Raw genomic sequence first — 72,089 nt, 5'->3', positions numbered from 1 at the left:
CTTGTTTTCAGTTATTCCCCAGGATATAGGGATGGCCTGGTTTGAGCAAATGTTGACTAGTTTTAAATTTCTAAACAACACAGAATTTAGACTTGTACTAGAAAATATGGAAATTGTTCTAAAAAATAATTTTATATATTTTCAGGGGGATATATATCACCAAATTGATGGGGTGGCAATGGGGTCTGCCTGTGCCCCCATTTATGCCAATATAGTGATGTTATATTGGGAACTGGAATATGTGTTTAAATCAACATTTTATGAACAAATTGAGAAATATTTCCGCTTTTTGGATGATATTTTTATTCTATGGAAGGGGACAACGGAGCAGGTAGATGAATTTATTAAATATTTACATACTACCACCCAATTCCTTGAATTTACATACCAATCCAAGGCAGATCAGGTTAACTACCTTGATGTTAATATTAAGAAAAATACAAGAAGAAAGATATATAAATCGAGGATTTATAGGAAGGAATGTTTCTCTAATTCATATATACATTATGAAAGTGACCACCCACAATATCTGAAAAGAAACATCATTAAGGGACAAATGATTAGGGCATCGAGAATGACCACCGAAGAGATAGAATGTAGAGAGGAAATGGCATTTATACATAATTTGTTTAAGGAGAGAGGCTACCCCCCAGATTTAATAAAAGGGGTGAGGAAAGAAGTTCTAAAGAAATGTAAATCAGTTTACCCACCCCTGTTAAAATTACCAGCTGAAGGAACTACTATTAGAAATGAGCAAACAGGCAGAGAGACACCAATGCCTAAAGATGACAATGTTTTACGACTTACCCTTACATACTTTAAAGGGATTAGTTGGATAAGGGATGGGTTACATGAGGTCTGGAAAATCTTTTCCAGAATGAATGACAAATCATACATATTTAAACAACCCTTAAAATTTTGTTATCGGAAAAATATCAACCTCAAAAAGTTGTTTGAAAGAAAAAGGAATATACATGAGAAGGGTGGAGCACAAGCAAAACTTGGAACACACAAATGTGGTAGATGTGGTCAATGTTCCTTCATTACAGGGGAAAAGGAGTTATTTCTCAAGGGCACAGGTACCAGGTTGAAAAGCTCTGGATACCACACTTGTTACACTAAGGGTGTGGTATACCTGGCATTCTGTTTAGCATGTGGAAAATATTATGTGGGAAAAACAGAAAGATATCTGTAGCAGCGGATCTATGAACATATGAGAGATATAAACAAAAAGAATGAGAACAATGCTTTATTTTGACACACCCGGGTATGTGAGAAAGCTAATATAAAATTTTGGGTATTAGAACATGTGAAGAAAAATGATAAGGGGGGTGACTGGGAAGCCTTTTTGGAGTATAGGGAACTCATATGGCAACTTAGGTTGGATGCATGTGGCCATATGGGTTTAAATGACCATTTCTCCATAAAACCTGCACTAAAACTTCTAGCTAACAACCCCAAAATTCAATTTAAACAATAGTTAGTACGAGATGACCAATATAGTTCCCACATATGCATTAACTTTTTACACCTACCTTTTTGGTTTCAAATCTATTTTTATACTAATATTAATACTAATACTAATTTTACAATGGTATATATATGTTACAAATATATTTATATATTCTTATATGTTATTTATTTATACAATTTATAATTATTTATATATTTATATACATACGTATATATATTTATATATTTATTTATTTATATATAGATACATGGATTGTTACACATTCATATATATTCACATATATATCATATATATTTACATCATATATATTTACAACAATGATATATTTTATCCATATATTCATGTAATATTTAATACACGCTTGGGTATTATAATTCATATACACCTATAATTGTACTAATGGTGTATACATTGAATGGATATACATACAAACAAAAATATATATATCCACAAGCGTAGAGTTCTATATGGACTTAGTTCTTGTTTTTAAAGTTCTTTCTATGTTTTTAAAGAACAATTTTACATGTGTATTTTTTAACTTAAGCAGCCATATAGTGATCAACTTAGCATTGTATTTAAATCAATTATATTAATTGTTGACGTGTTAATTAATACTAATTGAGATGTTATAATACATATAAAAGGGACCTGTTGTTGCAATCATGTGATTCTGATGAAGTCTATTTGACGAAAGCGCGCTCAATCGTGTTTATCGTGTTTTGTTTGTGTTGTTGAGTTCAAATAAATTTGCTTGGATATACATTCCTGGTTCGACAACTAATTTTATATGTTCAATTTTCGTTGAATGGTGGAGAAGTGGAGTTATTTTTGAGACCCCACGGAGGATAACCTTTATTGTTGCAGCTAGCGGGCTTGGTGTATCTGTTTTTTAAATCTATTCCATTCTCAAACGTCATCCAATATGCAGATGATTCTACCATTATCTGCTCTGCCACATCTACCCCCATACTCCTAAAGCTTATGCAAGAAGCTTTTTCAATCACTGAGCAATGGATGAAAATAAACCACCTAGCACTCAATGCTTCTAAAACTAAATTAATGGTATTTACCCCCTCTAAAGTTACTCCTTTCGATATAAACATATTCTCGATCACTAGTCAAAATAACTCACTTCTGGAACTGGTGTCAGAAGCCAAGTTACTTGGGGTCCAAATTGACAGCCAGCTTAATTTCAACTCCCATCTACAATTAAATATAAAAAAAAAAACATCAAAAACTAGGTATGCTCTACCGACAAATGCAGTACCTTACAACCACCTCTAAAATCACTCTCTCTACATCCTTTCTTATCCCCTCCCTTCTATATGGAGCTCCACTCCTAACTAATCTTCAGTCCTCTCTAAAAAAACAACTTTCCTCTTGCTACAACAAAATCTCTAAGTTCGCTAACAGCCATAGGTCCTCCACCCACCACTGTTCCTCTCTCCAAAAACTAAAATGGCTAGAACTACCCAATCATCTCACCTATACTAAGCTAATTCTTGCCCACAAGCTCATTTACAACCCCTCTCTCTGTCCCTCCCTCTCTTCTGCCTTTAAGATGCACCTACCTGATAGAGTTTTAAGGTCAAACAATCAAAATCTATTAGAATTGCACAAACCAACTCGTCCCCCAGGCAAAAACCTACTATCCTATAACCTAGCTCGTCTTTGGAACTCACTACCACCATCCATTCGCACCACCTCTAACCATTATATGTTCAAAAAATCTCTTGACGTACATCTAGTGTCCCAGTGGGAATCCTCTTGCTCCCACCCCTCATAACTAATAATGGCAATTTTCATCTTCCTTCTCTCCCATGTTTAGTCCAGCAATTCTTCCTTATTATTTCCCATAACTCACATTATTATTCCCATGGTATCTGCAAAGAATGTACTTGATTGCACCTATTAAGTTTATGCTTCTTACGTAATAACTACTCTGTATCACTCTGCAATATTACTTTTCATAACCTATAACACCTCCAAGTTTGTATAACTATCATTAGTAATCTACTGTATGTACCTAGTCTGTATTGTTTTAAATGTTTCCTGTACTTTTGAAATTAATTGCTTGTATCTTTTACATTTGTATAATTATCATTAGTAATCTACTGTATGTACCTAGTATGTTTGTTTTTGGAGCTTTTCTCCGCAGGACTCCATTGAAAACGGGTTCATTTTGGCCCAATGGACTAAACCAACTGCAAATAAATAAATAAATAAATACATAAATATCTGAAAGTATGTTCATAGTCAAATTAAACAACTCCATGTTCTCCCTTAAGTCCATCACTGAAGGTGTCCCACATGGAGTAGTCTTAAATCCTGTTCTTTTCATCTTCCATAAAAAACTGCTCTTCCTTGGATCTTCAGCTAGCTGCCTTATTTTATTTTTCTCATGGATGACATACATTTTTTGTGTCCACTTGAGTCCATAAATAATCATTAAAGCCATAAAATAAACATAAGCAAGCAAACCATATAACTACAAGTTAAGCGACTTACACTAAGCACTAAGAAAATGAAATGAACTGATGGAGTTTGAAGATGTATTGCTAAATTTCCTAGGGTAGATGTTGGCTGAGCAACTAAATGTTACTCTTTGACCGTCAGATGTTTACTGCATCTTCTTGGATTTTAGCCTAATGAATGGCCTCAGATTCCATGGACATTGAAGGTGGGGGACTCCCTAAGTGGTAGACTAAGAACTGCAAGATGTGTAGAGACCACCTGTCACATCTGATGGTAGCACTTATGAGGGCCCCTCACTATAAAGTGTATGCATGACACAGTCTTGTCAGGGTAATTAGAGCTGCTGCTGGCATAAGCTGCTCTGGTGAGCAGACCTGTTATCAAGTCCAATGATCTATGGACATACAGCCATGGTCTTCTGACCCAGTGAGAAGTTAAGGAAATAGAATTCTGCAAAGTTGTCAGCATGCAAGGATGATCACTGCCTTGCTATATTTAAATTTGATCTTGCAGGGAATTTAATTGATGTGTGGTATATTTGTTATTCTTGTTTTTCAATTTTTTGAAAATTTTGATGAATGCATTCATGTTGGAGTAGAATGGATTGTCAACAGATATGAGATATAAGCCGAGTATGATTACTGTCATGATATTGATTAGTTAGCTATATCGGAGCAGCATAGAAGTACTACAGGAATAGGATGTATTGTTACCTGTGACATGCCTATGTCACATTTTTTTGCAGTCTGACACAACCTGAATCTATCTATCTATCTATCTATCTATCTATCTATCTATCTATCTATCTATCTATCTATCTATCAAACTATCTATATGTATGTATGCATTTTTATGATTCTTTGCACATCCACATGCATACTGTGCATATTCAGTGGAGTGGATAGTCACATTCCTTATTTGTAGGGAGATGCCTACCTCTGTCTTCTTGGACAACATATCCTTGGCTTTTCAGTACCCGACATGCAGGGCTTTTAATTATTATTATTATTATTATTATTATTATTATTGTTATTATTATTATTATTATACAGCACAGCTTAATTAATCCAAAATGCTGTATGCAGTACATTTTAAAACTTGCATTTATGATAAAATTGTAAAAAAAAAAAACTGCAAGAAATTCACAAATTAAAACAATAAAATAAATGAAAGGACCAGAAAAATATGCAACCCATAAATATTATACTGGGTATTCTCAGTAATAAAAAAAGTATTGGCACTATTTATATTTACAAGAACTCCATGACTAATACTATTAGACAAAAATCTTAGAGAATCACAGTCATAATAATAATTACTATATAAATAGCATCAACACAGTCTAAAACATGTTCAGTTAAAAAACATTTACTGACATATTATAGATGGCTTAAGTCAGGGAAAAATAGCCCATATTTAAAAAGGCACAATAATCTGAAATGATTCTTAGATTTAGCTAGACTAAACTTTCTGCCTAACTTCAAAAAAGAATACACACTTGTGCTAAAGAACAATTCTAAAAAGATACTCATTTAAACTAACACACATGCCACTTAAGATTTAAGGAATAAAGCAAGTAAAAGTTTAAGTAAACAAGGAAAAAACTGAAATAAAACCATACTTGTCTGATAGGTAATCACCGAGTTACACCCTTTCCTCTTATATTAGCTCCATGCAGGGAACTTCTCGTCCAGGTTCAACTACATAAACAAGATATCTTGAACAATGTCCTCTCAGTCAAAAACTTGCTGATATTAAAATAATGAGCTGCAAAATGACTTATGGGTTCTCCAAACTGAAGGAATATAAGCTTTTCCAGAGTTACTAATTTCCAGAACTGCTTATCCTTGAGCTCCATTTTGTCTGAAAATATGGATATGAAGGCCAAGCCTTCTTGTTGCCTGTGACCTGTGTCAAAACTTCTAAGCAAGAAATACCTTTTTTATCCCAGTGCTCAGGCTGGAGTGGTCTTCCACCCACTTAGATAAAGTGACACCCTGAAATGCAGCAGTTTTGTGCCATTTCCTATAATGTGGATACTAACCCAATCCAGGTGGACCTATGCTGTGTGAGCAGGTAGTTGAGAGCATATTGTCCCTGCATCACTCTACAAATTCACATGTCAGTAATAACTCTATATGTAAAATGCATAGATCATGCTGTAAGATTAAAAAAAAACAAATAGCCTTGTATAGCAAGGTTCATGAATAATAACCTAACTTATAACAAACTTGTTAAAGAGAAACTCCATCATATGAATTTTATTACTGAGGCTTGTGCTACCCCACAGACATCAAAACCACAGGCCTGCATCAGAAACTTACAGATAGCTTCAAAAGCTATAACCCACCTTCTGCTGCTACAAAAACAAAAGGTGTGGCACAGCAAAAAAGTCTAACAGCTTTTGAAGATGTACATGAAAGATGTACTTACTTTCTTCTGTTCTTGTGTGACAGTGAGAAGTGTGTGATGGCTGTTAAAGCTGTCATACAGTTCATAATCATAATTTTTCTAACTTAAAGTACACAGGGTTGCTAAAACTCCTTATGTGTTACACAATTCATGACCATTTTTCAATGGTAACCATTTGCTAATGTGTTCTCAAAATGGATTCAATAAATTTACCCAGAGCTATAGATGACTCATTTGTACCAATTGACTTTCTACAGTAGACCCATAGCCCTCAGATCTTCAAGCAAAGAAAAAATGGTACAAAAAATGAAGGACCTGCAGTTCTAGACTGAACCCTGAACACGTTATGCCCAGAGTGTCTTGACTTCTTCGCCTCACCTTTCCTACATCACTGAATTCATCTCTTCACTTTTAATCTCAAGGTGAATTCCATTTTTGAGAATACATTAAAACGTATTTATGATCAGTGGCCTTCTCATAATCCTTTATGTTATAACTAGGCTTTCACATGTGAAGCTTATCATAACAAGGTTATTCTTATAAGTTATAGAATGTAATCAGTGCACACACAGTCACACACACACCCACAAACACATTGTATTATATAACTGCAAATAAATGTAGTGCTATCTGCAACATGTAATTCATCATGTACTTAGATCATCAAAATATCAATTGTTACTAATACTTTTGCATTTTTTGCAGAGAGGAGATCTATTGATGTCTGTTTACCTATATGAATTCCCTAATCATGTATAAAGCTGATTGAACACTTTTTTTTTTCAAATGACTACATTTATATACAAGCATCTGTTCGTCCTTGGACACCTGTACAATAATATTATTGACCCATGTAATATTCTAAGTTTTTTAACTATTTATTTTCTACCATTAGTATAAGATCATAGCACAACTATATTCTGTTTCCTTAACCTTGTAAATTTATCTGATAAAGTCAATGAAGCCATGTACAGGTCAGTAAACAATTGGCATTGGTCACTGTGTTCACTGTACCTATCCTGGCCTTGCCAAATCCTTTACACTGCCTGTCACAACATTATGAATTCATAGCTCCATAGAGTCATAGATACATATCACCTCCTTTCTCCATGAGGACCATAATGTTCAACCATTTGAGTATATTTATGGATACCTATCCAGTCATCCATTTTATGTTTACATGAAGATAGTGAGTTGCACTGCTTAACATGTAGGGAAGTTTATTCCAGAAGTTTTGAAAGTGCTGGGTTATAAACATATCCCTCCATTCTGATTTATCCATCTGTTGGTGAACATTTAGGTGCTTGGTTCTAGTACTGGTGGACATCTGGTTTTACTACTGGTGGAGACATTGGACTTGTGGGGAAACAACAGGCCTAGGACAATCAGGTCTCTAATGGTGTGGGGATGGAGCTTACAGCCTGTCTTAGTAACTATAGGACTTTCAGCCTGCGATCTTTTTTTTTCTTTTAATTAATTGATATAGTTAGTGAGATACATCCCAAAGGGGGTACTTCACTTGGCAATTAGCCTGATCAATACTCAGTATTAGGAAATTGAGTCAGTGGGGGATTCTACAATGGCTCTTAATTTGCAATCAACTGCAAATTTAGTCAGCCAGAGGCCATAAACATTGGCTTTGTCTTCAGAGAAGTAAATGCCAAAAAAGGAGTAGTCGCAGGACTAATTGCTGTGGGACTCTGATTGTGACTGGCCTATTTGTAGAGATAGACTCCCCATTCTAACTCTCTTGGTCCTGTCTGAGAATCAGCTTACTGTTCATTGGGTGATAGAAGGGTTTATACCCAATTTCCTGAGTTTGTCAACAATGCCTGACTGAATATGTCAAATGCCTTGGCCAAGTCAGGGTAGGCAGTGTGAACCATTTTACCTTCATCAGTTACTTTGGTGACCTTATCAAAGACGTCCACTACATTGAGTAGGTATGACTTGCTCTTGACAAAAGCAAATTGGGTTGGGTCCAGTAACTGGAGGTTTCTTATTTCATTATGGATTATTTCCTGAGGGGAGGTTAAGGGGGAAAGAGGGGGAAAGTTGGAACTGACATTGTCTGCTAATAGGTTTGGTATATATTCTGACTGAGTATAAGTGGCTCCATTAACAATGAGCTCTGCACATGACTGTGTATTGCGCTTGAGGCTATGAACATAGATTGCAGGTTAATAGATAAACTATATGGTGGAAGGAGAAGTTTACCAAAGTCAATGCTGTTTTGGCAGGAGAGGAAGCCATCCGACATAATCAAGGGGGTGGGGAGGCTATATCCCATATACCCACTGCTAATTCTATATACAAACTCAGATATGGCAACTGCAGGGCGAAGGCTATATTCCCAAATCCCCACCATAAGACAATTTCAGTGGGAAAAGCTTCAAACAGCTGATTTCCAATCTGCTGCACCAGCATTTCAAATGTCACTAAAAACACACACTGACAAAAATGCTATGGTCCTCTATTTTGAGACTGTAAGACCCCATTTCATATGCTGTATTAAGTGAATAAGTTTCTCATTCTATTCTATAGCTTTCCTGCTAATCTCTCTAAGCTACACAGTTCTCTGTGTTATTAGTAAACTAAGTGGCCAGTTGAACAGTTGTCATTAATTCATCACTCAGACACATTGCTGAAAGTTGGAGAGGTACCCTGCTGAAAATGTAACAGATGAAAGCAAACCTTCATTTTTATTTTATACTGAATAAGAAAGCTTCCTTTCTATCTGTACTCTATGTTTTAGCAACACATATCAGATACCTTTTCTCTGCATGAGACAAGGTAAGGTTACTACATATCTTCTTTATTGCAATATCATGAGGTATTTGCTACAGACATCTTCTAACGACTATATAATGTGGGAAACAAAACAATCTGCTTGAGTATTAAAACAGTATGTTAATATTCTCTAAAACTACAATGTTTCTACTTAGGATACTGGTGTGTCATGTTTGTTTAATAGGGCAGTAATCCCACTCATACAGTAGATACTGTTTATTTACCATTTGGATGTGCACAGTTTGTTTTAAGCACAAGGTCTGTCAGTACATGTCTTGCTTGAGGCAATTGCTAGTTTCATAAATATAAATGAGATGAACTCTGTTCCTATAAACAATCATGTTTTATTTGATATAAATATATCAACAAAAGGAGAATGTTTTAAAATTGATGGGATGAATATTTCATAGAGCAAATGCTTTGTTATATTTACAATAAAGAAGATGTACGTGTCCCTTGGTATTAATACTGAGGGATTTTCTGAGATGGCATTCTGCTGTAAATGTTTTGTAACAATCAAAAGCAACTATTCAGACTTATATCAAACTTTCCTTAAAACTTTTTCTACAAAATAAAGTTATTTATTTGAATTTCTGACAGCAGGCACTGACCAACTTCACCAAACATACATGTTCAGTTCTGAATGCTTCTTTTGATAAGTGTATGAACACTGTATGCCTCATATTAATCATGAAATCTTGACTAAATCATGTCATCTGACTTCTGCAACTTTTCATATCTCAGCTGAAAATCAAGATCATTACATTAAGACTTTCCATTCTTGACCTATTTCCATAATGTCAAAAAAGTGAAAAAATCTGGAAAATGTAGAAAGCCAAAAAGATTAATGTAAAACTTCTGTTTCTTGTACATTCCCCACATTGTTGAAGGCCATATATAATATTAGTTGTCATCCATTGCACCAAACCACTGTTCAGTTAGGTATGTGCCTTCACTTAAATGTCCTGTTTGTCAATAATTTTAAGCTTCTTCATTCTGCACTCTCAGTTTTATTTTCCTTCAAGGCTACCTAGTAATTAATTCTACCTAGTTTCAGAAAATCATATTTACATTTTCTTGGTGTGAAACTCAGCATTTCTACCTGTTATCCTATTAATGTAATAAAACAATAAAATATTATTTCTATCAGTCCTTGTGATAGGTTCTTGGTCTCAGAGTGCTTGCAAAATAATGCATGAAATTATTACTTATTGTTGTTAACCAGGTAAGTGAGCCAGTAACAGAGACAATTTTCACATATAACATGAGTGAGGTGGCACTGTCAGGGTTACTTTAGATGTAGTACAAATACAATCTTCCATTTATATTAGCATTCAATTACAATATATTTGCAATTACAAATTGTTAGTCTATAGATGATATCATGTATTACAAAATCTTAAAATATGTAAAACATTCGGCCCACATTTGTATTTAATTAGAACATCAAATTACCCCATTGGTAGTATTAGGAAAAATATTAATTCCCATAAATTTACATGGATTAGATGAATATTGTTGTACATTATTGGTTGCACATTGCTGAGGGAATTCACTGCAGGCTTAGTGTAGACTCATGTTAGCTACATAGTATTCACCTTGTTTTATTAAAGCCGTTGCACTTTTATTTCTTTATAAAGTATTTGTTTAGTATGCTTCTAAGTTAGCTGGTCTTATAGTATTTGTATAATGTTTCCATGCCACAGGGCTGTTTATTGGAAGGCAATTTCCATTGATGTGGTAAGGGTTTATACTGAAATATTTATATTTATATCTATATCTATATCTATAGCTATATCTATCACTCACCTTGTACTAATTTAATAGCTATATTTTACCACAGGTGTTATGATTATGAGATATGATTCTTTGTTTTATCAGATTTTGTTTTCACTGTTACTAATTTTGACAACTATTGTCAATTCCGGGACAACTTTTCTTAGGACTGCTGTGGTGAGCGGTACACCTGCTCAAATGTCACTTTCTCAAAAATGCAAGTGGTCTAACTCCCACTAGCCTGATTTCCCATTTCTGTCCTCCCAACAAATGATTGTATAAATTACATAGCCCTACCAGAAGCTAAAACCTAAGCCTAAAACTTCCACTCCATTCCAAACCTGAATCCTTTGTCCCTTACCCAAAACATCTACTCCTCCTCCTCCTCCCTAACCCTAAAGTTCATGATTGCTCCCTAAATCTCCAACTTCATCTCTGTCCCTAAAGCCTAATTCCTCTCCTGCTCCCAAATCCTAAAACCCATTTCCCACTGCCTCCCCACTACTGCTTGCTCAAGCTCATAGCTGAGACCAAACATAAACAGCAGCATAGCAGAACTACAAGACAGTAGTTTTCAAGTGCTTTGTACCCAAGCATCTGTAGTGAATTTCTATTCTTTGGACTTGACCCCTTTCTATCATTTCGGACTATTTAAACTGCAAAAAAGAAAATTCTGAACTTTTATCCACTGGATTGTAATTTAAAAGTAATTGCATGGATTGTCATTTAAAAGGAATCACATCTAAATGAGCAAAATGTCATTTATAAAATATACACACAGAAAAGACTGAATTTTTACAAAGAATAGTTTTGAATTGAGTTTTTTTTATTAGGTTTTGAATACATGCAATATACAGATAAATATTTTTTTCTGTCCACAATATTCAGTTTGTTTTAATTTTTTTAAGCTAAATGTTATAGTCAAAATGTTATTTTTAGGGTAAATACATGGGTATTTGTTCCTGTGATTCTATAACTAATATCTCCCAAGTACTAATGTGAGCATATATTTGGACTACTTTTCTCAAACATGACTATACCATGATCAGTAAATTCAGTTTTAAAAAGAGTCACATATGCACATTTGAATTTTTAATGCTCTTGTAATTATTTTTTTCTTTCAGTTTTACAATTAAAATGTTCATTATCCTGACAAAGTGTAAGCATTTCATGCTTAGAGAGCACATCCAGCTCTTACCACATTTAGGTTAGTATGACTAAACTAAGATCCATATAGTCTGTGCAGTAAAAGACATATTTCCTTTTTGAAATTAGTTTTCTAAATAAGTAACATGGTTACTCAGTGGCAAGATTTATTGATTGATTGATTGACTGATTGATTGAATGAATAACTAACTGGTTGAATGGCATTTTTTTTCACTATTTTTGTTAACCAGTTAGATAGTCTGATAAGCTGACAGTTTTTTTCTTTTCATCCATGAGTCAAATCCCAAGCAGAGTCAGTAACAGAGCAAAAATTCAGAAAAAAATAACATAGCATACTGATTATTGAACTATTCGAGGAAGATCACATTATGGAAGGGATCACATACTTTCTCATACTGGTTACAGCTAAATTAAAGTAAGGAAACATCCATTTAAGCTGAGAATTTTTAGCAGGAGAAAGAGCTGTTGTTATAATATGATGCTGACATTATATATCAAATATCTGGGTCTATGTTCAGTCATCGAACAGAAACATTGCCAAACGGGATTACATTGAAAATACCATTCAGTGAAACTCCTCATGTGGGGGGCTGCACCCCCCCCAATTATATATACCATCTCCAAGATTGCACCAGAGTGGGGAAAAGGCAAATATCCTGATCCCTACCATAATGTGATCTTCCTCAAATGGCTCAATGAACATCATGTTCAATGAAACATGTTGTTTGATGCTTTTTCCATTCAATGACTGAACATAGACCCCAAATATCTACCTTTATACAAAACAGTGCTTTTCTAGGATATCTTGGGAGACAAAGTTTTTCACACTCTATTCTTAAGTGGCTTTCTTCTTAAATACATACACACACACACACACGCACACACACCACACACACACACACACACACACACACACACACACACACACACACACACACACACACACACACACACACACACACACACACGCAAAATCTAACCCTATCCCTGCCACCAAATCCCAGCTTTACAACTTACACAGAAAAAAAAACTTTCCATAATGGTCTACATTCCATGGTCTATAACCTGCATGGAGGATAAGCAAGATTTCAGCCTGCATTAATAGTTCTGTATGTTATTATTTTGATATATCTGCTACAAATAATTTTAAGTCTTCTCAAATAATTTTTTTGGTATTTGACTTATTGTTGCACTGACCACTGCAAGTGTGAAAGTATGACTTAGGACATAGTCAGCACCAACACCTTAACTCTGGTCCCACTTTACTAGTGCCTTTTTCAAATATAATCTGTCTGTTAGGTATGCTCTAATTAATAGTGCGTCATTCCCCCTCCCCCACACTATTTTATTAGGTTCCCTGGTGATGAAGCCATAACATATATTTTCCCTTGCTGTATAAAAATAATTCTATCTCAAAACAATATTGAACTTAATCTATAAATGTTAGATAATATTGCCTATAAAGATTCAAGTTAATAGTACCTTTTCAAAGTTAGTCACCGTCCCATTAGTATTGTCCATTCACTCGTCCCATTATCTCTCTAGTTTCCCTAGATATGCAACTGTAACACATATTTTTTCTTATTTCATAGAGAAAAACTTCCTCTAACAATATTGACATTAACCTATAGATTTTTTAGAGTAATACAAACACTGGTAATAAAAGTTAAACTGAATAAAAGCAAATTTTTGCGGTCAGGAAATTTTTCAAATTGTTTTTTGGTTAAACTGCTATACTGTCAGGTGTATTACTTCTCCAATAGGCTTGAGTCTGATAAATGGATTAATTCTGATTCATCTTTCCTACCTACCCAAACAGGTGCTCCCCAAGGTTCCACACTAGAGCTATTGCTTTACAACTTATACTCTGCCAAGTGTCAATCATACACTGTGCAGCTGACTCCAATTTAATCTGGACTGCCAGTAACCCAGTTACTTTACAACACATCGCAGGAGTCATTTTCTTCAGTTGTAAAAGCTAGCTCAATAACCCTCAGCTTCTACTCAATCAGGAAAAACAAAGCTCCTGTTATTCCTCCCAAAAGCCCTTACACACATACCAAACAAAATTTCTCAATAACAGCCTCTGATAGCACCCCCTATGGAAAACATTGCCCATACCATGCTACAAGGGATGACAACTGATAATAACCTGACTTACATGTGCAGCAGGTTATCAAAAAAAAAAAAAAAAAACCTCATCAACAATTGTGGATTCTTTGTTCAACAAATAACTATTTTACTGATTCATCCAGGAATCTCCTGGCCTCTACAGTTCTCCCCACTTTACTATATGGCTTCCCAGTTCTGTGTCACCTTCAAGCTTCCATCCAAAATACACTAAACCAGTGATACAATAAAATAATAATATTTGCTACTAACTCTTCTAACAGAACTCATCACTGTTTAGCCCTAAAATGTCTTGATTGGCAACTCACTTACACCCAACTACTCCTAGTCCACAAATTAATACATACACCAGAACACCGCAAACCCCACCAGACTTACTGCGCACATATACACCTTCTTGGCCACATCAATTTGAAAAACAAAAGCTCCTCACTACCTACGAACTGCACCTGTCAGCAGGATCCTCTCTCTATTCCAGCTGTGTAGCCCACTCCTGGAACTGTATCCTCTTATCCCTTAAACATAATAGCAACCTTTCCAGTTTCAAGACCAATCTAAAAATATATCTGCCTGACACCTGTACTTGTACCTGCAGAACCCTCAAAGCAGACACACGAGCTTGTACTTACTATAACTATTCCTTTCTCACTCTAAATCGCTAGCACCTCCATATGTCAGCAGGTGGTAATGACCTATCATCAAACGTAGCTTTCACTTTAATGATACCATACTACTAAAGTATGTTCTTTTCCTTCTTTAACCAATGCGTACTGCTATTTACTTCCTCTCTAGTGTCCTTCCAGAACATTCTCATCTCTCTAGTAATACCCATCTCTCTCTCCATGTCTGTAGTTTCCCTCCTGCACATTACTGCTCCCCATCTCATTCTGTTACTCTGTTTATTTTGGCAGGAGAGCATCCTATTATTTCTCATTTCCATATATTATTAGCCAATTTTTTTGAGTAGTATATATTAGTTTATTTGAGACAGGCTATTCATTTCTGCAAAGTGTCTTGCTCCTTGCCTTATATAGTGTACTCTTGATCACAAATTCTCTTAGAAATATTTTGTAAATTTATTTCAATCTCTTGTGGGGGCACTTATCCCCTGTATACAAGGTACAACCTAATCTATTTTAAAGTGTTTTATATGGTGTGGGGCTTTTCTCACCTTGTGTATAATTACTTATCAGCTGTTGTAAAATGATTTTATGTGTATTTGTGGAGCCTTTCTCCCAAACCCATTGTAAATATTTAATATGTTGTTGGGCTTTTCTTCCCTTGTATATAATTACTCATCAAATACTGTTCAAATGTTTTTAAATCTGTTGTGGAGATTTTCTCCCTGGGCCTCTTAAAAATAAGCCATTGGCTCAGATACTTTCTCGGTTACCATCCCACATCATTTGCTGTCTCTACCTATCTATCTATCTATCTATCTATCTATCTATCTATCTATCTATCTATCTATCTATCTACCAATCTTCATATCTATTTATCTTTATATAGTAGAGAAAGTGCACATTCACACTCCTGGATGTACTGCAACCTCCTACAAGGTAATGCCAGCATTCTGTGATATGACTATTCAATTGTTTCTGCCAACATTACAGGTGTTTGATATTTCAAATGCTCAACCAAATTAAAGGTTTCTGTTGATATGCGCGCGCACACACACACACACACACACACACACACACACACGCACGCACGCACGCACGCACGCATGCACACATGCACACACACACACACACACACACACACACACACACACACACACACACACACACACAGATAGATGAAATAGGTCTGTGTGTCTGAATGTGTTTCTGCACCTGCATGTAGCAGTCAGTATCAATGGCTCAGAAGTTAGCACACTTGCTTTTTGCTAAAAGACTAGAAGGCTGTGGATTCTGTTCCAACTCAAGGCATCTGATCTAATTTTCAAACTGCTAACACTACAATGCTGCCTTAAGGGAATATTGCATGCAGTAACATGCCATCTTTAGTATGAGATGTTATACGGAGGTCCCATCTGCTTGAGTTGGCAATAACTCAAATACATGTAAAAGATCCCATATAAACTATTGAAAAGAATAGGGATTCCTCATTACAAAACAAGATACAATAAATCTGGGAAGTAATAAACATTATAGACTGAGAAAAAATAACTGTATGCAGAAAAAAAGACCTGAAAAGGGTACTTTAAACTAAGCTATAGAACACTAGAAAACACAGCATATAGTACTATAAACATTAAAAACAATCATGCATCCCAGCCTTTAATCCACAGCCAAAATGTCTTCAGCTTCCCACTTTTTTATAAAGGTCTTCTGAAGTTTGTCTCTGCCACAAATTTCATACAAGAGTAATGCATGCTTTATCCATAATATTAACAGAAGGATATACAGAGCAAGGGTTAAAAAAAATATATATATATATTCTGCTTAACAACAGTAATAAAGATGGGCAACTCTAACTCTTTAACAATCAATAGCCAAAAAGACTGGACTATTTCACAGTCCAATACTACATGTTGAACAGTTTCTTCTATACTACAGACATTATGCTATCTCTCACACTTAGATTTATATTTAATTTCATCTTTAACTGGAAATTTTGCTAAAGACTGCCACCATAAAAAGTCTTGCCAATATTTTAACATCTTAAACCTGAACCTTTAATTCAATAAAGCTTCTTTCTCTAAATTAGTTAACATCTGTCAAGGATCTATCCAATAATATGAGTCCATAATGGCAACATACAATCATTTTCTAGTAGAACGCAAATGCTGGACATCTAATTTTCAGGTTAAAATTTTGTTTGCATTCTTTAATATCCATATAATTTTTCAGCACAAGAAGTCCTTTAGAAGCATACCATACCCAAAACAAAAAGCCAAAATAAATGTATAGAAGAAAAAAAGACAATTGGATGTATTAAACACAATTTCACCCCCTTTTTTTGGTCATCAGCAGGACTGCCTCACAATTATCAGTAATATTGTAAACAGTTTTCTTAATAAATACCAACATTTCTCTAACTTGTCTGTGTTTAATACCATATATTCCTTCCTGACATTTTTTGAAAAAAACATCAATAAAACATCACTATATTCAATTGGATTATTTTCATAAATATTTTATCAGTATTCATTATAAAGTTAATGGTCTCCAGTTGTCCATTAATCCTTTGTCATCTTTTTTCCAAATTAACTTTATAATTTGATCACAAAAAATATCATATAATATACCAAACCCTTTCCAATCATGAAAAATATGTATTAGTACATAATAATGTTTGTCTGCCAGATTTTCATACCATTTATAATTTAGACCATCTCAGCCAAGGACAGGCTTATCATTATCAATACTAAGGACATATTTAATTTCAAAAATCATTATACAATCATTTAAAACTTCATTATCTTTGTTGCTCAATGTACCTGCATTCCATATTCTATAAATATATTGTCTGTCCTATCCATATTTACAATTTAAATAGTTAGTGACTTCTCCTTGTATTTCCTTCTGTTGGGTTACAATTGTCCTATCTAGCAATTTAATTTTATCCATACTCATTTTATTTTTTCCTAAAAAAAGGCAATATTTCTGCATGTGTGCATTGTAAAAGCCATTTCTGTTTTTTGTAAAAAAATATAATCTATTTTTATTTGTATTGTATATTTTTCTTTTTGCATATATTCTATATTATTAGCACTATCAAATTATGATAATCTATTTAAAAGACAATTACATCAATGTTTTTTTACTTTATAATATAGGCTTTCAGAATCTATATAAGCTTTTTAAATCTTCATTTTATATGCTCTCCACCATCAAGTCAGATCAGGATATACAACTCTCCTAATTCAAATGTTCACCCCACATATAATGAATGTCCTCAAAAAATTCTCACAAATGATCTGCATTTAATTTCTTAATACTTTTCCCTTGTCAAATTATTTATTGATCTTAATTAATTAATTAATTAATTAATTAATTAATTAATTTCTTTATTTCTTTATTTATTCATTTATTTATCTTTGGTAACTGGGAAAGGCCTATTTTCAGCAGAAGCCTAGGGAGAAAAACTCCAACAATATTATTCAGTAAAGTTTAACAAAACAACTAAACATGGTAGCAACATATATGGAAATGCACAGGTTATTTCAGTGTATTTATACATGAGATACTATAGTGGCTGAGAACAAAAAGAGGTAATTACAATAGAAATTGAGAACAGCTTGAAGATACTAACTAGAAGCAAGATTAAAACATTAAGTTAGAAAATAATAAACATTTGATGTTTTTTTTTTTACCTGTAAAATCAGGTTTTAATCTGTAAAAGTATGTTAGGTGTAAAAGTAGGGATGAGTTGTTAGGAAGTTAGTAGGATGCATTATGTTAGAAATGAGTAGGAGATAGATGTAGGAAAGAATGATTGAGTGTGGTGTAGGAATGAGATGTTAGCAGGAGCTAAAGAAGGATAGGGAACAATTAAGGGAAAGATGGCTGTGAGCGGGGGAGAGAGAAAAGTATAATAGGTGGGTGAGGGAAATAATATTTAGGACAGAGTTGGATAGTAAGGAGTTAAGAGGGGAAGATGTTTAGAGGGGGAATGTGAGGGCTATCTGTTGATTTTAGAGCACAGGCAGATATGTGAGTTCAGAAGGTAGTTTTTAAGTGTGAGCTTAAATTGCATGGAGTTGTCTATACTGATAATATTATTTGGTAAAGTGTTCCATAGCTTAACCATAGCATAGGAGAAGAGACACTGACTGGCTCTTTTATTAGGTTTGTGTAGGCTAATTAGTTGTTTGTCTGTAGAGCAGAGAGTTCTGGAATGTATGAGTTTGGTATTTTGTCATAAAGCTGACCATATTGCTTCATGATCTGTAAAAGAAGTTGCAGTCATGCCACTACTTCTCTCACAGTAGTAGAAAACATAAAGAAATATATTTGAGATCTTGCATTAGATTGCATATACATAAAGTCTCTTTTATTCCCCAAATATAATTGTCTACAAGAAATAAGATCTTGTAATATTTTCTCATCCGACATTAAAATTTTTACTTCGTTTCTCAACATTGCAATTAAAATCCCCAAACACAATTATGTCCATATTAACAAAAACATGTGGTTAGTACTTTCATATAAGAGTTCTGTTTCTTTCATATCTGTATATGCATACAATGCAATCAATTTAACTGACTCTCCTTTATACCATATTACTTTCACTGGCACCCTCCCTACACTTACTACAATGTGATCTAAAATAATACTGTTAGCAGAATTTAATAATATAGCTAAACCCATACATCTGTCAACTCCAATATCCCACAAAATGTTTTCCCCCACAGTAACTCAAATTGCTAATTTTTATTAACAGGAATATGTCTCACAATCAGCAAGCATATAACATCTTCAAATCTGTTTAACACCATTGTAAAACCAATATTTTAACATCACTAATAATACTATTAACATTTACAGATAATTATTTAATACTATTAACATTTACAGAGATTTATTTCTTTACTTATTTGTTCACATTTTTTACTGGGAATGTCTGACTGGGCACATGTTCCCCTTTCAGTGTTGACCCAGGAAGAAAAGCTCCAACTGTACAGATTTTTGCAGAATGTCCAGCTTTTTGACTCATATTTTTGGTGTGTTCGTCCTAAATGCTGTACCTTTCTGGCAAATACCTTAGGATTGAAGTTATTAAATAATGACAAACAAAGTCTACATCCACGGTGGTGCAGCAGTAGTGTTGTTGCCTCACAGCAAGAGGTTCTCCCATTCGATTCTCGGCTGGAGTGCGGGGAGTGCCTTCTGTGTGGAGTCTGCATGCCCTCCCTGCGGTTGGGTGGATGTTCAAAAGACATGCATAAATGGGCGTGCTTTTGTTGAAGGTTGAAAGTCGAGCTGGCACCTTGGCATTCATGAAAATCTACTGCCAATCATTAGCAGACCGGAGTTCCACTGTGGCGAAAGACAACAACAACATTTGAGTTTAAGACTCCAAATCATTCAGGAAATTCATGCTAATGCAAAACCTATTATTCTATCAACTATCTAAGTTTGTGAGAGCAATATTTAAAATCTGTCCCTGTTTGTTCCTTCATCATTTTAGGCTTTGTCCAAATTTTTTGCTGTAGGAGGTTGAGAGGTATGTTTTACAGTGATAGTTGCAATAGTATCCATTTGCTTTTCAATTTACTTTTTTAATTATTTAGCTTTGTTTTTCATCTTTCTGTGCTGAAGTCCTTCTTCTGTCAAGTTTATACCTTTAAAACAGTTAAAGTTTTTATCTGCTTTATCTTCTGTATCTTTTCTTAAACTACCCTTCCTCACAATCATAGGTGATGTTTCATGATTATGTGCACCTTGTATATGCATATCAGATAAAAAATTATAATATGCCCCCCTTCTTCCCCTGTATTGTTTGTTTCATCATTATCCCCCTCTGTAGTATTATTAAAATCACTGCCTTGTACCTCTGACATAGTGTTTGGTTCAGCCTCATCATTATTATTAACTGTACTAGCCATTCAAAGAGTACCTTTTTGGTTAGAAGTGTAACATTCACCAGTACAATTCTTAGTTATGTGGTCCTTTCCCCCACACTGCAGACAATGTGTCCTATTCATTAACAGCTAAACGAAGTATAACAATTGTGTTGGTGGTGTGCCTCACTGCCAACATGACAGCACACTATCTGGTATTCATTAAATGGCTCTAAAAGATATGCAGAGCTGCAAAACACAGATAAATGGTAGAATATGCTAATGACAGCATAAAGAGTGGAAGTACATGCTAATTAACCAATCCAGTATGACAAAGCTAATCAGGCAGCTATAAAGAAATCATTGGACATCCTACAAAAGGTCCTCACTGAGACAGATGCCTGGTGTCAAAGACATGGTCTCAAGCTCAATGCCAAAGAGTGCATTATCACCCCCTTTGGTAAAAACTCTGTACCCATGAACTACCACATAGGAGGTAGTCTACTTAACACCAAATGTGTGATAAGAGACCTTGGGACACAGGTGGACAGTAGTCTCTCCTTTGATAATCACATCTCCACAGTGGTCAGGAAATCCTTCTACGTGGCAACCTCAACACAAAAGGGTTCTCATCCAGAAAAAAAGAGGTCATTGTTCCCCTCTACTCATCACTCATTAGACCCATTATAGAGTACAACACCCCTTTTGGTATGTACCTCACAAGACATCTACAACAACTGGAAAGGCTGTAAAAATACCTCACAAAGAGGATTACTGGCCTCAAACAGATGCCTTACACAGACCGTTTCAAAAAACTCCAGCTTTACTCCATCGCATATCACCTACTCAGAGGCGATCTCTGCCTAACATACAAAGCTATGGCAAATCCAGAGCTGTTGGACATGCTCCACTTAAAGAAATCCCAATCCCTCCAAGCTACACGCTCTAGAGACCTAAACCTTGTCACCACAATAAACATAACATGCTGGAGGGATAGATTCCTGTCCCAGAGACTTCCCATACTCTGGAACAGACTACCTATCTATGTCAAACAGAGCTCCTCATTAGCACTCTTCAAGGAAAATCTTGATGATTGGATGGGAAATGGGAAATTCACCCCGGGGATCACTTCAGTGGTTCTGCTTGACAGGGGCACAGGAAAATTATTTTCTTGGGTGGCGAAAGCCAGGGTACCTTTTTGGCTAGGCTTGTATAGGCCCTAGGGCCAATAGCCTAGTACCTACCTATGAACCTATGAACCTATGTACACACAACGAAGGCTTTCACCCTGTACACCAAAACTCTTTGGAATACAGTATGATTACACTTAAAACAAAAAGGCATGTTAGGGGTTGCGGCTGCTAGTAAGCTCTGTCTGTAGCAGGCTTTAGATCAGAGTGCTGCTGCTGCTTCCAGACATCAGGCAAGAAAAAAAGGGTGTTTAGACTCCATTTGACTTATGGCTTGCATATTACAGAGATTGCTGAAAGGTACAAGGTGGACAGGGAACACTGGAAGAAATATGCAACCTCTGCTGCCCCTACCTCAGGCCCCAGGGAAATCATGGAGAACACATCCCAAAGGAAACTAAGGTATATTTAACATTACATATACTTAGGGTTACCACCTGTCCCTCTTTGCAAGGGACAGTCCCACTTTGGGCAGTTGTGTCCTGCGGAAAAAAAACAAATAATGGTAAATGTCCAGAGATTTTAAAACAAAATATATTTCTTAAGTTTTTGTTAATAGTTGCATGAAACAGTCATTTTGTATCTGGAACATGCAAGTATTATATAAAATAGCATAAGCAACTCAAATACTACAAAAATAAGCTTTTAATTTGGCAAAAAAGTGAAGTTCTGTCCTTTGCACTGGCCATGGGTATGTTTTGTCTTGAAAAATGTCACATTTCTACAAAAAATGTCCCACTTTGAGAATTTGAAATGGTGGAAACCCTACATATACTAGAGACCAACAAAGAATGCATTATGGGTTTTATAGGCATCAGCCTCAAGAATATTACATCAGTTTTTAAATTCAGTACTATAGCATGCAAGGCATCACATCTGTTTCCCACGCACCCCACAAGACAGAGGAAGAACCATACAGGAATCCTATGAAGGAGCACACTTCTCTGAATTGCGGGGGGCATAGATTGCACAAATATAGAAATCTGTGGAACAGGAAAGGTTTCCACTCTGTAAACTGTCAGGTCATCTACAACGCTCAAGGGGTCATCTACAATGTCTTTGTAGGTAACTCAGGCAGTTTCCTTGACTCACACATATGGCACACTTGTAAGCTGCACACCAGATTTTCTAGGGGTGACATTCCTCAAAGGCATTCAGTGGGGGTGCAGGTTATGCACCTGAGGGCTTGCTCATGCCAACCATGGGAGACCCACACAACATCACTGAGCAAAGATACAATGAGGCCCATGCTTGAGAGACCCACACAACATCACTGAGTAAAGATACAATGAGGCCCATGCTTGAGAGACCCACACAACATCACTGAGTAAAGATACAATGAGGCCCATGCTTGAGAGACCCACACAACATCACTGAGTAAAGATACAATGAGGCCCATGCTTGAGAGACCCACACAATATCACTGAGTAAAGATACAATGAGGCCCATGCTTGAGAGACCCACACAACATCACTGAGTAAAGATACAATGAGGCCCATGCTTGAGAGACCCACACAACATCACTGAGTAAAGATACAATGAGGCCCATGCTTGAGAGACCCTCACAACATCACTGAGTAAAGATAAATTGAGGCCCATGCTTGAGAGACCCACACAACATCACTGAGTAAAGATACAATGAGGCCCATGCTTGAGAGACCCACACAACATCACTGAGTAAAGATACAATGAGGCCCATGCTTGAGAGACCCACACAACATCACTGAGTAAAGATACAATGAGGCCCATGCTTGAGAGACCCACACAACATCACTGAGTAAAGATACAATGAGGCCCATGCTTGAGAGACCCACACAACATCACTGAGTAAAGATACAATGAGGCCCATGCTTGAGAGACCCACACAACATCACTGAGTAAAGATACAATGAGGCCCATGCTTGAGAGACCCACACAACATCACTGAGTAAAGATACAATGAGGCCCATGCTTGAGAGACCCACACAACATCACTGAGTAAAGATACAATGAGGCCCATGCTTGAGAGACCCACACAACATCACTGAGTAAAGATACAATGAGGCCCATGCTTGAGAGACCCACACAACATCACTGAGTAAAGATACAATGAGGCCCATGCTTGAGAGACCCACACAACATCACTGAGTAAAGATACAATGAGGCCCATGCTTGAGAGACCCACACAACATCACTGAGTAAAGATACAATGAGGCCCATGCTCAGACTAGGAATATCATTGCCTACGTCACAGTTCTGGTGTCCAGACACATCAGGAAGTGCACTGGAGTAAGATCCAGGCAACTCTGCCAAATCACTTGAAGTCTGTCCCTTGTTACACAATATATTTCTCAGGAAAAAGTTTCAACAGGGGCAGCAAGGGACAGGACCACAGATAAGGTCAGCAGCAGTAGCAGCAGCTACAGATGTGGTGTCTGTGGGAGAAACAACAGCTGCATATGGTGCTGGCAGACAGAGGTGTGCACAGTATGTTCTGGCTCTGACTAGGAGGCGAAGGATGTCACATAGTCACTAAGTCAAAGCCTTTGATCCATGCATGTACTAATAGGAAAACTGATACCTGTCAGCCTCCACAACCTTTAGTTAGCTACACAATGGCTGTGTTCTGATAGCATCAGATAAGGACAGTCCCCAAGGACACAATTTGTTCTTGCAGCAATGGCAAGGTAAGTATGGAACCTGTAAAAAAATTAATAACCGATTACTCGTATATGGAAATATATAGACAGCTAGATATATAGATACACACACACACACACACACACACACACACACACACACACACACACACACACACACACACACACATATAGAATGCCTCTAGGTAAAGCATTTGTCTGAGGTGTGCAATTATGTCAATAATAAATGTTATGTCAAATGTTTGCAATATACATTTACATATTAGAACAAATGCTGCACATCAAGCATTTTAACTGACCACCATCTATGAAACATGGAACAGGTCAATTATACCTTAATTTCCACAACTGTAACAAGAAGCAAGACTGAAGTACTTAATGTTTTAACTGTTTCAATGGCAATAAAAACTGCAATACAGTGAGGGTCAGCAATTATAAAAACAATCATTTACAAATGAGTAGGAATGAGAAATCAAAAACGTTTCTTCTGCAATACATATTGATAAATGTAGGCTTATGAATAAGCAAGAATTAACTATCCACTGTGTGCATCGGACATATATGTGACCATAAGTCACAAAAACATATGTAAAGGGCAGGGCACAGTTATAATTTGTACAGGGTGGGAGTGAGGGTTAGGAGGGCAAGACTGACACCAAAGAAGTGAGTGTGTGTGAGTAAGAAAACATATGTATCTATCATAGACTTCAGTGTTCAGGGCATGTAACAGCAGATATTTAGCAATGTACAATACTGTTTAAGTAGCCTGTATGTGTGTGAGGTGGAATAGGCAAGTGATTTTTTTTCAATGTGTGTGTGTGTCTGCACAGACACAATTCAGCCATGTGCTTGCACTACATCCTGACATCTTGGAAAGTTGTGAGCCACACATCATACAGTAGTCAGCTCAGTGTTGTTGTCTCTGACCAAGACAACCACCTCTGTCAGGAGTTGTACTGCTGCTTCCACAGCCCTGGTTGGAAGTCAGGATGCTACCTGAATGTGAATAACGTCTGTTGGACAAGCTCTCTTCATGACTACATTCAGGATAATGACCCAGTGACCTACAACATCTGGGCATTGACACCATAATCACTGACAGAGCAATGAATGTAGTGTCACTACTGGATCCAAAGTGGGACCTTACACAGCCATGTCTGCTAACACCAGAAGATATAGTGGCTCTCCAGCCATGTGGATACCCACCTTCCCCAGCAGACGTTCCATCACAGACCCTGTCCAATCCAGTGTCCTTAATCCTGTCCAAGGATTTGTCCACATAGATCAGAGAGTCACATGTTAGAATGCACAAAGTTTAGTACTTGCACTACCTCTTCCATGGCTGTGGTTGAAAATGCCTGTGCCTCCACTATGCCCCTACACATAAGTCTGCTGGCATCTAATTGCACACCAACATCAAGAAAAGGGTGGACATCAGCCTGCAGGCCTACTCTTAGTACCCCTACCAATCATCCTGTGTGTCACCATGCCCTTAAGATGAGTATGGGGAGAGGCTCTGCAACCAGAGTGACCACACTACCCTGATCAACTGTGTCATCATCAACCTGTATCAGAGGTCTCCATGTCATGGGGGTACATAGCCATACAGACTGTGTCTGAAATATGGGCAATGGATTTGAGAGCCACAACCTTGGTGTCAGACTGGCTTTCTTCACCCCAATAAATGCCTGTGTATCACCATCATCATCATCAGGAGATACCAATACTCTGACATCAGGTGGTAGGAGTTCCACAGTGTCGCTCTCAGGACCACCTGCGATAACAAGCAATAAACACAACAAGCAGATAAATAGAGAATAACATGATTACATATGTTCCATGTATGAAAATATGATACTGCACTGTGTGTACAATAAAAACATTCTGTTCCCTGTGCATGTTCCATGTATGAAAATATGATACTGCACTGTGTGTACAATAAAAGCATTCTGTTCCCTGTGCATGTTCCATGTATGAAAATATGATACTGCACTGTGTGTACAATAAAAGCATTCTGTTCCCTGTGCCCTTGTCCATCCCCAAGGCATTAGGTAAAGTCCTGATATTGTAAGACATACATGATAGTACTGATGTAGCAAGCAGATGTGAGCAGACTGAATCAATCAATGTAATGCAATAGTAGCTCTGCTCACTGCTAGATTTGCACTGTGGTTCATTTCATGTTTTCTCAAGTTGGTATTCAAAAAAAAAAATTGTTAGAATGGTTCTGATAAATATTGCCTTCTGCATTTGCACACTGCTTGGCAGCATGACATGAATTTCACAGCTTAAGGAAAAAAGTGAAAAATTAGCTGCCTTAAGTAGTATAAACTAGCGTGGCAGCATTGTGGGGTCAATGACATTCTTGATAGTACTCAATGAAGAAAATACACCTGTCAGGTAACTTTCTGTGGTAGTACAGGGTGCATGTGCAGTGAACTTAGAGAAAAATGACAGCCAATGCACTGTTTGAATCTAATTAAATGATAATTTTACAGAGGGTGGTCTGAATACATATTTAATCACATTTTGTGATACCATTGTGTTGTTGTTTAAAAATCAGATATTTTCAGTATTGCTAACAACATGTGAACTGTTGTATGTCCACTTTCACATTGTTTGTCATTAACTACAAGTCCAATAATGTGATCAACAAATTAAATTTCTGATGTTGTAATGAGATGTGAGAAGGATGAATGTGTCAGTTGAGCATACTTCTCACCCTGGTCATTGCTACATATATGCACTGACTGTATTTAAGTTACTTTTCTCTATCTTATATTTTCTTTTAATGTCATTTTTAATTTGCTGTCTGTTCTCTGCTCAGCAGCATGTAAACATGATTCCCTGTCTAAGGAAAAAAGTGAAAAATTCAGTTTAAGCTGCCTTATGTACAGTAAATATACCTGGCATCTATGTGTAGCCCAACCCACCATGGCTAGTAGCTCTGCAGAGAATGCACATGACAGATGTCCAGTTCTGTGGCACAGGGTATAAATGAAGTGGATTGAGTGAAATAAGGCATATGATGCATTGTTCTAATCCTGTTTAGACATCACATTGAAATTATTCACACTGTGTAATTTATTTATTAGTTAAATGTGCATTTGCTCTCTGCTTGGTAGTGTGTAAATATGCTTTCCTGCCGAAGAAAGAAAGTGAAAATTTCACTTTAGGCTGTCTTAAGTAGTGCAAACATGTCTGGCAATGGTACACTTTTGTAAGCTATCTGGACTTATTTGAGAATTCCATCTATCACATACCCATCTTGGTGGCATAGGATGTAAGTGCAGTGATTTAGCTAAAGAACACAGCTGATTAAAGGTTCAAATCCAGTTAAAATATACTTTTACAATGTGTGTAAGGATCTCATTTCCAACAACATTTTGATTAGGGTTGCAACACTAAATAAAAATGATAATGTTAATCATGTTTCTTGTAAGCTATGTATCAGCAATGTTTGCATAAGTAAACTTTTCTGTTTAGCATATATCATTAATATTTTACATATAACCTCACGCTAATGTGCATTCCATTTCCTAAACTTGTCAATGATGATATTTAATATAAAATTCAATTGCACATGTATATGGTCACAATGCTTTTGTTATAATCATTATGACTCATCACATATCCAAACGATGTGTTTAGGGCAGTCATTTGTATTACTCAGCTCATTCATCTGCATCCATTTGAAATATATTTAGAAATAGCAATACTGACTTTTACATAGGAATGCATTCCCAAGACTAATTAAAACCACACTCATCGAAGCCTCTCTGAAGTGCATCGCCATTCATTCCCAAATTAGTATAATTCCAATTTTACTGTTTGAAAGATATTTCTTCTGTAACAAATGTCAATTAATAAGGTAAGATTCAATTTTTTGCAAACTTTATCCCATGGGTTTGATTCCCTGCTGGAACAATAATATTTTAACATTGTGTAAGCTCCAACTTCACAATATGTGACAATTCAACCTCTTTCTCCTTCCAGCTACAAGGATTAAAAGCCATGTTATTAAGCATTCCATTGTTGAATACTGGAGCATTTTTCAAAAGGCTGAGCATCACACATGGCAAAGCTCCATGCCATGTTTCCTACCATTACTGTTATGTGAAACAGGTAGTGCCAATGTATCTGCCAAGGAGTCCCTCTGATTTCAATTGTGCAAATGCATTTGGCAAGGCTGTGCATCTTTGTATACAACTAGCTACCCACTACAGCTGAATTGGGTAACAATTTAGACATATTTTTTTAGCTTGACCTTTGCACACATGGCTGACAAGGGAGAGAATGCTGCTAAATTTAGAGCACACAAGTGTGGTGTTGAGGAGTCCAGGATATTTGTGGCACTCCTTGTGAAGTGCTACAGCTGTTTGTTGCTGCGGGGGGGGGGTTATACTGGGTCTCAGTATAAGGCTGAGGCTTGGACTAGCTTAGCCATGGCTGTCTCCAGTGCAACTAGTATTTCACACACTGGAGAACAATGTCATCCCCACTACAGTTACCTTAAGAAGCTCGATCAGTATCTCCTAAGCCAATGGCAGGCTGAATTTAGAACTTCAAACACCCCTCCTTTGTGAAAGTGTACTGACCCATAACCTGTCTGTGACATGGCATTACTGATCTCGCCACCCAATGCAGTTACTCATTATGCTTTCATACATATTTATTTATTTATTTTATTTTATTTTTGCACTGTACAGCGGCAGAGGAAATAGATGCAAACCATTAGGCATACCAGAAGAGATGAACTTGCCTCAGAGAGGCATAAAGTAAGTAAGACTCAGGTACAAATTCAAGGCAGAAAATTATTATTATTTCCTTAACCACTAGCATCATAAACAGGCATATATCATCCTTTTTTTTTTTTTTTTTTTTTTTTTTATTTTTCAAAAAAACTTTTTATTGAATATAAAATTTAGAGATACAGACAAACATCAACAACAAAATAACCAAACTGCATGATGTATCATATGAATTAAAAAGTACTGTTGTAGGTAAAGCCTTTGAGGAAGGTTACATACATGCAGTAACTATAAACAATATGTACATATGTTAACCAAAGGCAAAACAGAGTAAGTATAAATATAATTAAAAGTAGGTGTAATTATGCAAGAAAGAGAAAAAAAAAAAACTAAGAATCTCCTCAGATATGTTAATCCATTAATCAGTATTTATGATAAACAAGACTTTTCTATGACTTTGTTAGTTTGAGCCCGCTTCTTGGGGCTTTTGACTAATATTTTCTGTGCTGAAATGTATGTAAAAGCTAAATTCTTAAAGTTGTTCCAATTCAGTTTAGTGCGGTCGAGCCAGTTTTGTGTGATGTAAAGTTTTATGAGGGAACATATGTGAACTATTATTTGTGTATCTAGTTTAGATAAATGAGTATTAGATATGTGAAGTAACGCTAGTTCCCAAGATAAGGTGGATTTGTGATATCCTATCTTTTGCAAACGCACTTTTAAAGAGGTCCAAAGTTTGTGTGAGTGATAACAAGACCATAGAACATGTAAAAGATCAGCGTTTGGAAAGGAGCAACAGGAACATGAAGCAGATTTGCTAGGATTAAATTTATTTAATTTAGAGGGAGTATAGTACGTTATTATTTATCATTAATTGAGTGTAAAAAAGCTTCTTAAAGGGAGAGTAGTCCAAAGTATTCTTGATAGCTGTGAGTTTCTGATTTGCAGATAATTGAAAATTATGTTTGTCCCAGTATTTAGAAAAAAGGCAATCTGATTCATGAATTATTTGTGTAAAAAAATTATATGATTTAGATAACATTTTCTCTGGAAGATTTAAAGTCTGTATCACTTTTTCAACATTTATGATATCTAGTTTGTCTGTCTTAATATGAGCAAATTTATCAGTGATTAATTCTCTCAATTGTCTTAAGATAGTAGTATATTTAATATCTGCTTTAAAAATTTTACGTACATTAGTGAGAGTTTCATCTTTGTATTGTATCAGATCCCAGACATTAAGATCTTTAATAAGAGGGAAGTTTGAGAGATTGATAGGCACATTATTTAATCTAATATTAGGATTTAAATGAAGAGGTTGTAGTAACTGGAAGGTGTCCTTAATATTAATGAGTTTTAATAATTCTTGAAAGGAATTAACTTTTTGTTTTAGAGATTTAGGAATTTTAGGTTATTAATAGAATCCATGGAGAGAAAAGGGAGAGTGGATGGATTAATATTTTTGTTTAAAATGACTTGGTACCATAATTTGGTCCAGTTAGGATATTTATTAAGTCTCTTAAAATCTAAGTTGGAGATAGCAAGAAGTTTATTTGCAGAAATAATTAGATAGTAAAGATAAAATTCGGAAGGCTTAGGCCACCTTTATTTTAGGAGAGATTAGCTTGGTGTATGAAATCCTAACAGATTTGGGAAACCAAATAAATCTGGCTAATTCTTTATTAATTTTGGAAAATAAAGATTTAGGGATTAATTGGTCTGAGGAATTGAATTGAAATAAGACTCTGGGAAGTATATTCATTTTAACTATCGCCACTTTAGATAAAAGTGATAAATTTAATAATTTCCATCTATTTAAATCTAACATTATTAATGACCAGATGTTGTTCAAATTATTCTGAAATGTGGAAAGACCATTATGTTGAACTTGAATCCCCAAATATTTGATGGCATGTGTAATTTGGAAAGAAGAGTCTGGGAATAAATATGATTTATGGGCTTGTGGGTTTATAGGAAAAATATGTGTTTTTTGTGAGTTAATCTTATATCCAGAAATTTGAGAATATATGGTAAGAGAGTTAATCAATTTAACCAGATCTGTACCGGGTGTTTGGAAGTATATTACCAGATCATCCATAAAAGCAGAAAAATATACATTGGTGTTATAAATCCTGGGTATCCTGTGAGAGGTGTTTTGTGTTATGTACAGAAGCAACGGTTCCATATACAAATTAAAAAGAAAGGGGATAGAGGACATCCTTGCCTTGTACCATTTGAGATCTTTATAGGTTTGGATATATTTCTGTTAATGTATAGGAAAGTAAAGGAATCCTTATACAGGATTTTAATCAAATCTATATAAGTGTTGGGTATATGAAAACAGGCCATAGTTTGAAAAAGGAAATCCCATACAACTCTGTCAAAAGCCTTCGACGCATCAAGAATTAGAGCATATAATGGATTCTTATCTGTTTTAGTGAATTGTATGAGAGATTCTAGTGTCAAAGTATTATCCCATACATGTCTATGAGACATAAAACCTGCTTGGTCAGAAGAAATTAAAGATGGTAAGACCTTTTTAAGTCTGTTTGCAAGTAAAGAGGCTAAAATTTTTATATCAGTGTTAATTAAGGAAATCGGCCTATAATTATCAGGATCCGATTTATCTTTGTTATTTTTCAAAATTAGGATGGTTTTTGAGGTATTCCAATGTAGATCTGAAATACCATTAATTCTTATGTAGTTAAAGGTTTTGAGAAGAAAAGGTATAAGAGCAGTTTTATGAGTTTTAAAAAATTCAGATGTAAAACCATCTGGGCCTGGGGATTTACTAGATTTTAATCTGTCAATAGCTTCTGACACCTCTTGCAAACTTAATGGTGCCGAAAGTATATTCCTTTGTTATTCACTCAGTTTAGGGAATTTAATAGAAGTTAAAAAACAGTCCATATGTTGCTTATTCAAAGGAGCGTTTCCCTTAGAGTATAAATCTGAAAACAAAGACATGAAGAGTTGCAAGATTTCCAAATCAGTATTAAATAACCTATTTTTGTATTGTATGGGTGGTATTTTGGGAAGAGTTTGGTTATTTTTAATTATTCTCGCTAAAACTCTGGAGGGAACTTGTGCCCATTCAGAATGGATAGCTAAAAGTCTTTGTTCAACTATAGAGAGATTATGTTGGTGTAGTAAACATAATTCTTTCTGGGAATCTAACAATTGTTGGTAAGAAGTGGGGTTAGCATTTAGTCTGTATTGACTTTCCAAAGTTTGAATTTTTAGTTTTAGTAAAGATTCTTTATTTCTATATTGTTTTTTAAGAAATGAAGCCTTATTAATTAGCATGCCTCTAAGGTTTGCTTTACAAGACGCCCATTGTATATCATATGGAATATTCGTTTGTCCAGATTGAAATAAGCTTCCTAATAATGTCAGTAATTAATTTATGAATGTCAGAATTTAAGAGGAGATTATTATTTAGCGTCCAATTATTATATGTATGTCTGTGTGGTATATTGAGATCCAAATCAAGTCTAAGGGATATTCTAGAATGGTCTGAAAAGAATCTAGGTTCTATGGAATAATCAATTTTCAATTGTGAGAGAGAGTTGGAAATAAGGAAAAAGTCCAATCTTGACCATGAATTATAACATTTAGAATAGTACGTATATATATATTTTCTATCAATACAACTTGCACAGGAGAAAGGGTCTATAAGATTCAAATCTAACATCAATTCTTCCAGAGCTATAGATGCTTGGAGATTATATGAGAGCGATCTACTAGTACGGTCAGTATCAGGGTTAATAATAGCATTCCAGTCTCCTCCCACAATAATATAATGGTCTTTAAAAGAGGATAAAATGTTATATATCTGTAAGAAAAAAATGTGTTGATTGTTACAGGGACTATAAAGATTAAAAAAAAACAAGTGGTTTATCTAAATCCTGAAGATGAGAGGTAAAGTAGCACCATCTTCCATTTATATCATAATTCTCATCTAAAATGGAGCCTTGAAAATTGTTTTTGATTACAATAGCCACCCCCCTTGAGTTAGAACTATTACCAGCAGCTATTATTTTCTTGACCCATTTCTTTTTATTTTCTTTATCCCAATCTTCCCTGGATAAATGAATTTCTTGTAGAAAGCAAATATTATTTTGAGATTTATAAACCAGATGAAAAAGTAGGGATCTCTTATCTTTGTTATGTATCCCTCTTACATTCCATGAATCAATACACAAAGTCATTATACTGGATATCTAAAAGTAACCAAATAAGTAATGGGTAATTAATATTAACAATGTATTGCAGAAAGATTGAAATCAAAGTCTTGTTATAATATATCCACCTACTATTTAAGCATCTCAAAAATATTATTATATTTAGCACTCCATATTTCTTCCCAATCAACCCGGTGCCTACCCACCCACCCCTTATTAGAGAAGAAATATACAGTTGAATTAAATGTCTGTTATTGGTTAACAAAATGAACAAACTAACTAGATTAAATCTAAATAAAGTCCTAAAAAGGACTAACAGTATGTATAAACAAACTATACATATATACAAAAATACTGAAAACAAGACGACAATCATAATCAGGGCCTGTAATACTAATATTACACTACTCCTATATAGTCTATGAAGAATTAAATATTTTATTAACGCTTTGCTAGAGAGCAGGTGTTATATGTAGTAGCTAATGAAATTGCTAAAATGTTGAGTTTAATAAGTAATTAAATAAATAAGCTTTTAAGTTCAACATACATCGCATGTATCTTAATGAATTATATGAGTGTTTAACATATCTTATATTACATATTTACTGTATCATATTATACACATTTGAAAACTATGCATAGATTATTTAAACAAAGGTTAACTCATCTATAAGCTCGCCTTCCTTAAGAAACTGTCAAGAGTTCAAATAAAGAATTTACAATTATGTTATATAACCCATCTGATCAAATACAGTAACCAAAAGGCACAGTAATGTTATTACAATAAAATATATCATGAAATGTAGTCCCACAATAGATATTTTTGTTGTAGCTACATTCTTGGAAGAAAAAAGTCACAGCAGATGTTTGATGCTGTAATTATTCGCAGAAAAAGCATGGCAACGCTTCCGTGAACACAGCGCTTCAAAAACTGTGTGATGATGTCCTATCTGCACTATGCCTCTATCATTCGGCATATATCAACGAAATATCTTGAACAAACAACTCAAAAATATATATGCCTGTCTCACCAGTTAGATTAAGTCAAAAGACTATTAGAGAGCAAATAATGTTCTTACATATTCCCGGTTGTGCGAATGGTATCAAAAATTACCGTTCGAACAACAAATCCCAAGAACCCATCTTTGGTATTTGTCTCTTTCTTTTTCTCTGGTGTAGCAAAAAAAAAAAAAAAAAAAAAGATTCCTTAGGGTATATATAGCTTCCGGACAAAAGGAATCTAACTGTCTTATGAGTGAGACCTATAATGTAAATACAAATTCAGAGTCAATAGAGAAAAAATAAAAAGAGAAAAAAGAAAAAACATTTTGTCTCGCCAACCTCCACAACGCTTGTATTAGACTGATGTATAGAAGAATAAAGTACGGCTCAGTCATGAACGTTTATCAAGATTCCATAGAATTTGACAACAGTCCTTTAAGCAAAATGTCAGTATTCTAAAATGTACAAAGAAAAAAAAGAGCCAAAGGACACAGTTTAAAAAAAAAAAAAAAAAAAACTCTTTGTTCTTCGTTCGTAGTTTTAAAAAGAGTCTTATTTAAAACATTTGAGGTCATGACCAAGCAACACTAGCGAATAATAGGTTGCTTAAAGTGTAGGTGTCTAAAATAATCAAATGGATGGAATATTATTTAGCGGTAACTATTCCAGTAGGCACTTCTTTAAACAATTTTATAAAGATATCTTTAGCTTCTTGCAAAGTACTTACTTGATACCTCCTATCATTATATGTGAAGGATAGCGTGTTTGGATAACGCATCTGGAACCTAATATTTCTTTTAATTAAATCAGAACAGTAGGGTGCTAGTTTTTGTCTGTTTGCTTTAATCAGTGAAGGTAAATCTTGTGAAAATGACAGTCTATGCTGATTCCACATAAATTGTTTTTGTTTTTTGGCTGCTGCCAGTATTCTCTGTGCATCTTGAAAATTCAGGATTTTAGTGTATATAATCCTAGGCATCGAGGCATCTTGACGAGATCGCAAGGCTCTATGTGCTCTCTCTAGAACTAGACTCTCAGACTTGCCATCTAGATTTAGAAGTGCTAAGAAAATCTGTTTAACAGTTTTTAGTAAATCGTGGCTATCATAGGATTCTGGCAATCCTCTTATTATTATGTTATTTCGACTTCTCGCCTCGAGGTCTAACAGTTTGTCTTGGATTTCAGTTATGAGAGCATCTTTGGTACATAAATCTTTTTTTAAAGTTTCAATTTGAATTTCATTAGTGTGATTCCTCCCTTCCAAACTATCTAACCTTTCGGTTATGTGATTTAGGGATTTACCAAAGTCAGTGAGTTGGTCAGCAAAGCTTTTAACGGCAGTATGTATAGGTTCTAAGGCTTGTTTTAGCTCTTCAAGGTGAAAGTTTGATTCATTTTTTTCTTTGGCGCTTATTTTTGAATTTTCGACGCCTTGTTTATTTGTTCTAAGTCTTTTTGAGCCTGTATCTTTATCAGGCAAAAGCAGTGAGGAAAATTTAGCCTTTGTGGCCTGAGTCTCCATGTTATCGGAGTTACCAGCCATACCTAAGCAGATTTGTCTTCGCGGGAACAGGATCACTGAGAAAGTCCGTTATATGCACGTGGCTTGTGATTTGAAGGCCAAATGAAGATCGTTTCTGTTAATGTTTAAAATTCTCTTTATTTTTTACAATAAAGAGTCCAAGTTTTAGCGTTAGCTTTCCGGTTATCTTTCTGAGCAAACTTCTGTAGAAAACACCTTTATCTACTATTTTAAAAATTAGAGATAAGCGCTGACATATGAGGAGCGACTAATATAGGGTACTCCCTAGACAACCGCCATCTTGGAATCTGGGAGGCATATATCATCCTTCATTTCAAGCATGAATGCTTTCCTCAATAACTCTTGCTGGTTGCAATAGCCAGTGAGAAAACCATCTTAACTGTGGGTGGGTCCAATAACCAGAAGCAGAAATTACTTTTTATTACTGAATACGTGTTTCTAAAATATTAACAGAGACAACATGCCAGGAACCATTCAATTACGATAATTGTAATTAGTACATTCAAATGCATATATCCTGTCCATCATAGGGAAATAAAGGTTGGTCTTTGTTATATCATAGCAGTTATATTTGTTTATTTTATGACATAATAATAATTTTGATCACATATGGATGTGGCAAAGGTGTACAATAGAAAATTATCATAATTGTTTATGTATTACCAAGCAAAATTTATTGAAAAATACAGTAATGTGACATGCTATGTACCTACCCAACCCCTGCCCTGCAGTGGTACCCTCCAGGACCAGTACCATTGGAGGTGGTGAATTTTTTTTTTTGCCAAGCAGGAGCTGACAGGGCTGGTGGATGATATATGGAGAGGGGCCTTGGTGTATGTATATATGTGCATGATTGAAAACGTCCTGCATCAGATTGCAAAGATGGTAACACACCTAGCACTGACCCTGGGAGCTGCTGCAGGAAACAGTGATGAAAGTTCTGAGAGTGAGGACTCGATTCTCACTGTTGTTTTGCTGGACATGGGTGCACATCCAGTGTTCCCTAACTAGCTCCAAACATGGTGTCCACCGACCTTTAGTCTCCATAACCATCCCTGCATGTCCAATATGTCTGCACTTGCTTCCTAACCTACTCTACCTAAATGATCTTCTCATTTCTAAGCATTTTCCTAACATTCCTCTCTTTCTCCCAAAATAATATTAATAATTAAAATAATAATAAAAAAATGGGCATTTGCCCCACAAAAAAGTGCCCAATACACAGCTTTCCACTTCTATTATATGCCATCTTGGCAGACTTGATTTGGTACAGTTGGCCATACAACATTATTCTGCTTTTGTCACTCGTCACTTGTGTGGTGACTCTTCAAATTCATGAAATAATTGTACATTTATGTTGTGAAGATGTGGATAGCTGTACTGCTCTCCCACGACCCTCCTGTAAATTCCTGTATTCTTGCCCCTGTGCCCTAATTTTTCTGCCAACCTTATTTTCACCATTGTCCTAGTCACCCCTTTTCACATATTTAATCTGGTCAAAAAATAGATTCATAAAACAACACAGATGGCCAGAAATGACATATAAAAAAAGCCTTCACTTTATGTTATCAGCATTTGTATGGAGGTTGACATGGTGCAGCAATGCTGAGTGACAGCTAACAATGTTTAACTTCTTATTGCAAAAGCTGAAGACCTCAATATAATCTGAAGTGGTCCGGGTACTGTTGCACAAATCTGCTGTGCTATGGGAATGCAGAGTAAAGGCAGACTAAAGGCAGTGCCGTGAAACTTGTTAATGCAACAGTTCTTAGGCTGCTGGATGTAATGACTTAAGAGTTCCCATGTGACTTGCTGAGATAATTATCATGTTTGTACACTGATATTTTTGCATAGTGTCATGGGTTAGATTACAGCTGTAAGTCAATATATTGACTCATGACATTTCATACTGCTTGTATATATTTAACTGCAAACATCTGTATGTCTCTCCATATATGAGATTTCAGTAGCATACCATTTGAATAGTGCAGCAAACCATCTTTTGTCAAAACAAAGCAGCAACAACAGGGAAAGTTATTAAGCCAACCTCATCTTCCTTGCCTTTTCATGTTTCTAGTACTCTCCTACCCATTATATCTTGATATCGTATGCACTTTATCGTGCACAGCATGATGGGTTAATGATGATGTAATAAGTAACAGTAACATACTATATAGATTTTTCTACATGTCTCCCAAAATATATTGTTACTATTCCTCTCTGCATCTGTGTGTCTCTCTCACTTTCTCTCTGCTCCCCCCTTCTGCTTCAATAAGTTGCCAGTGTGCTTCAGCTATGTTAGTTAAATGCTGTGCAGTGGTAATCCATTTGCAGAATGGTGAGATAAAGTTCACGTGTGTAGATAGATTTTTTTTACTACTTCCAATGGTTTTAATCCCGCCATTATCTAAGTGTTACTGACTTTTGTTACACAATTTGATGTCTACATGTTGGCTAAATATTATGATCCATAATTATCCTTCTTTGTCATAAGCTACTGTGTCCCACCCTCCTTCTCACCTCATTGATATATCTTCTCCCTTCTCCCGTTTGTATCATTATTCTTCCACCTCTGCATTTGCACAATGTCTGGAGCAGGGCAACAAATGCAACTAAGGCTAAATACAAGTACACAGATTATGGCAATAGCTTGTGATCATGTTGCAATTGGCTACATTACTGTGTTGCACTTCCTGCCACTCTGCTTGGCCATGAATTTTCAATTAAATGTACTTTTCAGCAAACTGAAGAGATGGATGTATAGATTACAGTGGTCAATAGGGCAATGAAGATGAATACATAAATTCATGTCTGCTGAAATCTTCTGTCAAATGTGAACTATCAAAAGTATGACTTCTTACGCGGTGTGCTTAGATAATACTCAGGTGTACATGTTTTTATTGTAGTGCTCTACAGTCCTGAATCCAAATAGATGAAAACATGTTTCAGAATCTTTTATTTTTGTCACTGCTGTGGCTGTGAATGTTGGATACCCCTTTCCTTAGCACATTATTATCCTACTGCTATATTCATGTGCCTGCTTCCTATTGTGAAGCTTATCTAGTACTTGTCATTGCTTGAAAGTTGACCCAGAGCAACATAGGTTCATAGATTAGTACTAGGCTAACTGCCCATGTTGGCCATTTTCAGCCTAGCCAATTACTCTATGTGAGAATCAAACCCTGCACCTTATGTTTGTAAGGTAAACACCTTAACCATTATGCCAACCTCCCACCCCCTCCCACTACATAAAATAGTGCTAATCCCCATTCTAAGTACAACACTTTAGGATACATTTCCACATGTGCTAATACTTTGCCTTCATTTTTGCAATTCAATTTGGTGGCACTGGCTCAAACAGTAACATATACAATGAGAAATTCATGTAATTATTGTTTTAGGTTGTACAACATTTGTATGTCTGAATTATTTTTTTCACTGAGTTATCTTGATTTTAGAATAATGTTGACTCAGTTAATTCAGTTGTTTGATGTATGTCTGCTCTACAGTGTTTACATATGCAACTGTGTTACAAGTTGGTTAACCTCTTCTTACAAAATCCATTACTGTTATTCTGCAGTGCACTGTCCTGTGTATGACTTGCATGTTTGCCTTGTCAATGCACATAGTACAAGTACGAGACAATACAAGTGTGTAGTCATCCTGACAGAAAGTTGTTGGAAAGTTTGACTGAAAATCCACTGGTTTACAACAGCTAATGTCTATGGAACCCTATATTGTGAAACATGCCAATGTCCCTTATAGTAATGCAATGTACATGTAGGACAGCATCTACATTTTAGTAGAGAAATATGTAATTACATGTGTCAATCAAAGTGATGTTACATTGCTCTGTGCACACATATGCATTTGTTGTACAACCTGTGATGCACAAAACTATCTGTTACAAACAGTGTACAAATGTGCTATTTCACATTATTAAAGTCAGTTTTCTCCTGTGATGCTTACAACTAATACAGTTCCATCTAGATTATATAACTAGATAGGTAGGAGGTTCAATGCTCAGCATGTGAGTGAGTGTAACAGTTGGTGCAGCATAACCTTCCCCTGATAAAAATACATTTAACTTTTTACACAACTCCATTATACCACCTTTTTACTGAAATATCTATCTGAAAGACATTGATGAGGTTATCCTGACAAAAATGCACACTATACCCTTAAGAGTTAGGTTTCTCTTGTGGTGGTTGTGACTAATACAGTACTTTCTGAAGTGTGTTGAGAGATAGATAAGAGGTTTAATACTCCATATGGGACACACACGTGTGTCTGTGTGAGTGCATGTAACACTTGTTTCTGTATCTACTTCCACTAAGAAAAATACATTTATTGCTTCATACAACCCCCTTATCACACTATTTTTTCTGAAACACAATGATGAAATCATCATGGCAAAATTGCATTCTCTCCCCCTGATAATGAGTCTTCTCTTGTAGTACTTGCAACTAATACAGTGTTTTCTTGATTGTATAACTAGGTATGTAGGAGGTTCAGTACTCAGTGTAGGAAGCTTGCATGAGTTTGTATAACACTTGCTGCTGTATCCACTTCTTCTGAAGAGGATACATTTGCACAAAACTCTGTGTTCCCACTTTTTTCAGAAACATCCCTCTGCAACATAGTGATGAGGTCATCCTGACAAAAATGCACTCTTTCCCCTTAAGAGTCAGACTTCTTCTGTGGTGCTTGAGAGTCTTGCACTATTCATCTTGCACTATTCGTCTTGCACTATTCTCTAGAATGTGCAAATAGAGAAGCAGGAAGTTTGAGTACAGCAGTACTTGTGGCTGTAAATGAATTTTTGGTTGGTTTACACACATTTGCAGTGGCAGCTATTACAATCCCAGATGGCTGTAAAAGGCATTTTACCAGACATATCTCCATGGGAATACATTGCTGATGTCATCCCTTAATAGATGCTGTATGCCTCACTTGTACTCAGTATTCTTATGTGGCATTGGCTGTATAGATTGTCCAACAAGATAGGTAGGCAGTTTTAGTCCATCACTGCTTAAATAGTATGACTGTGATTGTCATTATATACAGTTGGTCACCACACAACCATCTTTATGTACACATCTGCTTATGAGATGATTTTACAGTGGCACAGTGTTACACTAGCAAATCCTAGCATCCTCATGTAAAATAACTTTTGGGAAATATAATGCTACCATAACTGCATTATCTCATAGCTAAATTGAAAATTCTTCTGTGCTGTGTGACTTTGATACTATACTTTGTACATTATGTAACTACATATGTAGGATGTCTGAAGCCACCTGTGAGTGTGTCTTTCCCCCTCATATTGTATATAATACTCTTCAATTATATATAGGATGTGAAGCTGTACAGTGCTGTTGTGTAGTTTTACCACCTTTTATCATAAACATCCACCTAATAATCACTGGTGATATTATCCACTTAACTGTACACTGGCCCCATTTGCATTTCAACATGTCTTGTGGTGCTTGAGATTTAGGCACTAATCTGCAGCTTGTGATCTTAGGTAGTTAGCCCAAATGAAGCCATTACTGCTTAGACTATGTTGTGTCAGTCTTATTGGGACTGTACATGTCACTAATACTCTTGTCAAACACATCTGCTGTGAACAATTATAGATGTTGATTCCTCTTACAAAATCCTTTGATAATTTCTCACATAGCAATGCCTTTATTCAGAGTATCGATGACGTGACTACATTTTCTTTACAATAACATATGTAAGAAGTATTATTCTCTGGCACAAGGGAGTGAGTCTGCTGCTTTAGTACAACAATTACAACCATGCATATCCCTTGCCTTGATATACTGACATAGCTCACAGTTGGAGTTACACTTACACCATGGGGCATTCATCCTGTACAATATCATGTATTTCCTGTTGTCAAATGTTCATGTGTTCAACATCCACAGTCAGTGATTGTTAGCATTGTGTGCCCTTATACTGTAATACATGAATGGCATCCACCACAGTTATAATGTGTACATTTACAGTGGGAGAGGCATCCCCCATCCCTATTATCTCACAGAGATTGTTTATAAGATACACATTTGCTGTAATAAGTTAGTATAGGTGTCACAGTTGTGTTAAGACTTCCACTGTGGTACTTGTGGTTCATCCACATGTCAGTAGTCGGTAGTCACAGAGCTTGCTGTTCAATTCCTGAAAGGGTGACATTATATGAATGTACTGACTTTATAAAGACACCACTGTATCTAGATATTCTTATTCATTTTTGTATTGGTTATTGAGATATCCTCATAGGTTGGGACAGCATCGTAGGGAAATGTTTATTCAAACACTTCATACTGTGACTGCTGCTGTGGCAACTGCTTGGGTAAAGGCTTGTATACCATATTTACACAGATAGACTGTGGTCCATTTCTGTGTCCCTGCTGGGTATACTACATGATGGAAATGGCTTCCATGTAAAAGAAGCATTGATGTTATACTGCCCACTGTTGTGTGAACGGTAACATGTGTAGCTCCTTTCCAGCATTCTGACTAAATCCAATTCTTCATATTGTATTCATAACTCCTTTCATAATGCACACATTCAATCCATTTATTTGTGACAGCCTCCATTGCTATCTGATGCAGCACATGCTATCAACACAGAGATCTATAGGGAGCCTAGTATCATAGGCAGGGCTTGAATCCAGTATCATCTGTCTGCCAGACAACTGTGTCAGACAGCAGTGGATTACACACAGACAATAGTTATGGCACAGTCAGAGGGACACTTTTTCCAGGGCTTGCCTACAAGGTAGAGCAATAATACCCCTTATAATAGTAAAGTGCTGTAATCCCTTCATGGGTGCTCTTCATGACATAACCAATATGCATAATTCTGTCGAGCCCATCCTAGTTATGTATCTTTCTGATATTTGTCTGGCATGTTTTCGGAAATGACATGAAACAAATGTTTATTATGCCATGCATTGTTCAGAGGCATTAACTATTCCAACAATAATTATGCCCTGTATCGCATGCCCTAATCCAGACATTTCTTTATCACTGTTATTGTTTTTGCCACATTATATAGCTTAATGGCAGAAGAGGGCCTCCATAAACATTCTTTACTGTATGGCATGCAGCCAGACCATCGGAAACTATGACTGGTCTTGTGTTACAACACATTTTTCTGTGTTGGTGCTGTTGAATTACTGTTATGTTACTGTTCCATGCAATTCCAAATGAACATGCCCAGTATAACAATGTCTGAGATGTTGGTAAATTAACAGTTTAAAGTTGAAATCATGAAATGTCATCTGATCTGAGTTATTTTTTCAGGTATATGTTGTGTGTTGTTATATTTTTATTTAGCATTTATATGTGTAGATAACACGTGCTTGTCTATTACAAGTTTATAGGTGAAAAACTCCTTTCCTATCTGTGCCAGTTATATTTCTTTGCAAAAACATGTCCATTTCTGATGTATGTGACATTACAGCTGTAAGTTCTATTTGTTTTTATGTATACATGCCGAGGTGGAGAATACAGCTATGGTGGCATCTTGTATATGTAAATTCCCTGTATATACATCTCATATGCAATCACTGCAGTCTATGGATTCATCCTGTAATGTATCTTCTGTCCTTGCTAACTCCTACCTCAGCTCATTAATGTATTAACAAGTTTATTACATTTTAACTCACCTTTGTTACATTGCAGCTTCATAACCCTACTTTGTTAGTATGTCAGTTTTATGTGCATAACACCGGTATTGTCATTGATATTGTAATTATCATTGTATCACTATGTCATATTTCTTTGACATATCAGTACATTTACCTGTGGTATTTAAGTGCACTTTACCCATTTCACTTCTCCTCCTTTAGAATTGTTTCACTGTAGTTTCCATTAATATTTCTGGGCTACAGCATGTGTCTGTATCCTAGCTTTGCATATAAACAAGCTGTTTTGTTTATATTCTGTGTTCATCCTGCAAGCACATTTCCATGGCCACAAACACAACTGCTGGCCATGAAAAGGTGCTTGTAAATGTGTAGGGGTGAAAAGCAGCATGCATATTAGGTTAGCACTGTTGTTCTTTGTGCTAACACTCTTATGTCATGTAGACTTATCACAGCACCTACATGATTATTAATTAATCCCAGGAAATGTCTTTTATCACAGTTTTTAATAAAATGTACTTTTTCCCCACAGTAGGATAACATTTGGGATTGTCTATAAAACACTGTTCCTTTAACACCTGTAAGATTTATGAAGCTTGAAACATATAGAATTTTACATGAACAGTTTGCAGTTTCACAAAATACTACCAACCACCAGTCCAAGAGTCATGTTTATCCTTAATGTTTTAACATTATAAACATAGTCACCAACTATTTTCAAATATAGTTCTTCTGCAAGTCTATTAACGTCAGTTCAAAACTGCAAAATAAGTGTTTTCTTATATAATTCAGTTTGAGCAGGTATAAAATAAAAGTTCCATGGATAAATATTCTCTTGACTCTGAGAATTGTTCATAAATCATGCCATACTGCATGGATTTTCAAAGATAATATTTCCAAATTGCCCTTTGCCTAGAAAAATAAATGCTGTAACATCTGAAACATTCATACCCAAAAGAAATGTGATCAATTTCCAAAATTCATATTGACTAACTCTTTTTTTACAAGTATTGGTTATATTCTTACCTTATATGATTTTTTGTTGTTGAATAATATAAATATTGGGTGGAATAGCCATTACAATAGTACAAGACTTTTTGTGGCAAGTTAACAATTTTATCACCTGGTGCACCAACAGTGACACAGTCCTCATCCATACAATGAAAGTTGCAATGTCATTCCATGAAGCCATTTCATTATCATCAGGCTCCACTGCTTGTATCATCTCACAAAGTGCTCCATCCTGCAAAACACCTGACTGAAGGGTTGGAATAAGAAATGAATCAGCTGCACCACTTTCCTGCAAAGCATCCTCCACATCCATTGATGGCTCAAACAGTTTGCACTGAAATAAAGGTTCTGAATCCACCCACAGCCACACTACCCAAGTATGTTCAATGATTATAGTCCATTTGATTAGATTCATTATATTCCATAGTATGTTAGGATGCGCTTGTCCATCTGTTCAAATATATAAGGCGTTTCCCATTTACATGTCTATTTTTGCAGCCCATTCACTACCCACTTCCTCCTGAACCCATCCACCAATCTTTTCACAATATGTGATATGGTACATACTAGTGATACAGTTAATGAGACACAGAACACTACACTTAAGTTTACTTTGCCAAGCCTTGGTAGGAGCAGTCATGTGGCTCAGGTTATATCCTCTGACAGGTGGGACATTTCACCAAGTCAGTTTGTAGTTGTTGGAGCATAAGCTACTGGTCAAATTAACAAACTTCAGCAACTACTGCCAAGTGAATATGAGAGTTGTGATGAGACAGTCCACAATGGACAAATAATGTCCATAGAACAGCATGTATGCAAGTGGCAGCAATGCATGAGCATGTGTCTGAAGATTTATTCCTCCTATTAAAAGGACATGATCGGTCTCAGCACCATCATGGCAATGAGTGGTGTGCACTTGCTAATCCATCTGACCATGGAGCACAACAAATCTGTGTGCTATATGTGGGTCAGGAGGCACAGAAAGATTGCGGCAGCACTGACTGTACAGCAAGATAGTGCATCACCTGATGCATGCAGTATCAAACAGCTTATCACAACAGTGTTCAACAGCACTGCAATACTAATCAGGCAATAAATGGCCTGACCAATAGGATCAGAATGCCACCATTTGGGAGAGAGAGGGAACACATCTTGCATACCCAACCCATGGCCTTCATATATCCTGGATGTCTGTGCTGCAACATGCATATTCAGCTATTGTGGGGTGCTATGGTCAGATTATAGCTGACATGTCCCAACATAGCACATGCTCCAATATGTGTTCTAACATAAAAAATGGTCCCTCCACCGGATCTATGGTGCAGCACCTGATATTGGCTGGCAGGATAACTGCATGCCATGAAGGATTAATTGGTGTGGAAGTACTTCCTGCTTACATATTTAAGCAAAGAAATCTAGCTTCTGATTACCTCTATGACTAAAAAGTAACAATTGTCTTGCACTTGCTTAATCTCTGGCTTCTTATAAGGAAATTATTTGGCTTTTTGTAAGTAAGTATTTTGTTTCTTTGGATTAATCTGCTTTGTTAAAAGTAGATAATATGTCTTATGGTCAATCACAGCTTCAGCGAGAGTGAGGTTGTCCTTCCATGCTTAGGGACCTAAGTAGAGCTTCTTTTTTTACTGATCTGCTTGTTGATTGTATTATATTGGTTCCTTAAAGCTATATATCACTGTCCCTGGAATTTAGTGTGTCCTTTAAGGGTTGATTGGTTTTGGAGCACTTCCTGCTTACATATTTAAACAAAGAAATCTAGCATCTGAATATTTCTATAACAGAAAATTCAGAAGTGCTTCTTGAAACTTTCATTTTTTCCCATCCCATCCATGTTTTTCCTATTGTGCTTTTAAAAGGTTGTCTCTGGTTTCTGCCTGTTATGGTAATCTGACTTCCAAAGACCCTCCCTCCTGTCTTTCATTGCTACTGTCTGTTGTGTAAGCTATTTAAGTACTTTTCCCACCCATTGTTTTTCCATAGCTCCAAAATATTGAGTTCCCACATAACAAACCAGTATTGCTCTTGAATATACATCCTGTAATATAAATTGTTGCCTGCTTATTTTCCCAGAGATAAAATATGCTTGCTGCCTTGTTAAGCTTACAGCAGCTAGTATGCCATCAAACTGCACTAATACCATATCCCAGCACTGTCTAACATCTTACCCTTAACCCTAGAAACCACCCTAGGATATTGTTAAAACCTTTCCCTTAAGCCATAGTAACCCATTCTTATACAGGGCGGGACATACATGGATATGCAATTTCCAAAAGTCTCTGTGGCCAGCTTGGTGGATATGGGCATGCTGATATAAAGTAGCAATGGTCTCATGTTCTCAGACAACCAGTTAACACTTAAAGAAACTTACACACTTTGTGAGAGATGTAAATACACAAGTTTCTTGGAAGCAAAAATCTTGCATACAAACGAGGCTGTCAAGAACATACATACTACATCTCTCACACATACTGCTCACTACGCACACAGATCTTCTTTTGATGATCCATTTGAAAGAAAACCTTTCCAAACCTCAAGGCCTTCTAAGCCATCTAACAGTAACACCTTTTCTTAGGGGTCTATATTAAAAAAACAAACGCTGATTTATCGACCCCATGTAAGTGAAAGCTTACAATCCCGAACACTTAGAACAGTGATTTTTTTTTTCCCAGGAAAAAAAAAATCGCTGTTCCAAAAAAGAAAAAAAAAACTTTAAAACATTGCATAAAGTGGGGGGCTTCAGCCCCTACACCCCCCATTGTGGGGGGCTGTGCCTCCCACACCCCACTACTTAAATATACCAACTCCAAGTTCACACTACAGTGACAAAAACGGCAAAATAATGAAGGCGGTCAAGCGATTTCTTTCCAAGGGAAAGAATTTGCTTACATGCCATTTCGTGCTTTCAAGTTCAATCAAGATGCATTCGAAAGAATGCGTCTTCAATCATATAATAGGGAACCTTCCTTAGCAATCACTAAAGCACACACCAGATGGAACACCTAATGCCACACATACACCTACACCCTATGGTCTCCAAAAAATGAAGCATAAGTCAAGAAAGTACTTTACCTAATGCTCTTTCATCATGGATTCCATTGTACAACCCACAGATACTCCACTTACCAGGTTAGACAAGGAGAATATAATGGCTAGTTGACTATCTGGAGCCAGGATCCACAATATTATGCATGCACTCAAGTCATTGCACCCCAGGTACTAATATGATTATGTCATAGTCCATGTGGGTATAAATGACCTAAGATGTTTGTCAGTGGACTTGGTGAAAAGAGACATTATAGACCACTCTGCCTTGAATTGAGCAGCATTCTGCTTCCACGAATGATGATGCCACAGTATGTACAAAAAATGATTAATTTGAATAACTGGCTTAGTTTCTAGTGTCACTCCAGGGTGATCAGATATCTGTCAGCATAGGAGGATATGGTTAGCAGATTACATAGGTTTCCCCAAGGATGGTCTCCACCTATTATCTCTGACTGTCAGATATTGTCTAAAACTTTATCCACCACCTTAGAGTGTTTTTTTTTGGCAATGCCAAATAACAAAACTACCAACATAGCAAAAAAGACTCAAAGTGACCTTAAGGTGTCACTGCTCAATACTAGGAGCCTAAGCAAAAAACTCCACACCATACACAAGTTCTCTTCATTATGGAAAATATAGACATCTGTGCCATTACTGAGACTTGGCTTGCAGCCATAGAAAGTACTCCATCAGCGCAAGGTCACCTTGTCTTTCACACATTTAGACCAACAACAGCATAGGCAGGGACTAACGTTCTCAATCTATGTTAGCAGCAAATATACCTCCAGGTTGATAAGCAGGATGATGCCATGGATTCCATCCATGTACAAGTCTCTTATCATATCCTAGCTAGCTATGTGGGAGGTCGGCATAATGGTTAAGGTATTTCTTTTACAAAAACAAGGTGCAGGGTTTGATTCTCACATGGAGTAATTGGTTAAGCTTAAAATGGCCCACAAGGGCAGTTAGCCTAGTACTAACCTATCAGTCACTATCTGTGCCTCAAGATTTTCACAGCTCTTGCCTATACCAATCAGAGGCACTCACTATCCAACCAAATATCCTATTCATGGGTGACATTAACTACACTTATATATACTGAGAAACATGCATTGCCTCAAACTCACAAGATCAATGCTTACTTGACTATATTAACATGAACACACTGGACCAGATAACGTACTGGATGCAGTACTCTTCTATATGGGTGAGCATCTGGGAACATATGTAGACAATAATCAGGCCTTCAACCAACACATAGCTAAGATAGTAAGAAAATCTTTTTATGTCACCCAACTTATAGGTAAGGGTATATCATTCATATCCAAGCAAGTTATTGTACCATTCTAGTCATTCCTTGTCAATCTGTCATTGAGTACAATACCCCCTTTGGAATGTAACTAACCAGACACTTGCAAAAGTTGGAACACCAACAAAGGTCCTCATTGGGAGAAAGCAGGGCATGAATATGCTATCCTACACAGATCACCTAAAGGTGCTATCTCTGTAGTTAGTCTCCTACAGGCTACTGAGAGGCAATCTACGTCTGGCTAATAATGCATCCTCAGTTCCAGCCCTGATGGATCTTTTGCACATCTGCAATACAAACAACACCAGAAACACTAGATCCAAGTACTTGAATTTTACTTGTGTCATAAATATGCTGGAGAGACAGATATGTGACTCAAAACATCCCCATATTGTGAAATAGACCCCCCATCCATGTGAAACAGAGTTCATGCCTGACCCTAGTCAAACAAAACCTTGACTAATGGATGGGAAACCACAGCTTCACCCCTGATCTGGCTCCCATGTCTCTGATGGACAGAAGCAATCGAGAAGTAAAATATTCTCCAATCAACCCCTCCCAAACCCTTAGCTATCTCCTTACTAGCATACCCCCCCTCAAAGATGCCCAAGGTACTCATAGACAAAACTGGGTTGGGGTATGCAGCTATGCTTACACAGGCTCTAATGGTCATTAGCCTAGTAACAACCTATGAACCTATGAGCCCTCACTTTGAGCATCCTCATCAAAGTTAGCATTACAGTGGTAGTTATCCCAGAGAGTGTGTGTGTGTGTGTGTGTGTGTGTGTGTGTGTGTGTGTGTGTGTGTGTGTGTGTGTGTGTGTGTGTGTGTGTGTGTGTGTGTCTTGTTGTACCACACTGTCCCTGTGGCAATGATGACCACTGTGCTACCCACAAAATACCATGCAAGTTAGTGGTGTTTAAAGAAATCATTAGTATGTACATACGCTACACAAAAAGCTACAGTGATACTGTGGGCTCCCACAGATATTGTACAAATCCTGCTCCATGGAGAGGTGTTCCCACATACTGGCCTCCCAGAGATGTTCAGGCTTATATCCTCCACAACTGCTAAATAAAGTTTGTCCCATTAAGTGCACATGTAAATCAAAAGATGTACAAAAGCTAGGACAAAATAATTTCCATCTTACTGGCTCGGCATGTGCTACTGACAGTTTCTGTGAAGATAGAAGAGAAAAAACTGTTCTCCTTTGCATACCATTCGGGATCCCTGCACTTAACACTCACTGAGATACCCAAGCACACCAACTCATGTCTGCAAGAGGAATAAAATGTTTGCTTCATGCACACAGACACACATCACTGCATCACATGTCATGCAGCTCAGCACTTCACAATGGTGTATGACTGGAATATAACACTGTGGGTGTATGGGTTAAATACATGTTGCATGCATCAGTATAATGGACACATGATATATGGTCACTTTGACATGCACGGCTAGTGCCAGTATGTTGGTTTAGCACATTCTGTACCCAAAGTAATTCACAGACAGTGACTGACTTCATCAACATCAATGCCATGCTAATAGGCACTTGTTTGCTTGATACAAAACACTGACAATACTGCACACAGTTATGCGTATTAGCACATAACTGTTAAATAACAAATTATTTTTATTTATTTTATTTACATTTGTTGACCGGGAATGTCCGACTGGATGCAGGTCCATTTTCAGTGGAGGCCTGGGGAGAAAAGCTCCACAAATTAAAATATTATAGACATAGTTATAGATGATGAATCCTAGCAATTAAAATATTGTAAATATAGTTACAGATGAAGAACATAGTACATTCAGTAGATAACTAGCATCTGTTCCATCCACAAAGTCATAGCAGATATTAACAATTATTACTGCCATATAATAAGTAGATAGGCATGGAAGTATCAGAGCTTGTTGTAATCAAAGGTAGTTTGTGGGGTGGAAGAGAGGTAGAGGGTAGAGGGTAGATGGAGTGGGAGAAGTTAGAGGGGAGAGTTACAAGGGCATAGCCAGAATATTTTAGGTGTGCTTTAAGTAAAGCTTTGAAGTGGGTGCATGATGGTACAGAGGTTATTGTGGGGGGGAGGGTGCTCCATAATTTGGCTATAGCGCTGGAGAATAGTGCTTCTCCAGCAGTGTTATTGGCTCTAGTAACCTGTAATTGATTTTTGTTGCTGGATTGTAGTGGTCTGGTGGTGAGATAGGGTTGGAGTAGATACTGGAGGGATGGGACCTTTAGAGGATGGTTTAGTAGTTTATGGGTGAGTGTGAGTTGATACCATTGAAGGAGGTGAGGGAGTTCCAGCCAGCCTAGTTCAGTAAGTGAGAGACAGTGGTGACTGTGCTAGGATGCCCCAGTGGCGAATTTGGTGATTTTGTTGTAGCAGGTCTCGAGTTTATTTAGATCGCATTGCCTTAGGTTAGTATATATCGGAGAGGCATAAAGTAGGGTGGAGATAAGGCGTGAAATCTTAGCTGCTTTGGTTAGGAGTTGCTTATTTCTGTATAAGACTCCTAGTTTTTTGTGGACTTTTTTTATTGTCATGGATATGTGAATGTCAAATTTGAGATTGTTGTCTATTTCAACTCCTAGCAATTTGGTGTGATCTTTTGGGTGGATAGTGGTGTTGTCTTTTGCTGTGATGTTAAAGTGAGAGTTGTTTTGAGTATGTTTGGTGGGTTCAAAGATAAAGAGTTTAGTTTTGTTTAGGTTGAGTATTAACTGGGTATCAGATAGTCATGTTTCAAGAGAGGAAAAGGCATCCTGCATGACCTTTTGCAGTTCGGGTAGGGACTGGGCTGAGCAGATGATGGTTGAGTCATCTGCATATTGTATGAGTGTGCCATATTTGGTGGCAGAGGTTAAATTATTGGTGAAAATAGAGAAGAGTAGGGGTCCAAGGATAGATCCTTGGGGAACACCAATAGAGACAGGTAGTTGGGGAGATATGTCATTTTGCCATTCAACAGAATGCTGGTGGTCAGACAGGTAACTCTGAAACCAGTCAGTGACTGATTGAGAGAAGGATAGGTTATTGAGTACAGAGATGGTTGTTTGTGTGGGACCATGTCAAATGCTTTAGATAGGTCTAGGAAAGTAACAGAGGAGAGATGGCCAGTGTTTTTATGGTGAAGGATAGTGTTAGTAAAAGAGAGTAAGGCAGTTGTGGTGCTATGGTTTTGTCGGAAACCATGTTGAGTATTAGATAGGAGGTTGTTAGTAAGGAGGTAGTCTGAGACCTGAGAGTGTATGCATCTCTCTCTAGTATTTTGGAGAGTGAAGATAGAATCACTATGGGGCGGTAGCTGGTCAGTTCTGTGGAGGGGCCGCCTTTGTGAAGGGGAATGATGTGTGATATTTTCCATAGTGTAGGGACGTAGCATTCTGACAGAGATTGGTTAATCAAGATTGATACTGGGTAGGCTAGGGCATCAGCTGTAACTTGTAGGAATTCACTTGGGAGGTTGTCTACTGCTAATTTTGTGGGTTTAAGTTTAGTTAAGAGTTTTCTTATGTTCGAGGTAGGAATGGGGGAAATGAGAAGAGTGTGGAGAGATTACTGGGTGAAGGTGTGGGGTGTAGGGGAGGGGGGTTGTGTTGTCTAACTAGTGATAGTACGGTTTGTGTGAAGTGTGTGTTGAATGAGGTAGCAATATTTTCTGAGGAGTGAGGAATGTTAGGGGTAAGGGTATTGATTTTACCTGGGTGGAGGATGGAGTTTATGGAGGTCCAGAATTGTTTGGGGTTGTGTTGGGAGGAGTTGAGGGCAGACTGGTAGTACTGGATTTTGTCCTGCTTTAATAGCTTTTTGACTCTATTGCGTAGTTCTAGGAATTTCTGTCTAGCTGAGGGGGTTTTGGTTTTGCGCCAGTGTTCCCAGGCTTTATTTCTGTTTTTCATTTCTGACCTAGTGGTTTTCTGTACCCATGGGGAGGGTTGGACTTTGGTTCTGGTAAGTCTTATGGGGGCATGGTCAATTAGGATGCTTAGGAAGGTAGCATTAAAATATTGGGCTGCGTCATCTAGGCTGAGGTAATTTGGAGGGTGTCAGTTACATTCTTTGAGGGATGAAATGAATGTGATTGGGTTAAAGTGTAGTTTTTTACGTATTTGATGTTAGATGACAGGTTTAACTTGGTATAGGTGTTTTTTTGTATAGGAATGTTGGGGAATGATCACTGAGGCTATCTGATAGACAGCCTGCTATATAGGACTGGGGAATCTTGCTGACTAGTATCCAATCCAAGGTAGTGTGCTTGTTGGAGTTTTTATTTATTCTGGTTGGTGACCAGATTAGTTGGGTGAAGCCATAAAGGTTTAGATAATGGGTTGGATGGTTGCAGCAACAGGATTGTCGATCAATATTGGTCACCTAAAATTATGGTCTCTTGGGGTAGATGGTGGGTAGTCCATCTGAGGAGGTTTTCTAGTGGAGGTATATTTTGGCCAGGTAGGAAGTAGCATCCTATTATGTTGATGGTGTTATTTTGGTTTATTTTCAGGTTGGTATATATTATTTCTTCATTGGCAATTTGGGGAGCTGATGAATTTAGGATCTGGATGTTTAGATGCTGTTTAAATACTATAGCGATGCCAACTCCTTTCTTGTTTATTCAGTCTAGTCTTAGTATGTTGTAATCATTAGAGAGGACCTGCTCACTGGTAATGTGAGGTTTTAGCCAGGTTTCTGTCAGGATGATTATATCCGGGGAGTACAAGTCTATGGTGGCATGGAGTTCGTGGACTTTGTTGGTTATATTTCTGATATTTAGGCTTAGCAGAAGAAGGTCATTTGGTTTTCTACTGGCTGTGATTTGGGAGATGTTGTGGTTATTAGTCTGATTATTAGAAGTGGGGTTGGAGATGGAGGGGCCAGGGTTGGGGTGGATGTCTCCACTGAGGGCAAGTTTTGATACGCATGAGGTTATTAGTTTTATCAGTTTGTGAAAGAGTTTGCATTTTAGGGAAACTTTATGATTGGGTGCAGTCAGTAATAGATGTGGTGGGAGGGTTCTTTTGTTAACTTGTAGGGATGTATTTAGTTTGAGTATTTTAGTTGATAGAATATGTGAGGGTTGCATAGGGATGGTTCTTGAGTTGGTGGGAGTGGAGCAGAATGAGGGTGAGTCATGAGTGATGGTGTGAATAGTTGTACAGTGGAAGTGGTTGAGTGGGGGTATAATGGAGTTTTGGTAAGATGTAAGATATGCAAGGAGAGGGTATGCAAAGAGTATAACTATGATATGCTTATTCATGTTAGCAGAAGAGGAGGGGTAGTAGTGGGAAGATGGTGGAGTTAGAGTTGGGAGTAGTGGTGTGGTTGGTGGTAAAAATGATGGGAGGGGTTTGTTCTTCTAATAAAGGTAGGACCACCAGGGGTGTGTGGGAATTGGGGGCAGGGTGGGGAACGAAGCGGGAAAAGACCTGTTAGCTGCTCTTAGGAGAGATTGTGGGCTGGAAAACAATCAGGTAACAGAGAATACAGGCCCTTATATAACTTCTGTCCTATACATTTCTAGTGGGGGAGGAGGGTAGGAACTAACTGCAGGAGGAGTCCTGTGGGAGTGATTGACAGGTATCTCAGCCAGATTCTTGAGGATGGGCAATTCAAACAAAAACAAGCAATCGATTGACTCAAACTGTAGGTAAGTGATATGGAGATAGTACCAAGAGAATAGATGAACTGCAGTTAAATAAATGGCAGTACATTTCAAGGGGGGGAACTAAACTAGCACAAGTTAATTATTTCTGGTGTTACTAATTCTGGGGTAGTGCAGTTTAGTTTGGAAGTGGATAGCTATTGCCATACAAAAATAGTCTAATATTGACTGGTCACAGATGAAACTGGGGAAAAAGGCACAGTTGGATGTAAAAGCCATAGATAAAATTAAAAATTATGCCTTGTTACTCAGAGAGAGGTACAGAATCCAGCAGTGTGTCATCAACTAGAGTCTGAAATGGGGTCTTACAGGACTGGAGTTAGGAAAATTGGGCTAGCTAGACAGGCCTCTGCAAGTGTGCACGCTTTAAACAACAAAAAAAAAAACTCAGCATATAAAGGCATTAACATTAAGTCTTTATGTTGAAAGTTAAGACATACTTTGTGTTTAATTTGAAGAAAAGCCATGCTTGCACAGAAGCCTTTGTAATATTTTCACTGGAATTGCGCTTCAGCAATAGTACTTATTCAAGTTTGAAGGGTGGGGCTGCACCTGCAGCTCAAGATGGTTAAACAGCTGTAATGGAGAAAAACAAAAAGTAATTAGGAGACAACAGGTTTACAAGGCATAGAACATTACAGATTGTTAGTAGCAGGCAGAAAGGGTATGTTGGCGAGAGGGTTGGTAGCCGGAGCAGAAGTCAGCTAACAGTCAAGTCAGAGACCAGACAGCAGGAGGGTAGGAACAGGTTAGGTAGGTAGTTACAGGGAGAAAGAACAGTCAGAAAGTGAGTACCAAAATATAGAAATGCAATTATACTAGAATGCAGTAAATAACTGTTTCTACTGTATTCATACACAGTACAAGTCCACAACCATTTCTAAATAAAGTACTTGTAGTTTTTTCAGTTAAGTCCAAGCAGCCTAACTAGAAAAAAATCCACTCTTGCATATAACATTTATCAAACAGAAAACCTACTGTAAGAAAAACAAATCAATAAAAAGCATGTAAAATACAATGCCTTTATAAAATCAGTTATTACTTCAAACAAGTGGCTGTAACAAAAACAAACAGCTAGTATTGCATTTTAAAACCTGCCTACATACAATCAGTTCTTAATTCAGTGGTATCAGTTGTTAAAAGAACACTTAACTTACAGCGAGCACACTTCACAGAGAGGGGAGATGACAGATATTGCATTCTTGGGGTTACCTTGGGTTAAAGAGGGAGTCCTGTTTGGGAAAGTAACACCAAGGACAGCAAGCTCTATTTTCTACAGCACGGTGCAGTGGTAGCATTGTTACCTCATAGCAAGAGGTTCTTCAGTTTGATTCTCGGCTGAGGTGCCTTTTGTGCAGATAGTTCCAAGTTGGACTTTCCCGCTAAATAAATAAAATTTCAATGTCACTGACAGACAGGCAAAGTGTATATGCAACTGGGAACCCAGGACATTTATATAACAGCTACAAAAGTCACATTTTGTCATGTTCAAGTTGTGCAAACAATCATGTATTGCCTTAGTGAAGAAGAAAGCATGATTAGAAATTTATAACTTAAGGTTGTAAATGATTGTGGTCTACATCCAGAAAGGAAAGCATTCCACAGTTCCATTACATATTTTCTACAATAAAAACGCACTGTGTAAACTATTTTTTCTTTTTATGTTCTAATAAACTTCTAAATGTTCAAGTGCTTTGTAGTACCTGCTTCTTTAGTTAGATTGTTCTCCTGCATCTACCCTGCTGTCCTTTTGAAGAATGTGTTAATGAGTATTGTTTTAAGAGCTGCAGCAGTCTGATAAATTCTTTTAAGAGACATTTGTTGAATCACTAGAGAAGGTATTATCAGTCACTGTGGGGAGAAGGAGCACACTGCACTACAAATTACTGAGTTAGACTGACAGCAATTATTTGAACAATTTCAAATGTGCCTAATTATGCCTAATATATTCATACCATTATTAGCACAGAGGTTTGCTCAGCTATTTTAGAGTCATGGAAATGCATGCAGAGCAGTCTACATTTAAATAATTGTGCAGTATTGTGTGAAGGGGCTAAGATCCAACATGTAAATGTGTTATGAGTAAAAGTGAGTTTCAAATGAATTGCCAATTGAATGGAACATTGAAATTCTATGCATCATTTAAAACTTCTGAACACATACTTAACTCTAATTTTTTGAAGTGTTGCCCCTGAATATTTCATCTATTACTTTTAGTCAAATAGTATATTTTAGCTTAAGCAAAGCCAGATGGCAACAGATGTTCATTATAAAAAGAAAAACATTACATCAGCTGAATTACAAAATGTGCTTATCATTTCCATAAGAAGTCGTGAATGCTAATTTGAAATGTTAGGTCACTGTAGAACAACAGCATTTTTGCCCTGATATTAATATTGATATTTTGTATTATTTATACTGTGGCATCCAACCTCCTCAGAATATATAATAATAGTGCACTTACTAATGGTTAACAGAACTGTTCTACTAGTGCTGTGTGCACAAATCTAAAATAACTGTATTTTAAAGCCATTTGATTTGAAATGATAGAGGAACCATTCCCTGAGATTCAGAAAGACTTACAAAGCTGCAGAAGGCTTAATGCCAAAGGTTTCCTCACTGCATTATGTTTGAGTAACTGAGAGACCTCTCTGCTTCTACTTGTGTATGCAGGCCTCACCCATATCTGAGAAAGCAGTATCAATGGGGAAGTAACATGCAAGCGTGGTAGTCTTGGAGGAATGATTACTGCAAATTAGTCACATTCTCTCCTCAGAAATTATGTCGACCCCATCAAGACAGCTTTCTGCTCTATAGTAGGAGTTTGCTTTTGGATATAAAATGTGTGCGTGTGGGTATGTGTTGGAAAATGCCTTTGTAACCACAATGTATGTGCTGGCATGGAGGTCACTTGCATTGTTAGGTCTGATGGAGTTGTTTTTGATACAGAAACATGCTAATCAGCAGTAAATGACGCGTTCTATGGTGCAGCTCTATGCTATCTATGACTCAGAAATTATTGCAGTTATGCTAATCACAGTTCTGCCTTAGCCATTTAGTGATGGAAATGAGAATCTCTCTCAGCTCTCAGGGATTAGTTTCAATTGTTAAATTATTTGAAATAATTGTACTTTAAACTTTCCAATAACTATTTTATTTCAGTTATACCAGTCAGTCTTTCATTCAGTTGCTCCTTGTTTCTCTGATTAAACCTAGCACATTAGTTCATAAGTTCATAAATCTGTAACAGTGTTTTGGCCCATTGGCTGACAAAGAATACTGATTCTCAAATATCTGGATCATATCCCTTCTCTCCAAACTAAATGTCCAAGTTTCTTTTAAAAATATAAACATTTTCATGACCGTCACACTACCTCTGTTAATTTCTTCCATAACATTGCCATTATTTGATTTATAAAGGAATGACGTTAGTTTTACATGTTAGTTTAAAACCACAAATTATTATACTTTCGTGTTATAGTACATTTATATATTTCTATATCAAATGGTGTCTGTGGAACTGAATGATAAAATGTTTTGTTTAGTGAGTATTAATTTCCCTGGTATATATTCATAGTGTACTGGCTCCAAATGATTGTCACTGTTGAAGTGACACCCTGACCCCATGTGCAAAATGGGAAAAGGGGTTTAGGATAGATGGATGGATATCTGTAATAAACTCTGTTCAAATTAAGATGTTTACATCTGCTCTTGTAGTTCAAGTCATAAACTGGCATAATTATTTTTTTTTTACAAATTCCATTTGTACGCTTTTGGAACTATTCAATTGATTCATACCATATGTACACATAATATATTGTTATATTCTAAAAGTGGTCTCATGTAATCTTTGTGACCTTATAGAAAGATTTTTCATCATAAATCCCATTTGTTTTATGGCTTTAAAGATGGCTTACTTGGAAACCTGTTTGCCCATGAGCAAGTCAGAGGCAAGGGAGCAGAACCTTGGAACTGTTTAAATAACCCCTCCACAAATAAATGTATAACTTTAGCTGCTGGTTCTATAGAATAAGAGAAGGCTTCTCCTTACTTTTCTATTATCACGGAGCTGTCCTGCCAGTGACTGGGATAAAAATGATTAAGAAAGTTAATAATAAATTATTAAAGTTGTCTATGAAAATTTGGATGTTAGCTTCATTTTAACTATGAGGAAAATGTATGATTTAGCCTGGTGGTAGTAAAGAAATGTACTATGTTGAGTATCAGGAGTTTGCTTGCAGTTAATGCTTAAATTTATGAAATATAGGATCCATTGTCTCTCTAATGTTAATGATAGCATTTTTCTGATGTTCACTTTGGTTTACTTAATGTGCATAAGTTCTTGTGAAAACAAGCTGGGTGTGTTTTTTTTTTTTTTGTTAAGGGAAGTTTGGATGTTAGGTGTTTGGGCTTAGGATGAGGGTTGACTCTTGGTATCCTACTTTACTGAATCTCAAGTATTAGACAGGCACATTGATTGTTTCAGTTGATTGTGAATGTTTACACAGAATTCATGGAGTGATTTCTTTTTCACTTAAGACAACGTGATTAGTTATCAATCGTTTGTCAGTTTTCCTATCTGCATTTTACTGTGCTATGTTTGTTTCTGGTTTTCAACTTTAGCACCACAGTTAATAGCACATATTTCCTTCTAGTTTTATTATTTAAAATCATTTGAGCTGTATGTTATTTACTACTGTAGCCTTTGAACTCACAGGATAATGTTGGGGTTTACACCACTTCCACACTTTCCTTTTCTTGTTTGGGCTTTTATGATTGGGGCATTGCTGCACTGGCTTTTCAGTCTGACTAGTTATGAGGGATTTTATAATCAGGACTACATTAACTACATTATCTTTTACTTTTTTTCCACTCTGTCTAAGCTAAGCAGAAAAATAATCTATTCTGGAATGCTTGGCAGTAGCAAGGCATCTAGGAAGGTTTCAGCTTTGTCATTTAGCATTCCGCATAGTTAATACATCCTCTCCATCATTAAATACTCTCTCCACAATTTTTGATCATTACAGTGTTTTAATGAAGAATATTTATTTAAATATTTACTTTTATTATATTTAAATAAGAGCAGCCAGTTTACATTGTGTAGCACATTTGTTATGCAAGGTAACTACACTATTGTATTTAATTCTACCACTGGTCCCAGATGCTGTTATACACACATCTCTTATCTAGCCAAGTCTGCAAGAGATACAGAGCTATACCCTATATTTTAGTCAATCTTCCTAAAATAGTTGCTTTCTATCAAACCACTGATGAGTGAAGTCATTAGATTTCACAGATCTTTATGCTGTAGAAATGTATGTTCACAGGAAGACGGGCATTTTAGCAGCCCTTAGTTTGGTTTATAAGATTAAAAAAAAAAAACTGTCCTTCTCTCTCAGTTTAGATTTATGCTCAAATATTTTCTTGTTACTATGAAAAGTAGCCTCCCAGACAGTTTTTGGATTATATGTGTAAGTCCTTTTCAGATCCTTGGGCTGGCTTAATATATATATATATATATATATATATATATATATATATATATATATAGAGAGAGAGAGAGAGAGAGAGAGAGAGAGAGATCTTAAGGATGGCAGGCACTGTCCAATGGGATTTGATTCCTGGAGATAGAAGCAGTTAGTTTCTATTGATTGCGGGTTGTATTTTCTCACTCACATCAAGTTATTTTAATTTTACAGGACCTGTTTCTCTCCAAAATATGAAGGACAGATAGCAGCATTTATCCTTCAAGGCACAGGATTTTTTTCAGAGTTAGAAGTCATGCAAGACTAAGACAGACGTTTGTATAACAAAAAGGGGCTTCAACCCACCGCAGTGGCTGACCTAAATAAACAAACCAAGCCAGTTTACTTGAAAGGATTCCCAGAATACAGTTCCCATTAATATGGACAGTCCTTCTCAGATTTTGGAAGGGAATGATGAGGGGGTAAGCAGTGGATGATTATTTACAATAATTTTTCGATTCATTGCTAGATGTGGGTAGATCTAGAATTTTTGCCATGGTAATAGAGAGGAACACTGGGTCCAAATGGTCCATAGTTAACAGTGATCCTCAGGGCTCTCAACAGGGCAGTTCAGATCATTCATCAGTGAAGTAACAAATACAAAATACTCCTCCTTCCTTCCCTGTTAGCCTATTTTCTTTTGATTAATAAGGCTTACCACATGTCAGGGAAGGAGGGTCTTCCCATTCCTGGTATGACCAGTAGCTTAGGAATTTAAAGGCAAAAGATAAGTTCCATAAGTGGGATCAACACCTAGACATTTGGCTTAGCATTATGCTGGATAAGTCCAATAACCTGGGAAGTGCCAACCCATCAGACAGCCAATCAAAACCAGATGCTGTAGGACTTTCAATAATGGAAAATGTTCATGGCCTCCTTGCAGGTTTACTCATCTTTGATCTCACTCTGGTTAAATCATATGGCATATATTTATTTAACCTTTATCTACCAAGAAAGTCCAACTTGGAATGAAGCCAATTTTCAGTGGAGGCCTGCAGAGAAACACTCCAGATGCATGTCTTTGTAAATGTGGGAGGAAACCAGAGCACCCAGAGGAAACCCACATGAATGCAGGGAGGACATGAGCACTCCACATAGAAGGCACCCCAGCCAAGAATCGAACTGGAGAACCTCTTGCTGTGAGTAGACAATGCTACTGCTGCACCACTGTGCCATAAGAATGTAGGACAGTCAAATTCAAACCCTAGTACAGGTTCAAGTGAAAAAATTTCAATGTGAGACATGATACACCTCCAAGAAGTAGGCTTTTTTTTCTTGGGCAAAGATGTAACCTTTCTTGGGGACAGATATGCTGTCAGAGTGGTGCATTCTCCAATTAGGGTTAATTAGCTGTTTCTTGAACATTGTAACTAACCCAACAGGCTGGCAGCTCAGTTTCTCATCAGATTTTGCCATAGGGTCTTCTGTTTCATTGGATTCCAAAACCATAAAAAAAGTATCATCTGTAAAAGGGAGGGAAATCAAATTTTATAAGTTAATTGAAATGGTGGTCCACAAAGAGAGAGTTGTTGGTCCCTTTTCACACCCTTCCCCTGTGACCTTCTTATAAAATGTTGCCCAGTGGCTTGGTTCTGAAGAAGAAAGAAGAGGAATTATATTTATGCTACCATGTCTCCCACATAATTGTTTCCTCTGTCAATTATTTTATATACAAACAACAATCTAAAGCCTATTATGTGCCTTTGGATCAACTTGCAGAAGTCATTAGGGACTTTTCAGATCCATGGCTATGCAAGTTAGACATTCAGTTATGTCATCCATCTCCTTCCCATTAGAAAGGAGGAGTGGCCACTGTCGGGCTTTTCTGTTAGTTGCAAATTCTTCATTTACACAGCCATACCTATGAGCTGCTTCTTAGTCTGCTCAGTTTTTGAAACTTTCATTTCTACCATATACTGCTACTAGCAGCAGCATTCACTCATGAAAACTGCCATCCATTATTTATATGATTATCTGATAGTGAATGAAGGGTAAGAAAGTGTCAAAGAAGGTATGCAAATCTTCAATGAACAATGCTACAAATTGGGACTACCCTTGGCTATTGAAAAAGTTGGATGACCCCAGTCAAGGCATTACCTTTTTGGGGTCTAATGATTGATTTCCCAGCAACCTCTTTTAAAATCCCTTCTGACAAATTGGAATGCCTCAGTTATACCACTGACATGTTCCTTGAAGTGGCCAAAATAAGAAGTTGTGCAGCTGCACTGGCTCCTTAACTTCACCTGCAGGGATATTTACTTGGACAGGATTTTTCTTAGATCTTTATTCAACAAGCTAAAAGGCAACAATCTTAAACACCATAGGGTATGCATTGCCCATTGGACTAGAGTTGCAGTTGTGGAAGATTTTCAGGCTCCGCTACAATAGGGTTACACTTTAGTAGAGTCTATGGGCTTCCTGCGATGAATTAAGGCTTTTCACAGATGCAACGTTAGGAACTGAAATGGGAGGTATTTCCAAGGAAGGTGTTTTTGGCTGAATGGCCTGACTCCTGGTTTGACAAAAAAAAAAGGCTATCACCTTTTCAGAAACTTTGACCATTTGGTTAGCCACATTCAGTTGGAAGGGACATTTTTGAATCAAGATTGTATTTTTTTACTGTGCTAATCAACCAGTAAGGTAGACCCTTATAAAAAGGTCTTCAATGTCCAGGTGGGTTCACTCAGTTATAAGGTGTCAGTCCTGTTAAGATTGCAGATTAATTTGAGTTTTTCAAGTTGCCACATACCAGGTAGGGACAATAGCTTTGCTAATAGATTTCCCTGATTTCAGTTTGCCAGGTTTCATCAACTGGTTCCAGATGTGTCTCTCTTTGGACTCCTATAGCTCCTGAGATATTGATGATTGCCAAGAATAGCCAGCACACTTCTATGCAAGTCTTGGGCCTTAAGCACTAAAAGGACCTATTATTGGTCTTTACAAGTATTTAAAAACACTTATAAGAGTCTATGCCAGCACATCAGACACTGGGCAGTTAAAGTATTGAGTCAGTTTTTAATTCAGAGTTGTTTATTGAATGAAGCATGCAGCACCTTATGGATACATTTAGCAGCCTTAAGCTGGTTAGCCTGTGTTCTAGGACGCCTTCATATTTCAGGTGATTGGCTAGTTACAAGAGTAATAATGGGCTGTGAAAACCTTAGAGTATCATTGCAGTACCTCAGCAAACCTATAGACTCTCACCTTATCTTAGAAAGCTATTACACATGGGATGAGTTCCATGCATTTATACCTTCAGTTACCATATTTACCTGGCTGTATTGATGTGGCCTTTAATGTAAATGAGTTACTACAGGCTCTTCATTGGGATGACATGTTTTTTAAGCAAAGATTATCACCTGGTTTGGTTAAGGAAGTCCAAGATGGATCAAACTAGTTGGGTCACCAAATTTGCCTAGAGAGGACCACATCTTATTTTATTTGGCCAGTTCATTGGGCCTCAGCATTGTTGAAAACAGCGCATTGCGCATCCTGCTCTAGTCATGTTTTCTGTTTAAGGTCTGGTCACATGCCTTTGAAATCAATGTGGCCTAACAAAAGGCCCTATTTCAACAGGGCATTCCCACCCAAGTCTACTCCTCATACTCCTTCAGCATACGTAGGACTTCAGACCTTGCTTTTGATGGTCATTCAACTAAAGTTTTAAAGAGGATAAGTACATGGCTTTCTGATGCCTTCCCATCATACAGTGGAAAACAAAGTCAAAGTCAAAATAAAAGTAAACTTTATTGTCATTCAAATCTACACCACAGTATAGCTGAACTAAATTGTGATGATTTGCTCCCAGTGCAAGGGCATACATACAGAAAATATTTTAGTAAAAAAGTAATTTAACATCACAAAAACATAACATATAAATAGAAATATATAGAACATATAGATATTGCACAGTATATATTGAACTCTCTTGAATTTCTCGTATAAGGGTACAGGTGAAGAACAGACAATTAGAATTGCACATTCAAATATGGATATTGACTATCTATATTGCACTCACATGAACTATTTATAATTAGTAAAATTTGTAGATTGTGATAAGCCTGTAATGTGTACTATACCTGATCAGTTATATACATGCCTAGGTGACTGGGTGGGATGAAGGAGATGACTTTCTTCCTGGTGTATTTTACTTTTCAGAGAAGACAGTATTGTGGATTTTGGTGCACTCTTTTGTCCTGAGAGCTGCTTAAAGAGCAGCAATTCTCCCCTGTGGTTAAATATGTATACTATATCAAAATGCTAGGATAGCTCATTTGGCTGATTTTCTAGCCTTATCTTGGTTTCATCTCTGGGATACTTGGCACCAGATACTATATCCTGTCAGTACAAACCCACTGCTCTAATTATTTACTTTGTAGGCAATGATTTAACCTTGGTTTTAAAGAAGACGCTATTAGCTAGAATTTTATCTGATCTTCACATGTTAGTTATTCTACATCCTAACTCGGTCAACTTTTGGTCTGCTATCCAACCCAAAATTTTGGAATGGTGCCTTGAGTAGTTCAGCTACTGAGTTATCAGAAATCTTGATCAATCATCATGTAGCCCATGCTGCAAGTTCTACCGGTTTCCAGCTTACTGAGCACAGTGATTTATCAAAGACAGACAAGCCACGGGATTCAGCAAGCTTCAGTGCAGGAATAGGTTATTCCTGCATGGAGGGGACCGTTCCCGTATAACATGGCAGCGCAACATGCATATTCATGAAGGCATGCTTCCGTGCTGTAAAACAGACATGGTTCTGTGTATGAGTGCAGGGGGTGTGTTTGAAAGCAGAGGTCTCACAATACACACGCCCCCTGTACTCCAGAATTGCCATTCAGCAATTTAAAATAAGTCAAAATGCTTGTAATACCCCCAAACCCATCAGGGTAAGAAATCTGGACAAAGCCCTAAGGGACAATTGTCCCTACCAAGCCATAAACTTGATAGAATGACCGGTATAGCATAAGCACATAGCGCAAACCTCCCAACTCATCAGAGTAAGCAATCTGGACAAAGCCATAAGGGACAATCGTTCCCACAAAATCAGAAAGTTAATAGAATAACAGGTCTAGCATTAGCATGGATATTCTGAAGGGTACAAAGTAAATAACACAACAAATATTTATTTATTTTTTCACATATGCAATACGTTTAAGCGTAGCTGCACATGTATGCCCATTGCTTAGCTATGCTTAGCCCAGATGAAACGGCAAGATAAGTTAAGAAGCAATAGACATCCAGCATGAGCATAAGTGCAATAGTGTAGTGGTTAAAGTGTATGCGTTGTATATAGTCATTCATGGTTTGAGCCTCACCAAAGCCATTTGTATGTGTAAACATAGCAATTTTATTTTTATTTATGTAAGAAGTAACTAATTTTTCTCAACCGGAGTAGTGTATTAGACCCAGATGTGAGGTGTCAGTGTAATAAAATAGTGAAACACCCATATAAACACAAAAGTGTCCCATACAGTATAGTCACACAAGAATAAGCACATAGGGGAATGTCAGGGAAGGTAAACACATCTATATTATGTAATGAATGATGAATAAATCCCATACAGGTGATAGACCACTGTAATAAATCATAAGCAATTCTAAGCATTGCATAGCTATGCTGACCATGTGTAAGACTGTGTACATATGAATACTAAGCAATGACTAACCCAGCTAAGTGGATTTGCCCTTTGGTAAGCAATGCTGATCCTACCCCTTTAAGCACTGCCAACCATAGCTAAGCAGGTTTGCCCATAGCTTAGCTTAGCTCAGCATTTTCATAACTCTCCAATCATGGCAAAGGGCGGGAAATCAGCCGTATTTAAGCCCCTCAGGTGGGATACAGCTCATAACTGGTTGTAGCTTTCCACTGTAGGCAGTTTGGCAGGTGTTGGAGAGGGCATGCGCTTTCGGGCACATGGGGCATACAGGAGTCCAAGGTCATGGTAGGACTCCTGGTAAAAAAACATGACATGAGACTGCTGTAGGACCGGTACTTGGGCTCCCAATATAAAGCGGAAGCCTGGGAAAGACTCGCCTGTGATGTCACCAGTGCCACTGGTATCTCATGGACTGGTGATCAGGTCCGGCACCACTATGCCGTCTTGAAACGGAGGAAGAGGGAGCGCTTGGAACAGTGGTTCCAAGAATTCAGACATAGGGGATATGTCCCAGCACTGTGTAAGTATTCATAGCAATAACTGTTTACCAAAGTCCAGCCTGTGCATGTGATGGATAGGTATGCATAAATGTTTCTCTATTTTCATTACAGCTCCAGCAGAGTGGGCTGCGAACCAGGAAGCCCGTGCCAGCAGGTTGCAAAGGCTGCATTGCGAGGCTGGTGAGTAACTATCCTGCTTGTAGTAGTCATACCAAATAAATATAAAGGAGTAAAATGTCACCTGACAGTCTAAAAAATGTCTCTGGTTTGTACTGAATAAACCAGACAATATGACAGTAATAGTCCCATATAGGTCATATTTAAATAAAAGTGTAACTACCTTGCAATAAAGTTCTAAATACTGGACTGGTTGTGTTTACTCTGGTGTTGTATGGCCTCAAATGTTGCATTCACCAAGATCCGATGTCCAAATTGTACTGTTGTGTCAACCACTGTTTCTCACACTGCGCTACATAAAAAATATGTCTAGGAATGTCTGTATAAGAATGTTGTAATTACAAGATCAGACTATACAACCAAGAGAGACTTAAACAGAAAACACTAATGGAAAAAACAGCCGTTTCTCAATAGGTCACTCTGATGACATGCAAATTGTTGTATTTTTACCGGACACATCCATGGTTTGAATCCCGGGAGTGGTAGTATGCTGTATGCATAATCTTAACTAGGATTTTGGGAATATGTGTAGAAACAGTCAGGTAGTGTTAACAAACATTCCCCCCACAGGTCTGTCAGATAAGATAACTGTTACTGCCTGGCAATAAAGTTCTAAATCATGGACTGGTTGTGTTTACTCAGGTATTGTGTGGCCTCATATGTTGCATTCACCAAGATCTGATATCCGAATAGTACTGTTGTGTCAACCACCATTTCTAACACTGTGCTACATAAAAAATATGTCTAGGAATGTCTGTATAAGAATGTTATAATTACAAGGACATATTGTACAACCAAGAGAGACTTAGACAGAAAACACTGAATAAAATAACAGCAGTTTCTCAATATCTCACACTGATGAAATTTAAATCGTTGTATTTTTAGCAGACACAGCCATGGTTCGAATCCCGGGATTGGTAGTAAGCTGTTTGCATAATCATACCTCTCAACTGTACAGATTATTGTAGAATGTCCAGATGTTTGGCTCATATTTTTGGCCTGTTCCATTTCTTTCCTGGCAAATCACTGGGATGATCTCAGGATTAAAGTCACTAAATAATGACATACATTTGACTTTCAGACTTCACATCCTTCAGAAAATGTATATTAAACAAATCCGGTTACTCTAGCAACTTTCCAAGCTTATAAGAGCAATATGTAAAATATGTCCCTATTTGTATCCCCATTTTGTCAAGCTTTGTCCAGATGTTTTGCATTAAGAGGTTGAGAGGTATGTGTATAATTTTAACTATGAATCTGGGAATATGTGTAGAAACAGTCAGGTAGTGTTAACAAACATTCCTTCCGCAGGTCTACCAGGTAAGAGAATTAGAATTTAGCTATAAGACAGATGAAGTACAACTGTGCACAAACATACCACTGCCCAAACCAAAGCCATAAGGTATTGTAATAATACCTGTAGAGTAATGATTTGAGCAATGATCATTAAAGTTGTGAGTACTGCAAGGAATTACAAGTTGTTAATTGACATCCCCCCCTAACCATATCTGCAACAATAATCTAAACACACCAATCAATGGGTATGTTTTACACCAAACCTACTGTTGAGACATATGACCTATTGTTCAACAAATATTGAAATGCGTTTCTATTGGTGGCCTGTTGCTATCAATGTAATCTGCATGCTGTTGTAGTGTCCACTGTGGTTCTATATATGCATGTGTTCTGTTTGCTATGCAGCTATTCCAAATCTGTTGTTTTGGGTTAATGGGAATATTTATGCATGCTGTTATAACTAATCTTGGACCGTGTTGGCTATTACTAACCACATATGTTCTAAAACTGCAACACCAAAGCACATTTGGGAAGGCTGGTCCCAGCGGACCCACCTCTCCCACCTCATCTGGCCATGGCACTGGCCCCCAGCATGTCTGGGACCCACCCTGGGACCTCCTCATCTGCTGGTCCTGCACCACCTTCTGGTGGAACCCCCTCAGGGGATAGGGCTCACCCTCCCCTGGAAGTGGGTGAGGACAGGATGCTGTCACCCATAGCCAGGTCTGGGGATTTGTGTGTAGCAATCTCTGAAAGGAGTTTTGAGATCAGCTACACCAGCTTGAGGGGTGCGTGGCACAATTAGGGGGTCAACCTGCCCCTCCTGTTCAGCCTCCAGCACGGCCACCTTCAGGGCCATGAAGGTACAGTGGTGACTGCTCATGGGTGGGGACCTCAGTTCCACTGTTTCCATTTGGGGGCTCATGGGCTTCCAATTTCCAAACACCCCTCCCCGTCCAAGGTGTTTACCCCCACATGGGTCATATACTGCCCCTGTATGCTGTCTTGTCTGTCCCATCTGTCTTCCTACCCAACTTACCTCCCCAAATATACCAACTATCCTTCACCAATATCCCACTCTCACATTTAAAAAAAAAAAAGGGCAATCTGTTCTCCAAAAAAATGTCACCCCATACATAGCTGTCCATTTCGCAAACATGTCCACTGGACATAAGTAATCCTGTCTAACTGGCTTTACAATGCATTATTGTTGTCCTCACCCTTTTCTTAGGAGTTTGAGTGTCCAAATATACCTCCAAATTCAGTATATGTGCACAGCTGTTGCTGTAGAAGAAATGGACAGCTATGGACCTTCCTTACACCTGTCCTGCACATCCCTAGCTATTTTCCCTACTGGCTTTCCTGCTGTGTGCCCAATTTTTCACCACTTTCTCATCACCCCTTTTTTCTTTTCTTTTAAAGAAATTAGAATGGGGGTAAGTGGAAGTAAGCTGTTTTAAGCAGCAATAAGTAGTTATGTGCATGTTTGTGTGGTGCTAAGCTAAGCCTACACAGATTAAGCAAGTATTGGTTTAACCGTGTTTAGCAATGCTTAGCTCTGCACAAATCCATGCAAACCCACTTACAACTGCTTAACACTGCTTTAATAACCCGGTCACCATCAGCCATTGTTTTGGCCAGCAAAAAAATAATAAGCCCTACCCAATCTTGAACCCAGGAGCATGTACACTATAATCAGAGCAATGTACCACTACTCCATCTGAGTTGTACTAAAATAAACATTGAAGACAGGTGTAGAATAATGTGGAACCAATCATGTTTATAATATATAAATAAACAAATATGGATTTGTATGGTGATAGATATAAATGAAAAGTGTATACATCAGATATACGTAGCTGTACATATGAACTTAGACATATAGAATATGTACATATATATAAAATAATATATATGTGCAGATATAAAAAAAATTATATGAATATATCAGTAATCACATATGTAAACATATATATATATATATATATATATATATATATATATATATATATATATATATATACACAGATACATTATGATCCAGCAAATTTACGTTTCATCGAAACGTAATTTCGCTACCTCACTTTCGCGAAAGAGCATTTTTTTTCAAAAATGCACTTTCGTGTAAAACAAAAAACAAAACCTAAACCAAAAAAATAAAAATAAAAACACACTAAACACTATTATGCAGGGAATGGCAAGCCCCCTGCACCCCTCACACCCCACTACTTTAATATTCTCACTCCAAGATCGCACTACAGTGGGGAAAAGGGAATATTCCCTTATCCCCACTGTACAGCGATCTCAGCAATAGTTTGCTTTATTGTACATCAACAGTAAACGTTGATGTACAACTAAGGTTACATGCAAGCTGATTGTTTTTATTTCTTTTCTGTTTTTTTTTTTAATTTTAATTTTTCTTTTTACACGGAAGTGCATTTTCGAAAAAATGCTCTTTCGCAAAAGTGAAGTCATGCATTTATGTTTCGATGAAACATTTGCTGGATCAAATGGGATCCATAAATATATATCTAGATATATACACACACACACACACACACACACACACACACACACACACACACACACACATTTTTCATGCAGTCACCAGTTAATATTTCCATAAAGGATCTGTTGAGGCCCGGGTTAACAACAACCGCCACCAGTACTGTTAGCCAACAGGGTGCTGGTGGAAATTGGGCTACTGTTGGCCGAAGGAGGAGAAGATGCGGAAGGCATGGCCAAAGGCAGGAAGAGAGGAGAAAGGCTAGGACTGTGGTAGTGAGGGTTGGAACTTTGAATGTTGGCAGTATGACTGGTATAGGGGAGAGAGCTAGCTGATATGATGGACAGAAGGAAGGTTGGTATATTGTGTGTGTAAGAGACCAGATGGAAGGGGAGTAAGGCTAGGTGTATCGGAGGTGGGTTCAAATTGTTTTATCATGGTGTGGATGGAAGGAGAAATGGCATAGGAGTTATTCTGAAGGAACAGTATGCGAAGAGTGTTTTGGAGGTGAAAAGGGTGTCAGATAGAGTGATGTTTATGAAGCTGGAAATTGATGGTGTAATGATTAATGTGGTTAGTGCATATGCTCCACAAGTTGGGTGTGCAATGGATGAGAAAGAAACATTTTGGATTGAATTGGATGAAGTGGTGATGACTGTACCCAAGGGTGAGAGAGTGGTGATTGGAGCAGATTTAAATGGGAATGTTGGTGAAGGGAACAGTGGGGATGAGGAAGTTATGGGTAGGTATGGTGTTAAACAAAGGAATGCAGAAGGTCAGATGGTAGTGGATTTTGTGAAAAGGATGGATATGGCTGTGGTGAATATGTACTTTAACAAGAGGGAGGAGCATAGAGTGACATACAAGAGTGGAGGAAGATGCACACAGGTGGATTATATCTTATGTAGGAGGGCCAGTTTGAAGGAGATTGGAGACTGTAAAGTGGTGGCCGGAGAAAGTGTAGTTAGGCAGCATAGGGTGGTGGTTTGTAGGATGACGTTGGTGATCAAGAAGAGGAGGAGGAGTGTGAGGGCAGCACCAAGGATCAAATGGTGGAAATTGAAAAAGGGTAATTGTGAGGTAGAGTTCAGGGATGAGTTAAGACAGGCACTGGGTGGCAATGAAGAGTTACCAAATAGCTGGGTAACTACAGCAGAGCTAGTAAGGGAGATGACTAGAAAAGTGCTTGGTATCACATCGGGACAGAGGAAGGATGACAAGGAGACATGGTGGTGGAATGAGGAAGTACAGAAGAGTATACAGGCAAAGAGGTTGGCAAAGGAGAAGTGGGATTGTCAGAGAGATGAAGAAAGTAGACAGGAGTAAAAGGAGATGAGGTGCATGGCAAAGAGAGAGGTGGCGAAGGCTAAGGTTAAGGCATATGAAGAGTTGTATGAAAGGTTGGACCCTAAGGAGGGAGAAAAGGGCCTCTACTGATTGGCTAGACAGAGGGACTGAGCTAGGAAAGATGTGCAGCAGGTAAAGGTGATAAAGGATAATGAGGGAAACATACTCACAAGCGAGGAGAGTGTGTTGAGGAGATGGAAAGAGTACTTTGAGGGGTTGATGAATGAAGAGAATGAGAGGGAGAGAAGGTCGGATGATGTAGGGATAGTGAATCATGAAGTACAATTAATTAGCAAGGAGGAAGTAAGGATAGCTATGAAGAGAA

This window comes from Protopterus annectens, chromosome 1.part2, assembly GCF_019279795.1.
Source record: "Protopterus annectens isolate FY-2018-M chromosome 1.part2, PAN1.0, whole genome shotgun sequence".
NCBI lineage: Eukaryota > Metazoa > Chordata > Ceratodontiformes > Protopteridae > Protopterus > Protopterus annectens.
The sequence above is the reverse complement of the archived record's forward strand: the minus strand, read 5'-3'. Positions refer to the sequence as shown.